At 42.7% G+C, this 71689-nt stretch overlaps 3 protein-coding genes across 6 annotated transcripts in view; 2 read left to right on the top strand and 1 right to left on the bottom strand.

Annotated features, from left to right (window-relative positions):
* Positions 1 to 10829: 10829 nt before the first annotated feature.
* CCNE1 (cyclin E1) lies at positions 10830 to 23470 on the bottom strand. The gene is made up of 11 exons (XM_037409372.1): positions 23281 to 23470; positions 23077 to 23167; positions 22824 to 22892; positions 16261 to 16403; positions 16045 to 16180; positions 15036 to 15182; positions 14113 to 14208; positions 13618 to 13752; positions 13426 to 13537; positions 13183 to 13340; positions 10830 to 12359 (listed from the first exon to the last, which is right to left on the bottom strand). The coding sequence occupies exons 1-11, from the start codon at positions 23292 to 23294 to the stop codon at positions 12237 to 12239; spliced, it is 1224 nt and encodes a 407-aa protein (XP_037265269.1). The 5' UTR covers positions 23295 to 23470; the 3' UTR covers positions 10830 to 12236.
* A 563-nt stretch (positions 23471 to 24033) lies between these two features.
* On the top strand, positions 24034 to 49503 carry LOC119157664 (uncharacterized protein F13E9.13, mitochondrial-like). The gene is given in 11 exon segments (XM_037408751.1): positions 24034 to 24193; positions 25152 to 25234; positions 32283 to 32463; positions 40078 to 40134; positions 40137 to 40174; positions 40176 to 40228; positions 42381 to 42390; positions 42392 to 42512; positions 48647 to 48717; positions 48719 to 48802; positions 48804 to 49503. Coding segments are annotated over 11 exon segments (867 nt in total). The 5' UTR covers positions 24034 to 24060; the 3' UTR covers positions 48840 to 49503.
* Positions 49504 to 69981: 20478 nt separating this feature from the next.
* Positions 69982 to 71689, top strand: part of C15H19orf12 (chromosome 15 C19orf12 homolog) — an 11974-nt gene continuing 10266 nt past the window's right edge. Inside the window, exon 1 of one of the 4 annotated variants that reach the window (XM_037408752.1) lies at positions 69982 to 70349. The gene's annotated coding sequence lies outside the window, so the exon portion shown is untranslated. The other 3 variants (XM_037408755.1, XM_037408753.1, XM_037408757.1) reach the window with 3 other exon arrangements.

Below are 71689 nucleotides of genomic sequence, written 5' to 3' on the forward strand. Positions count from 1 at the left end.
AGCAGCCCAGGCAGCAGCCACACCACAGGGTGAGAGGACACAAGGGACAGAGGGGTCACTGCCATGCGAGCGCAGAGGGGAGCCGTGCCCCTGCCGGCTGCCCGGCCAGGCTGGAGCATGCGGCGTGCCAGAGGAGCACCAGCGGTGGGCTGCCAGCCAGCTGCTCGCTAAGCGTCGGGGCTTTACATGCACCAGGCAGGTCTCTTGCTCCTCGAGGAGGAAACTTTTCCTTGTCACCACCCCAACCCAAAGCACAGCTGCGGGAGCAGGAGGCAGGGCTGTGCCTGCCCGCGCTGGGGAAGCCTGGTGCAGGACACCCACCCCGCTGCGCTTGAGACCACCTCTGGTGTCCACTCACCGAATTGAAGAGGACATATGCATCAAACATCCCAGTATCTTCCAATTAAGGTCTTTTGGTATGGATCAAAATTAAAACACGGTCACCATGCAGGCACATTTTAAGCCCCTGGCTAGCCAGCAACGAAAGGGTCCAGGCTGGCCCTGTTTCCTTTGAAGCATGCCTGCTGGCTGTAGGTTTCTATAGTGCTCAGTCGCAATTACAGCTCTTTTCAACTTCTCTCTCTCTCTTTTTTTTTTTTAATTTAAAGAGTTTGAGAGGAATTAAAAAACCCTCATCAATCAGATTTATCAAATAAAACTGTAGAGGTAGGGCCAGCTGCAGCTACACATGTCAAACTCAGCTGCAGATATGAAAGGAAAGGCTGTAATTCATAGTTAGGGTGCTCAGCTTTTTGAGGGTTGAGCAGCAAAACTAATCCCATTGCTGTATTCCTGAACCTACAGAGATGCCCGACTCTGAGCTGGGCGAGGGCACCCCGGGACCAGTCCCTGCATACATGGGTTGGGACTCTGCACCCCATGAAAGGGGGTGTCTGTGCTGTGCTTGCCGCCTGGGCACGCTCCTGCCATGTCCCCGTTCCCAGGGCTCATGAAGGACTCTAGAGTCATTTGGGTTTTTTTTTCCTTGTCCTTGCACAATACATGTGGCTGAGCAGCCTGGATAAAGGCTAAGACATTTATCTAAGACAGTACACACACGTTACTCTGGTCATAAGAGTGAAAGAGAAGAGAATAATGGCAAAACTTGTCATTGATTTACACAGGTCAGTATTTTACCAGCCTTCTCAGATTTTGCCTCACCGAGGTCTACTTTTGTTGCATGCCATTAGCTGAGTGACAACGCAGCCAAAGAAATTCAAAGGCAGGTAACGTCCCCAGATACCTGCACAAGGACCTTCAGGCGTGGATGAGAGGTGCCTTGAGGGGGCATGAGCTGAAAATGAGGAGGAATAGACTTCTTGGGAATGAAAAAAGGCAGAGGTGGCGCGGTCTTCCCTCTTCTGCTTAAAATTAGTGTTATTACCATAAAACTGCCAAGCACCACAGTTGCGGGACACAGGCGATGCTCACAATTCTCCTGCAGGCCCTGCTGGGCACTACTTTGTGCAAAGCGCCTGAGCACAACCCTCCTCCTGCTATGGCCAAGTGTCAGGGAGCTGCAGTATCCTCTCCCTCTGCTTTGCCACCCTGCTGTCTGAGTGGCCAGCTCTGCCCAAAGAACATCCCAGCAATCACTGACACTTGCAAATAACAGCCCTATCCCTGTGAAAAACCCCAGGATATTCAGGGATGAAGATGTGTTTGTGCATAATGAGACACACTCAGAGATGCAGAAGTGTGGAGGCGCGTAATGATTTTCCTCATAATTATTTTAACAAAAAAGTTGTAAAAACTAAGAAGGGAAGGAACAAGGGGTTTTTCCACCCCACCTGAGCGCAGACACAAGCCTTGCCTGCAGGCTCTGCCCCAGCCTTTCCTGCACCCCAGCATCCATGGAGATGCTCTCCGACACGAAACATCACAGCCTCCTTCAGACATCTGTTACAGCACGGAACGGCACCTGTGCAGAAAGAGAAGAGCATCACATTCGCTTTCCCTTCAGACCACCCCACGGCTTTGCCCCGCAGGGTGGCTGTGCCACGGGGCAGCTCCTGGGGCCCTCCGGCACCCTCAGACCACCCCCCGCTCCCGGCAGCGGTGCTCGCCCAGCAAGGCTGCAGCCCCGCAGGGCACAGGGCAGCCGTCCCGTCCCAGCACGCCTCGCCGCCCCCTGGCTCTTGTACTGTTGCACAGTTCAATGCAAAGCTGCTCACACTGGAAAATGCCAGTTGGCTGTGCTGAAACCAAAGCCCGCTGGTTTTGCCACCATCCAGCAGAAAGGGGCAGCGATGGTACGAGCCATCTTAGACCAGTCCTGGCCAAATCCCTCCTAGCAGGGGCACAGTATCCCATACCGACTCACCCAGGTTCCCAGCAAAGCTGCTTTCTGCAAATGCAGATGCTTCAGCATCAACCAATGTCTTTAGCAGAGGTTTCCAGACTGCATCTCACATGGTAAAGGTTTTGAGCTGGTTTCTCAGGGTGCTGCCAGACCCTCGTGTCCTCCAACAGACTCCATCTGCTGGTTTTTCAGACACGCAACTCCTGCAAGGACAAAATATATCGAGTTAAATAATATATACTTTATCTTTTGTTTCTCTTAGCAAAACTGCGCAATTTTGGAGAGATTTTGTAAATTCAGATTTATGATTATTATTTTTCATACTATGGCTACCACAGTGACCACAGAGAATTTATTGAGGTAATAAAGTATTTAAATAGCCAATTTTCAAAAAATGGAACCATTGCAATGGATTAACATTCAAACCATTAATATTCAAACATATTAAGTCACTTAAAGGATTTTTTTGTGTGTATGCATTTTTTGGGGTATATTCTCCTCATAATATGTGAAGAGAAGATATGCTTTACTGTTGACATTTAGCACATTTTCCTTATTGCTTTTCATTTCATTATGAGTAAAAGTGTTATTTGTCCACCCAGCCTTCCCTAGGACAAATGTCTGCAGAGGCAACCAAAAATTAAAGGAAATATTTTAGATGTCAACATTAAATGTCAAAAACTGATTTTAAGTAATTACTAATACCCTGGCACGAATGCATTTTATTCAGAAAATCCCCGTTAAAAATATTTATCGTGGGATATTCAAATTTATTACGTAGAACAACACAGTTAACGTGCTAGCTTCTATTTAATGCTTTGGTTCATAGCAACAAAGATACCAATGGGAAATCATTAAATAAATACGTGATTTTTGCGGTATAATAGGTCGATGTTTGGTATCACTTGAAAAAAAAACAAAACAAACCTCACCGAGCTCAAAACGACAGAAAAAACGCAATGATCAGGCAAAGTATGGCAACATCAGAAATGTTAACAGATCTCAGAAAGTGATTTTATGTTAATTCAAATGTTAATGCTGTCCGAGGCTGCTGAAAGGAGCGTGGGGCTGTGGGAGGAGATAGACGTTGCCGGCAGGGGAAAGCACAGGGAACACAAAGGGCTGCCTCTTGGTGTGGGTGGGGGGGGTTTATTAATTATATTTCCTTTAGAGCCCTAACAATAACATGTCAGTAATCTACACATTCTGTACTTAATTGACATTAATGATTTGGCTGGGTCCCGGTCCTCGCCGGCGAGCCTCCCCACGCCGTGAGAATCCCGGCCATCTTGCGTTCCTCCAGCCCTGCAGCGCAGCCCCAATTAAGTCAATGAGCGTGGGGGCACCGAGCTGCTCCCACCAGCTCCACGGCCCCTCTCCCAGCCAGGTCCCACCCGGGCATCTTCCAGCCCGCTCTCCACATCCCTGAAGGAGCATGCAGCCCCCAGCACAGCCCTGCACAAAGGGACGCATTCATGCTCCCCCCGCGTCCCGGAGAGGCGACCGCCCAGCACGCACGGCCACCCCGGCCGTGGTGGGCAGAGGTGGAAGGGGTCCCACCGGTCCCCCTCCGGCACCAACAGCTGGGGCAGAGGCAGGGACTTCTCTCCCATGCCCGTGAGCAACAGGTCCCACCACACACAGAGCCATCCCGGCATCCCACGTGCCTGCAGCCACCCTCGAGGTGATGACCCACCTGTGAGCACCCAGCAAAGCCAGGTACGCAACTAGAAGCAGTGAAGTGATGCCCCTCAAAGCCCCCCCACCCCTGCCTGGGCTGTGCTGGTGTTTCTATGGTCGGTGCCACCCAGCTGCCAGCCAGCAACATGTTCCAGCCTCCCGCCATCTACCTTCATCGAAGCTTTCCGCTACGTCAGCTCTGGGAAACACGGTTTCTGTTCGTGCAGGCTGCCGGGGAGCGACAGCCACTGGGCAGCAGGAGGGTCCAACCCTGCCGCCGGCACATCCCAGCCCTCTCGCCACTGGCAGGCAGCCCTTGGGAACTGCCGGAGAAACCTGGAGTCTTACGGCATGTGCTGCCATCAACCTGTACGTGCCAGAGCACACACAAGCTGGAGCAATGACACAACCGGGTTGTTCTGGGCAGACACACGATGGATTCTTGGTGTGGACAACCAATGCATTTCTTGCACCAGCACAGCACGATGCTCCGTGAAGAAGTCAAGCACATTTCTCCATGAGCGCCAAACTAACAGACCCGCTCTTGAGCACGGTGTTGCCTTCCTCCTTGGGTTAGCCTCTGCTCATCTCCCGTCAATACCAGATGTACATCACGGCTGCCAGTGCTACAGCCCCGATTCCCTCTTCCCCTCTTCCCCCTTGATTCCCACCTTTTGTCCTGCCAGCACGGAGCCCCCGCTGTCACTCGCCTGGGGTCAGGCCAAGCGCAGAGCATGGTGCCAATCCTGTGCCCCTCCATCGCACAGAGGGTCACCAGCCCCTCTGACTCCTTTTTCTTCTCATCTATATTAACCAAAGTCAGATCTTCTTGCAGTTGTCCAATGGAAGAAGCAACAGACAGGGAAGGTGGCAGGGACACACCACCAAAAAACCCCACAAATCCAGTTTTGATAGGAAATCAGGCTAAAAAATAATAATAATAAAAAAATCAGCACACTGTCACTGCAAGCAAATCCCGTCCTCTATTAGGAGGTTCCAGGACCAGCCATCCCGCAGGAGCGCCTCTCCTGCTCCCAGCGGAACAGGATGGCCCGGGCAGCCGAACATTACACAAATTGTTCTGTTGCCACTTCTCAGGGGAAAACATTTGCTTAAAAACAGTCAGATGAATTTTGAGTGATCTATAGGGCACTTTGTTATGTTAATGACTGTTACCAACTGTCTCTTCTTTATATTAAAGTGTTGACTCATTGTCAGTTGGGGCGAGACAAGACAGCTTGCTTGTGCCTTACAGTCCTTTTGCACTCACCCAAACTACTCATGTGAAGACACTTTAATATGAAGAGACACTGTCTGTGGCCATTATTAATCTCCTGAGTGAAGCCCAGAATACTAATAAAACCTCGCAGGATCAGCTAACCTTTCTGCAGTGCATTCTTCATTCTGCAAGATTTTGGCCAAAATTAAAACATTTTTTTTTCGCTCTTGCAAGCCTGTGGCTGACAACCAGATTTCCCAAACCAAGAGGCAAAAGGGTTTTCAGTTGCACTGTACTGTGCCCGAATAACATCATCCTCATCACTCTGGTACAGGTAAGAGGGGATGCTCCTGCAAGCCCAGAAACATCTGCTGTATAAATGCCAGAAAGCAACGTTTTGCAGATCTGGCTGAAGTGAGAAAGCAACTTGTTTATTCTCAGACCGACCTTAAAGTGAAGTGTAACAACCAAACCTGACTGTGAGCTGCACAATCCAAATATTACATTGACATCTGGTAAGTACTTGGAAGACAAATATCAGGGTGGAAAAAAAAAAAAAAGGTTATCTTTTAACTCTTGTCACAGTCAATAATTCTTCATGTTCAGAAAAACTGGGCTGAGGCACTGAGCATCTTGGTAGAGTACCCCCTTTGGAAAATAAGTATATATCCAAACACCGTATGCAGAATTACAAAATAAAGCACTCTTTTCTGTCTCTGGGATTCAGTCCAAGAATGCTGAAACCATTTATCCTAGTCACACGCAGGCACACCACAGGTAAGTTCATGTAACTGGAGCCTGAACACAACAACCTGGCAAATGGCAGCTGTCCCTGCTTCTCCTTTTGCCTTGTAGGGGGAAAAAATCCCCAAACCCTTCCCTACACAGCTTTATTACATTTTTACTCACTTTGCAATGAATGCCTAATTTCCAGCCAAGCCACTTATTTTTAGTTCTACGTGAGGCCTCTTCCATCCATATTTAAGGAAGAAAGCAGCAATCCTAGATCCAGTGGTGTGTGCTGCCTGCTCGTGCTGACCAGCAGCAGTCTCGCCCTCCCAGCCGTAGCGGATTTCACATCCTTACACCAGCGATGTGCGCCGTGGTTGCCTTCTGAAAGCTCACACCTGTATACGAGTTACTTTGGCCCCCTGGCCCTACTGAAAATAAGAAACTGCCTCCAATGCAAAAAAATACAACATACCAATATATGCTTTAGTACCAGGAAAATCGTATCTGTGACGTGGCCTTTTGCTGCATAAGTTTCCAGAAAATGTTAAGGCTTGTTGCTTTTCTCAGGAAAATCATTTCGCTCATGATTAAACCCAGTATCATTTCAGTTTCAAGGATTTTACTGCATACAGTTTGTAAAAAACAGAACATTTGATACTTGGATTTTGCCTTTATAGATTAAAATTCTATTAGCACACGTGGCTGCATTTTTTTTTTTTTTTAAAAACAAAGTGAAGACCAACCGCAATGTTGCCAGAAAGACGTTGAGTGCATTCAGATTTAGCGAACTGTTTCCCCACCATGGCCACTGTCCATAAAAACGCTAGCTCCTCCTCTTTCCCATGCTCATGGGAATTTAAGAAAGCAGCTAAACCCTTATTTCTCTAGCCAAGCCCAAGTCAGAAATGTAACACTTGAGACTCATGAGACATCACAGGGAAACATGATAAAGGAAATACTTCCCCCTCAAGGAAGGAGAAGGTCCTGCTGAGCAGCTGCAGGCTCTCCTCCATCCCAGGGGCAGAGGCTGGTGCACCTTAGTCCCATGCCACGGAGCAGGGGATTTTCAGGTTCTTGACATGTCAACAGCAGCCTCCTCAGTTCAAACAAGCAGATATTTATCTGAAATGCCTGGGAAGAACAGGTCTACTTGGCCAGGGTCCACTGGCAAAAGGAAGGTTAGGGTGCAGCCTTATCATTTTTCCTTATATCTCAGGCAATCAACATATCCTAAGCCGAGCAGAAATAGGCCTTTCATATTTTTCCCCCTTGATTATTAGTGCAGCCCTGCTGAAACGTCAAATATCAGCGCACTAAAACAAAACCAGTTTTCAAGTAGATTTGCAGTTTCAATAGACAGTCTGCTCCCCTGAATTGCCAGCAGCTGTAGGACCAAAGCCCCCTGGGATCAGAAAGGTTTTCCTTCCTTCCTTCCTTGATAGCCGTTGATCTAATTTGCCCTCAAACATGCCAGTCTACAGAGTTTTGAAAACCCTGGTTTTATTCAGTCTACAAAGAATACTTTACTCCTTTTTATAATCTCAAATTCACCATAAACAGAAATTAAAAGCTTCATACACAAACTTATCCTTTTGTGCTTGGCATGAGCCGATTATTTCAAGAGACCAAAAGGAGACAGATTATGTAGTATCGCAATATTCTGCAGTCTTAATTAAATGTTTGATTAAGTATAAGTTGCTTCAGTTTACTCAAAACTTGTGAGAAACGGGTTTTGTACTTCAAAGGTAAGACATAACGTGACTTGTTTGCAGGTAGCGTGGCTGAAAGAGCCCATCTCCAAAATACTGTTCAACCACTCAAGCCAAGTTACTGCTTCGCCAGAGCCTTAACTTCAAAGCACAGAAGTTTCACAAATTAGCTAGAAATCGAATGCTATAACGGCAAGAAGCGGACATTAAGGTCTTCTTGCATTTGTATATAGTCATCACCTCCTGCCTTGCAAAAGTAAGGTTTCATATAGTTAAAAAAATGAAACAAGACCTCCAGATGTCTCGGTGACTCCACCTTGACTGCCCACCCCCCTCGGTGGGTCTGCACCCCACGGCACGGGCGCTGCCGGCCGGGGCGAGGGCAGCAGGAGCAGGAGAGGAAGGAGAGCCAAGCTGCTTCCCACCGGCGGTGCCACACGCCCCAGCTGCGTGCCCGAGTAACGTGCCCAGCCCCAGCAGATCTCTATAGAGAGTTTACAAGAGCCCAGGTCAAGCTGACCTCAGCCTCGCCAGCGAGGAGCCGCAGTGCCTCATCCCCAGCAAATTCAAGGATAGACAATTAACCCGTGTTATTTCACAGTATATGCTGGCGTCTCCCTTTTTTTTGAGGGGAGGGCAAGGTTCGGAAGATGAGGGTATGAGTAACCTAACGCCTTAAATGCATGTTGTTAAATACCCGGCGAAAGCATGTTCCCAAAACAGATGATTGATGCCAACAAACAAGGTGAAGCAGAAGCGGGTCCGTCCAATGCCAACCCGTGCAGTTGCCAGCTGCCCCACTGCACCGTACGTGGGCCCCCTGACAGTTTCCTAATGGATTTTACCCAACCTCGCAGTACCCTGAGTGGATGTTACTCCCACGAAAGCCTGGGGGAAAGCCAGCCGTGGCCTTCGGCCGCTCCCAAGCTGAAGTTCAGGTGCCCCAGTGCCTCCCCCGAGGCGATGCTGCGGTAAGGCTCCTACGCTTGCACCCAGCTCCGCACCCAGCCCAGTCAGAGGCAGCACATTTTACCCGGCCGCCCGAATTCAGGCTGCTGCGAGACCAGCCAGCTGTGCTGTAGGCAAAGGGAACGGCACCCAGCATCGAGAGAAACGTGAGCCAGGCCAGGAGAGCTCGCAGGGCCTGCAGCTCCCGTGGGGTGCCCGGCTGTGTACCTGCACAAGCACTCCATGGAACTCATGCCGGCTGCTTACCTCTGCCCCACGCAAGCAGGGATGTAATAAAACCCCTCATGCTGTAATTCCTGAGAACCAAGAGAAGATGCTGACCTGAGACCGAGAAACTGAGACAGCCCCAGGCAGACCATCCCGCTGCTTTACAGGAGACGAGCTACGCAGAGCTGGTTCTACGAGCTGCTGTGAGATGACGACAGCATTCTCAGCAGCTCAGCATCTGGCAGACCCAGTGCGGACCTCCGCATCCTCACCCTTTCTGCTCCCCGGCGCTCCACCTCGCCAAGCCCACCCCCAGGCCCCAGCTCCCTCCAACCCAGCCACAGCCGCTGCCAACATCCAACCTTAGAGCAGCTGGAATACAAAACCAGCACTGGATTTGTCGTGTTCAGATTTTCTCTGATGCCCCCAGCTTTCAGACCAAGGTGAGGTGTCGATACATGGTTATGACAAACTTTTTGGGAGGAGGAAGATAATCATATGCCACCTGGGTTACCACAGAGTTCAATTTACCTTGCAGCACGCTTTATGCTGGTCTGTAGCTATTAAAGGGAGAGAGTTCCCAGTTGAGGAGCATGCAGCAATGCCCAGCTAAGCTAAACTGCTTTCTGGGGGTCCCCACGCTCCCGTGCCGAGGACAGCGGCCTCACCCATTGCTCTGGGGCTGCCCTTCCCACCTCGCAGGTAACCTGCTTAGAATCAGAAGCAGCTTGCGGGAACTCAAATTTGGTATTACACCTTCAGCCCCCTTGTAAACACATGACACCTTTATCTCTTCCCTAGCCAGGCAGAACTGCCCACTTGCTTCTCCCCACCTGCCATCAATCTGCCTCCAGGTCGGTCCAGGACCAGAGAGAATTTAGAATGGCATCCTCAGGCAAAGAAATACGGAGGCAATTCTCTCTTGGTTTTGTTTTGGTTTTTAATTATTTTTTCCAATAAGGACAACTATCTTCCTTAAAATCAGCTGCACCATTCCTCCCTAAAATGGTTTTCAACCTGTGGCAATCAGTGCGTAATTTTTTCAAGCTACCCTAGAAAGACAGCACACTGAGACAGAAGCATCCACATGTCACAAGACAACCAGAAACAAAGATGCTTGAAGCATGAGAGAAAAATGAGAAAGTAAGAAAATAGCTTTTAAAATCACCCCTGCTGGAAAGTACCGCACCTCTGGCACATGATTGCGTTCCTACCTGCAAAGCTGCCAAGCCGCCATCTCCGTGCTCTGAACAGACTGCTTCCCATCGAAATCAAGGTTAAACTTCTGGGGGCAGGGAGTTATAAAATTAGCAGGATTACCATCTGAAACAGAGATCCAATTTAGAAAGAGGCCTGCTATCTGAACAGTTTCATTCACAGATATATATATATCTCTATCTTTTTCAGATACAGGTTTCCCACACAGCCCAAAGAACACATGGAACACCTGCATCCACTCTCAAATAAGCATTAACTATAATGTCATATTTAGCTTAAACTGAAAGTTAGAATTCTTCATATCTAGAATTACAGAACATTTTCTTGAACAGTTAAGAGTCATAAAGAAAATGTAATCCTTGTTTATAAGAGGCCAGCTACAATTTCAGGGTTGCTTTTTTTTTTTGGAAACAGATGAAACACATACTTAAATACTGAAAAGTAACAGCAAAAGGAGTAGTACTGAAGCTTGGCTGGCAATTTAGGAATTGAGCCTAGAGATTATCTTCCAGGAAGGTTACTGTTCTGTGTCCCCCGCTCCTGTTTTGTGTTTTAAATTTAAGGACAAAGTACTAAAGTGTGCCTTGACAATTCCTCCAATGTTACAAACCTTTTCAGTAAGATGCAAATATAACATTCCTTTGTCTAGGACATGCAGTTCTCAGATTAAAACCTCTCTGAACTGGCACCAGCAAACTTGTTCAGCTAACATTTATACTTATTTTGTTAGCACAAAACTCATAACCATCCACTACAAGGGAAGAAAAAAAAAAAAGCCAGAAGCACCAAATAATTTGCTTACCATTAGTTACCATAGCTGTTTTTATTACATTAAAGCTTTTAACATTTATCAGAATACTGGGTCAGGGAAAAGCAAAAGGGAGAATAACTTAAAAAAAATCCAAAACACAAACACACTGCCTTGCTGGGAAAAGCTTCACTGTTTAGAAAAATTTACCAACAGCAGAGTAGGAGCTTCCTGAAATAAGTGTTGTAGCATTTAAGTTATCTGCAGGAGGACACGATGAATCCTCGTAGTCTCAGAAAAGTTTTCAGTGTTGTTGAACAGTCCTTCAAAGTGAACATCATAAGAAAAACAAGCAACCATTTTTTACATTTATTTCTGTTCCCCCTTTCCCCAGAACCATGACTTTCCAGAAAACTCCTTACTATGACTTCACAAGTTCTCAGACTTTGCAAAGGTCAAGGACAACTCCTGTAAAGGCACACACCACTCCAGAGTTCAATTTTGCACAGATGATTAATTGTCAAATTACTATGCCAGAATCCCAATGTTTAAATGATGATGTTTTGATGAAAAGGCAGGGTTTCCCTACTGATCACTTCTTGCTATTAAGCCTGACAATCAGACTCACTCAAGAATTTCCCAATACGCTGATCATTAGGAAATGTGTTGTGGAGGGATTCCCCATGTACTTGCCATGTTTATTATCTCTTCCCTAGCCAGCTGCATCTGCCTAAGGAAATCCACGTAGCCCAACATGACAATTTCATCTTGGTATCCAAAAAGAAAGTTCCAATCCATAAGCCAGTAGTGGTAAATAAATAAAGCAATAGTTACTACATAATTCATCCCCAACTCCCACACTGCTAGTGGTCACAGGCTGAAAAACCTTAGCTGACCATAATTAAAAGAAAAATAGGAATATACATAAAACCAGCTGTCTTAGACAGCATTTTTATTAAAAATGGATACACAGAGACATAGCAGCATTTACAATAAAGAGGTTTTAAAAAGGCATCAAGTTGTAAGCCAACCATTTGAAAAAGAGGCTTTGAAATGTTGTCTTCCACAGCACACTTTACCCATTTGTCAACAGCGGACAGTATGACTGCAGATTATCCAAAGGACAAATAGGCACAGTAACTAACCTAAACTTCAAGCCCTTTTTCTGAACAGTTGATCACATCAAGCATCACCCTCCATAGCAGCATTTGGAGCACTCTTCGGTGTTCTTTTAAGTGGCTGGTGTACTTGATCCATTTCTTTAAAAATACTTTAATGTTCAATAAAAATATTTCAAATAGAAAAATTCTTCTGTCACGAAAAAAGTAAGGTTTCCTTTTCAGATTCCATAAAAGCTTATGAACTTCACTGGCAGCATTTCCATAATGGAGCAGGAGTTAGAACCAGCAGAACAGGCACTTCAGCAAAACTGTCTGTCAACAGTTTCTAAAGTTATATTGGCTTCAGTCCAGAAGACTGTTTCTTACTACTCTGTGGTGGTGTAAGGACACCAGTTGGGAAAGGTGAAGTCCTATTTTGCTCAGCCAACATGGCTTGTTTTGCTTGAGCTTTGTCCTGAAAGCATAGGAAAAGGAGAAGAAAAAATAATCTCTTTACTTTGGTACATCTATGCAACAGATCAACGTAATTCAGTGTTCTATAACTTGATAGATTGCCGATATAGAAATACATCTCTGTATCCAACTCCCCAGCAGTAACTGATAAATCATGCAGTACACAATAGTTAGTGAACTCCAAGAGATCAGTATTAACTTTTGGGATCTGATGATCAGCATTATGGTACTTGTATCCTCAAGTAAGCAAAACTCAGAAGCAACTGAAGAGGAAGAGCTGTAACTTCTACTGCAATTAAACCACCTAAATAAATAAAACACACCCACCCACCCCCGATAGCTTAGATGAACTACAATTTGTTGGACAAGATTTTGATCCTTTGCATGTTTCTCATGCTAAAAAACACTCTTGCTCAACTTCTTGTCAACTCCCACTGTAACATAACAGTCCCATAAGATCACTCAAGTGATCAGTCTTCACTTTCTTTTTTACCAGACAAGGTTGTATTACCTGTATTTCCTATACAGAGAGGTCTAACAAAAGGTATTTGAAGTATCCCAAAGGGTAGAGAGATGCTTCTGATTTCTTGAGTAATTATTTGCTGTTTGAGATGAGAGGCTTAAGTCACAATCACCTCAAACTAAATACTGAACAAGTCAGGCCCAAGACAAGGCTGTCCCAAGAACTTTACACCTTTTATCATCTGAATATACTCAGTCGCACTCTGATAATGCTTCGCTTAAGTTTACTGCATGTTCTAACCAAAGAAACAAGACTTCAGAGATTTTACAGACAGACGTGTCTTCATTACGCACATACGTACCAGCAAATCCAAGCTGTTTATGTGCGTCTGTATATTGTGCAAGTCTTCAGGAGCTATACCTCTAAAGTGTTTGAGTTTGGAGCTTCCTACTTCCCTTATAGCCATTGCAAATGGAACCATCCATTTTACACATTCCTCTATCTCACACCATTCATAACCTGCAAGACAAGACATATGCTTATCTGCCTGAATGAAGACTTAACATTTGTAAACACATTAAACTTAGTTTATAAATGCCAATACCTGAAACTTTCTGCATCAACTCAGATGAGGAGAAGTGATACAAAGCAGAAGCTGCAAGTACTCCATATGTATATTCCAAGCAGCCAATATCCAGCACACAGAGATCCAAGAGCTACAAGACAACAGACGTTTCCGTCACAAGAATACTTTTTTCCAGGTGAAACAGCATTTGAGGAGAGAAAACAGTCTTACCTCTGCTATTTGTACAAATATTTGCTGTGGATATTGTGGCAGCAATACCTCATAAAGCTCATTTAAATATGCAACTTGCATGTAAATGTTCAGCCACGATATAACAGTCAGTGGATTTAAGTTCCAATTAAGAGCCTGCAAGAGTAGACATGCATGAGACTTCAGTATTAATAAAAAGTTCTTAACTTAAACGATGCAACTTTAGTTACTCAGAGTCAGAAGCTGGAATTCCAGTTGGTCAAGGCATCCTTGAAACAAGCAAATCTAATCCTATACCTCTTCCTGCTGATAAGGTGGGGGAACAATTCATTTTGTAATGCTTTGTGGTGGATGCTTTAATTCACTTGTTACCTAGAGAACGCTGTTTTCTAATTAGAAAGAGAAATTGTGCCTCTGAGCAGCACGTAAGATTAACTGAGGCTCTCTGCTTTTAGTCCGATTATGCTGTATGTTTTTAAAAACTGAAGTAGAACCGAGTCCACTTTGAAATATTACCTTCATAATGATCAATTCCATACTGAGGATTTCATCTTCTGTACAAGCTCCATCTGTAACATAGGCAAACTGGTGCAACTTTGGTGGGTAAATTTCCTGAAAGATACAAGATCGAATATTTAATTTGTGGAAGAGGTTGTAACTAGTCTCACAGGCTTAAAAAACCAAAACAAACTACAACTCACCACTACCTCAGCATTTCAAAATAGAAGGGAAAAGAAAAAGAACCAACCCCCCCTATCCTAACTCATGGTGTTATCCTCTGCCTTTAATATACACAAGTTTCTTGTTCAATCTTCCTGCTCATAGCCTTCGCCTTTCACTTTTGATAGATCAGTACAACATGCATTATGTTTGACTACAGCAGCACTAAGATGGTACCATAATTTGACATCAAGATTTTTTTATACATCCTAAAGAAAAGGCCTTTTATCCCTTGCTTGAGAAGAACAGATTGAAGAATAATAGCCCTCAAACAGTAAGAACTTAAAAAGCACTATGTACTTTAATAGTTCAATTTGTTCCAGTAAATAAAGAATAGCTCAGACTATCATCCAGTAGGGACTCCACTGACAACAGAATTGCAACAAGTGGTCTCTGTGTAAAACAGCCAGTGAAACACTCATTTGGCAACTGCAATTACAAAGTTTAGATTTATTCTAGCACCAAAACCACTTATCTTTTTAAAATTAAAGGTATACACTGTGATGTTAGCTAGTCTTAATTTTAGCCACTTCTAAAAAAACCCACCCAAAAACAGAAAAAGGAGGAATTTTGAAGAGAAAAAAGGATCTTTTTTTCTGTCTCCCAGCTGAAAAGTCATAGCAAACTCCATAAAGCTTACCAAAATGCATCTAGTGTACAGTAAGTGTGCTGCCTATCCATTCACATTTTTATGTTTAAGTAAAGCTAGAGATACTTACCTCAAGCTTTGCTGCTATGAATAAAGAAGAGATACCAATAAGCTGCAATAGTGTTTTTACAACATTCTGTTGTGTTGCCATAAACCGATCAAAGAAATCTTGTGCTAAATAAAAAGTTTCTCTATGAAGCTTGTAGACTTCGCAAACCTGGAGAGACATCAGAGATTACAAAGGTCAAGAACAATGTTATAGAGTCAAAACCAGATGCTACAGATGTATGCAAAAAAATAAAAAGAGCCAGACATAAAATTCATATTGGCTTTCTGCTTCACTGCTATTGTGAAAGTAACATGTTAACTAAGAGCATGAATTAAACAGTTTCCTTTGACACAAGATGACTGCCACTATAGTAACAATACCCCCCCCCCCCGCAAAAAAAAAAAAAAAAAAAAAGAGATCAGAGTAAAAACCCTTTTAGGAAACTTTTAGGAAATGCAAGCACATGTTCTAACAATGTCAGAACATCAGTTCCTCATTTTTGCAAAGATGCATTATTCCAACACCTTAAAATACAAAATTCTCACAAATACTTTAAAATTAAGAACAGAGACTATGCCACCAAGTCATCCAAAGAGCAAAAAAACCTCACATACAAGATGACAGCTTGTAGTACATTCTACATGCCAATTACAGAGAGAGAAGTTTTGAGATGCATCTGATCTCTAAGCCACCACACCTTCCTTCAGTGACTTTCATAATCATTTCTGCAGCTTTTGTCTGCAATGTGACCTTAAAAAGCTTACCCCATGGAGCTTTAGAGACAAACTGGTTATTATCCACTATCAATCTAAATGAATAACAGAATATATCGTCAGTTTGTACACCATCAACTCAATCCATTATAGTTTTTTTTAAGTTTGGTGCCATTCATTGACAAAACTTTTTAAGATGAAGATGAGTGTTTAGTGCTATATGGGCCACGCAAAGATCATGAAGTGTACTCATGACAGTTATTAGTACACCTCAACAAAAGCACACTTGTAATACCCACAAGCACAGCGAAGCTTACCTCCATCAGCCAGTCTAGAAGGATTGTTCTCATTTTAGGTTGCAGGAGAGGGTGCTTTTGCATATAAAGTTTATCCCTCACGTATGTCTCTTCTTTGTTTATCATGTTTTTCCACACGTCTTCTCTGTTTGCCCAGCTAAGACAGATCAATATGCTTAGTCTCAAATCATAAGACCAAAGGAAGGCAGACAAGCAGAGGCAAAAAGGCACACTTACCCTAGAACTGGTAGTGGTGAAGCTCTAGTTGGCACAATACTTAGATGTATGAAGTGAGAGTAATCAACACCAACTGGATCATCATCTTTATCTGGCGTAGGAATCAGCATATGGGCATTTTTGTGAACATTATTCCAGGATGGCTATTAAATGAAATACAAGATTTTACATTGCACCTTTCTAAATAATCATTTTAGCTGTAAATAGAAGACAAGACATTGGCAAGAAACTATGAAAAAACTCATTATTACCTCTTTCAACTGCACAGCATCACAGAATCATTGAGATGGGAAGGGACCTCTGCAGGTTGTTTTGTCTAAGCCCCCTGCTTAAGCAGGGCCACCTGGAACCAGTTGCCCAGGACCGTGTCCAGATTGCTTTTCAGTATCTTTAAGAATGGAGACTCCACAACCTCACTGGGCAACATGTGTCACTGCTTGGTCACCCTCACACTAAAAAAGCATTTCCTAATGTTGAGATGGACCCTCCTATGCTTCAGTTTGTGCCCATTGCATCTTGTCCCATCACTGAAAAGAGCCTGGCTCCGTTTTCTTCACATCCTCCCTCCAGATATTTCTACAAAATTGACACAATCTCCTCAAGCTTTCTTTTCTCCAGGCTAAACAGTCCCTGCTTATAGGAGAGATGCTCTGGCCCCTTAACCATCTTAGTGGACCTTTGATGGACTCTTTCCAGTCTTTTCAAGTGTCTCTTGTACTGTGAAACCCAGAACTGGACACAGCAGTTGAGGTATGGCCCCTAGTGCTTAGTAGAAGGGTGTTGCTTATTTATTTTCCCAGTAGACAAAGTTTGCAGCTAAAGCCAAAGAACATTTACCCTGTTCTCCTTTTGAAGGAACACAACTGTTTCATGTAAGAATATCCAAGTCAGGGTCTCCTATTGTCACGTTGCATTTTGGTTTTACCAAGATATGCTTGTCTTCAGGTACAGAATAATCAGACAGAACTTTAAAGCCCAAATACAGTATCAGGATTTCGGGTAAGGAATGTGTAGATGGAACACTTGAAGTCACGGTTCCATGCAAAGCACCCCTGACCATGAACATGGCAAGATAGTAGTTGAAAGAGGTTTTCTTACTCATCCATCTAGCAGTGCTAAAATGAAAATACAAAGCACTTATAATCCAATTATTTTCAGAATAAAGCAAGTGCATGTTAAGCAATTGCCACTAAACTATAAAGTTGACCATTTCATATACAGAATTTTGTCAAGGTGTGCAAACATCAGACATCTGATGCTTCACCTGTTGTATTCTTTTACTTTTATTGGACCAAAGTTTAGGTTTACTTTTCTCCTCCCTAATTCCGTTAAACAGTATCTTGGTGTACATTTCACACAGCTCCCCAGGAAAATACTACGGTTTTATTTTGTGGTAGAATACAAACCAGCCCCATGTAATCATGCCTAAACAAATTAAAAATTGGCATTTCTGCCTAACAGTGAAGTCAAGTCATCTCGCTGCAAAATGACCTGTTCTGCACCGCTAAAAGGGCTGAACTCCCTAACAAGATCCCTAATGTGCTTAAGAAAAAATAATCAGAAGCATCATTAGGTGCTAACAAGTAAAATGCTCTACATGAAATTTTGCCTCTTGCAAATAAGCTTCCACATCTGATTTTTGCCCTGTCCTTGCTACAAATGACATCACTTTCCAGCAAAATGGCTGCCTCCAAGCACCACCTTCAGAAACAGAAACCACTGACTTGGTGAAACAAAAAGCACATTTCACAGTTGCCTCACGGCTAAGACTGCTTTGTACTTTGAGGTACTGACACATTGGTGGGTATTTTTTCTTCTTGGAGTTGTACGTGCAAATCTAGCAGAGCTAACATATCCAGCCATGCCACAATTTAATTTGGGTGGGGGAAGGCAAAAAGATTGAATAGTATCTTTATCTTAAAAATTAAGATTCCTTAAACTGAAAGCTTGAATGAAAGGGCCACATCAGCCTTGCTCCAAGTTAATTTTTGCCCACCCTCAAAACTAGACTTTAGTCATACTTTGTCTTGCAAACAGCACAGCAAGCCCAGCTGCCGACAGCCTTTGGAGAAGTGCTGTCTTATCAGTTAATCAGCAAACCAACAGAAAAGCAGTAAGGTTATATGTAATATGTATTTAAAGGTGCCTATTACACCAGCAGCTTCTGAAGGACAAGGGATCTGCTCCACAGAGCTCTCAAAGTAGATACCCCACATACTACGCGGCAGCAACAATTACTATTGATTTAAGAGATTTCACCACCTGCAATGTTCTGTAAGGAAATATCAATCAAAAGTTAAGACCCTCTTAGGTGTTTTGAGAAGTGAAAACACAGTTTTTTACTAGATAATGTTGTTCACCAAGACAACTGGGGAAAAGATGCAAGCAACAGGAAAACATACAGCTTAGTTAGAAACAAGAAGGAAACAAATGCGCAAAGCCCTCAAACGAAAGAGGCTATCGGGAAGGGAGACAGGAGTCTGAATTAGCATAGGTAAGGGAACACCATAGCTCTGGCACGGATTTTGGTTGAGGGTATGAGCATATTAACCAGACCCTTGAGTCTTTAAAGCAGATTTAGCAAGACATTCAACCAAAACTGAGAAACAAGATTAAGAAACTGCATTACATTACACTGTAACAGTAAGGAAACAGGAGCCACCGCTGAAAGAAGAAACAGTTTAAGGTGGGGAGGGTGTGAGGAAACCATGAAGAGCTTCCTTTGGGCTTGCGCAGAGCTAACCCAAAAGCAGGGAGCTGCCAAAAAGCGACAGATGTTACAGAGAATCTGTGCAGCCTAATGGAGGAAATCCTACAGTCCTGGGCTTCTGAAGCAAATAGGAGCTGAAGTAGATTGCAAGCCAGAAATCAGTGGGGAAAACTACCTCTTGAAATCTATATAGAGCCCAGCAAGAGAGCCTGGTGACACCCGCTGCTAATACCCCAGATACAGGAAGGAATAGGGACAGGTGGTCAGAGATACAGATCTCTCTCTTAGACCAGAGAGCTAGATACAGACTGGAGAAACTGAACTCAGGACACTAGAAGGCTTGTTAGGAGAAAGAAGGACAGAAGGTAGGTGACTGGAGTCAGTCACAGCAGTCAAGCCCATGCAGCTCCAAAGAAACCCAGGAGTTCAGAGGTGGGTTTTTTTTTAAAAGCTCAGATGCTCCCATGCCTTAGACTTCTGCAGCACAGTCATTCACTGATATATCAAACGTTCATTTAAATGGATCTATTGAACATCCTTCACAGGCATACAGGCCAGACAAACTGGAAAAGGTAGTGACCACTGGTGTTACTGGCCGCGCAGAGCCTTCAGTGAAGCATCCACACCTAAGAACATAAGCTGCCAACGCACTCATGCATCATGATGTGAGCTGAAAGACACCAGGTCAGGCTTCCACAGACCCAGGGCAAGGAGGGCAGCAGAGGAAAAAAGTGACCTAGAACTGCATTCAAACAACAAGGCCAGCGGATGTTCAGCATGGATATCAAAGGTAGAGGAACAGGGGTGGGACAGGCCTGTGCCTCATCCTGAAAAGCAGTGCCCTGTAACAGACACACATCTGTACCAGCTACTGGACTGCAGCCTCAGTGTGTCCATCAGAAATAGTAAGATTAATAATTCTAGGCATTTTTCACATACAGGAAGCATTAGTTTGAAGTATAGGGGATTTTTTTTGCCATTAGATAGGGATTCCAGAATTAATAAGATAGGAGAGGGAAGAGCAACTCATGTTATTAAGTTGTTCCAATTCTTTCTGCATAGCGTCGTAGCTTCTACTACTTCTAATTTTCTGAAGAGGCTGAATATTGTCCTGCCCCAGATTAGGGCCAAGTCAAGCTCTCAACCTGCATATAGTTTACATCCTTTACCTGTTTGTCCAAAGACTTGTAAGCTGTTACTGGGGGAGGTTCTTTTTTTTTTTTTTTAAATTGGATCTTCCAAAGATAACCCTAGACTGGTCAATGAAACCTTTTTGAGGATATTTTCAAACCAGTTAGGCAAAGATTTTTGACAACAGTAAGACCAAATCCGAGAAAAATGTCTAGTGAGAAATTGATCAAAACTCTTTCCTGAGTTTACTCAGTCTTCTTTTCACCTGAAAACACTAGTTTCATCTAAAGAAACTAACTTCTAGGTTCAATTCTCCACTCTAGATGGACATAGACATGTAATTTCTATCACGGTTGCACGGATGACTCCAGTTAAATGAATTTTGTTTGACAGGGAGCCTCAGAACTGTATCTGTCCACAGAAAGCCACCAGAATTAATATGAGAATTGCTAGCAGAATTACAGCAGTGCCAGTTCTCTGAAATCAAACACAGAATTTATGCAATATTCTGCTGTCACAAACCTGATGATATAGCCACCCTTTCATCACATAAAAGGTAATGGCATCCTAATTAAGAACTCAGGCCTTATGTTCAACAGAAGCAAACTAATGAATTGACTATGAAGATGCCGTAAAGTGGGATGAGACTATATTTTGCCTTGTGTATAAACTAGTGTCAGTAAACAATTTATTTAATGTAGAAGTCATGTGGTATAGGCTGCAGTGGATTTATAGCTACTTGCATTTTAGAATTGTTGTGCCTCAACAGAATAACTATCTCACTGGCTATCATACAAGCCTGCTATACTGCTGCTGGAACCGTAAACATAATCTCATTAGTGGCCCATGGCAATTTATATCAGAGAATAGCTTGTGTCACACCATAGACTGAAGAGCTGCTGCTGTGCAGCCAAATGTTAGCTTTTTTAACCAGATCTGTAACAATCTGGCTACTTTGTCACAACAAAAACCCTTCCCTATGTAGGGAGGGATACACAGGTACCCATTTTAATTATGGCTCACAGAATCAAAGAGCCAAATCCTACCAGTATCCTAAGCTTAAACGGAAAGATTCCCAAGCACGTATTTCGGATGCCTACTGCCCAAGTTACCTAAATCTTAACTTATGTATCATTCCTGAAGTAACACTGAATGGCTATCAGGCCAGGAGCACAAACAAGAACACAAAATGGGATTGTCTTTACTTTCAAAGTTGAAGGTCAACGTACACAAAATATATTTCAAGTTTCTTTCCAGTGCCTTTCTGGAAGGAGGTCAAATTGAGTCCCTGTTGAGGGTTTTTTAACAATACCCTATTATTATGCAACAAACATGCATAAGAAGCCCTCGCTCAGCTCAAAGAGAATGAATCTTTTGGTGAAGGAGAAAGCACTGGTGAAGGACAGGCAGCTCTTCCTTGTCAGAAGTGAGAAATTAGTTTAATATACTGCACAAAAGAAAGACAGAAGGGAAGGAGAGATCCCCTCATTAAATGCTCACCATTTGAGCCCTGCTTAATATGTTGACTGATAACTAGTATACGCAGTTGCAACAAGCAGAGGCCATTCCAAACAATGATGCCCATCTGTTATGGTAGCACTTTAGTCTTAGAACTTCCAGCTGCCACTTCTGGTTAGATGTGCCACATTATGCATAGCCTTGCGTACCAAATGAGTATGGTCTGTACTCCCTGATCATGACTTTTGCAGCTTAAGTATCACCCTGCCTGTGCATTAATGGGCTGAAGTCCTAGTGACAGTGACTGAGCGAGCATGTGTGCATGCATGCAGAAAGAAAGGGGAATAAACCTATTTCAAAAAACAGGCTACTCTGCTTTATTTAGAGTGGGCACCTCAGTGTACAAAAGCATCACGCTTCCAATACCATGCATCAATGTAGCAGCCAACATAGATACCAACATCTTAGTTTTGAAGATTACAGAACGGGAACCAAGGGAGCTAGAAGACACAACTAAAGCTACTTTTCACTTCATAACTCAGATAAACGTCTCACAGACAACTGGCAACGGTCACCATCAACCTCCACCGTAGGCCTGATTTCCACAGGTAACTTTACAGAAACTATCCCTTTGCTCTGCGGAGAAATTAAGCCTATTTCGCTACCCCATTAACATCTAGTATAAACTTCAAAGTTCCAATCAGAAACTCCTTACTGTTAGTGCGATAATGGCCCGTGCCAATGGGAACGGAGCCGACGATGGAAGGAAAGTGGGATCCTTCCTTTTTGCCAGGTGACATACAAGTAGAGATACGGCTGCAAAGAGAGCCAACTCGAGACCATCCTGCTCACACGCTCAAGTGTTTTGTGCTTCGGCCTGCAAGGTACGGCACGTAAGCACGTGACAGTGCTCTTGCAACTCTCTAGAGAGGTCAATGCAGAGTCCCACTGTGCAGGCCTGAACAGATATTAAGGCTTTTGTAAGGTGCCCCCCTGCAATCCCAGGACAGCCGAAGAGCCTTAAGTATTAATGTAATGTTTTAGACCAACACAGGCCTCATCTCTTGCAAAGACTCCACAGCAACCTGTATGAACGGACGTGTCTGGCACGCCTCACCACCCAGGGCCGATAGTCCCCCTCGCCCATTGCTACACCGCACATGGCAGCGGTGCATGCCGCACCACGCTCGCAGTAACAAGGTACTGCACAAGCGACAGGGTGAAGTGAGATTGCAGGAGGACACGCTAAAGCCAGATCCGTTACCTGGGTTTCATACTGCTTTTTCCTGGTCATCTCCATTTTGGCGACCTCTTCATCAGGATCCTGCAAGAACTACAGAAAGCAGCAGATAATTCCAGGAGCACAGACTGCAGGGCGAGGGGCCGGGGTCCCCCGGGAGCGAAGCCCCACTGCGGCCCGCCTGCCACATGGCCCCCAGCCCCCCACAAAAGCAGGCGAGGGCCCGCAGGCCGGGGCGGGCACCCGGGTGGGGCGGCAGGGCCGGGCCCGCACTCACCGTGGCCACATCAGCTTTCCTCTTGCGGGTCCGCATGGCGCCCTCCGCGCCCCCGTCCCCCCTGGCGGGCGCCTTCTCCTCCGCGCAGTCGCTGCCAAGAGAGGGGAAGCTGGGGGAGCCCGGCCGGCGCGGAGCCTCCGCGGGGGCGCCCGGCGGAGACCTCGGCCTGCAGGGCCCGGCGCACGGCGGGGCGGGCGGACTCACCTCTCCCGGCGCATGGTGCCCGCCTGGGCCGGGCCGAGCCGAGCGCGGCGCCGTGCGGGGAGCGGCCGAGCAGGCCCGGGCCCCAGCCCCCACAAAGGGCGGCGGAGGCGCGGGCGCACGGCGCGGAAAGGGCGGCCGCAGCCCCGGGCCGGCCCGCCGGCTCCCCCCGCCCCGCGGCCAGGCACCCCGGGAGGCGGCACGGGTGCCCGCCGGCCCCCGCCCGAGCACTCGCCGGCCGCCCCGGCCCTTCCCGGCGGCGAGGGGGGTGAGGGCGGGCGGGCGCCCGGCGGCGCTAGCAGGGCGCAGGGGCAGGGCGGGAGCGCGGTGCGGGCGGGCTCCGCTGGGCGCCTCCTGCCTCACGGCGCGGCCGCTCCCGTCCCTGCGCACAGCGCGGGCCGCGCCGAGCGGGACATTTAAACGCGCGGCGCGGGGCCGCCTCCCGCCCGCCCGCCCGCACACGTGGCCCCGCGCGCAGCGCCGGCGCCCGGCCGGGGCGGGGTCTGCGGGGGGCGCGGCGGGGCGCTGCGGGCGGGCCGCGGGGCGGCGGGGCAGGGCGCGGCGGGGCGCGGGACCCCGCGCCGGGGCCGGCGGGGCGGGGCCGGGGGCGGGGCCGGGGGCGCGGACGCGGAAGCGGCGCCACCGGCAGGTGGACGCCGCCGGGGTGAGCTGAGGTGAGGGGGCGGGGAGCAGGGGAGGGGGCGGGGAGCAGGGGAGGGGCCGCCCCGCCCGCTAGCGGTGAACGGGCCCGGCCTGTCCGCGGCGGGAGGGTGGGCCGCCGCCATGGCCGGCCGGGGCCCGCCCCGCCGTGCCGCCCCCGGCTCGCTCCCCGCCCGCGGTGCCATGCGGCCGCCCGGGCTGCTCGGGCGGCTGAGGGCGGCGGTCGTCGGGGTGGTGCACGTGGCAGCGCTGCCAGGTAAGCGGCGGCGGGGGCCGGGCTCTGCCGCCCGCGCCCTCAGCCCGGCTGCGGTCCCCGGGAGCCCGTCCCTTCGGCCGCCCCCGCGGGCCCCTCGAGGCCGGGCCTCTGCCCTTCCCGGAGGCGAAGGGGGCAGGAGACGCTGGGAGGCGGGGGCCGCGCCGTGTTTGCGGGGCAGCGGCCCGGCAGGTGCGCCAGCGGGCACGGCGGGTGTCGGGCGGGGATCCGGCGGGTCCCGAAGCGACTGGTGGGGACGCTCCTGCCCGGCCGCCGCAGCCGCCTCCCCCGCGGCCCGGCTGCGGCTGCGCCTCCCCGTGCCGTGCCGCTGGCGCCCGGCCAGGCCGCGTTCCCAGGCGCGGCGGCGGCCCCCGCGGGCAGGCGGCCCCGCACCCTGCCGGGCCCTGTGCCGCCCCTCGGCGGGACACCTTGGAGTTGATCTTAAGGGAAACTCCCGGAACTCCAGCAAAACCCACGTGTGTTCGCGCCTCCGCGCGGCACTTACACCGAAGACCAGGCCCAGTCAGCCTCGCACATCAGAGTTTAACACGGCTTTAACTAATTTCAAATTGGCTGGTGTTTACCATCGTTATTCTGCAGCTATAGAGGTCGGCCTTGCTATAGGTTGTATTGCACAGAGCGTTGCTAATGCAGGATAAACCATAACAAGTACAGGAATAACAAGCCAAGAGCAGACCCAGTGCAATAAGAGATTAGCAAATATTCTTCAGGTTTATGCATTACTTAGGAGCTGAGTGGTTATAGCAGATCTCTCAACTTCAGCTACGGAAAGTGGTCCCACTAAGGCATGGCACAAGGAAGTGCAGCAGCCTTTTCGCAAGTGTACCCTGTCTCTCCTTATTTCAGTATGCCAGCCCCCATCATTATCCTACCTGAAGGCTATTACTGTATGTCGTTTTGGTTTGTGCATGCCCTGGGGTAAGCAGCATTATTCTTGCAGGGACACCAAGAAGTTCTCTTCCATTGACCCAGATCATTGATCAAGCTTGTCAAGAGGCAGAAACTTACAAGGATGCTGGAGTTGTAAGTTTTTTTTTGTTTCCTTCTTCCTATGGCAGCATTCACACAAACCTGCTTCTGCATAGCCAATAGTTTAAACAGAGTCTATAGCTCAGCAAAAGCATCTTAAACCACACAGTTTAGGAAGGTGTTTAACTCCACATCTTTTATTTCAACATAGGAAGTAGGCCTTCTCAATTACAAGACCCAAAATAGGTATCATATGCACCTAAAACAATTGACAAAGCTTAAGATACAAACCATCCTATTCAAGTTGCTCAAGTTGGATTACCAACAGTTTCTAAAGCATCAAGTCAGTTTAAGGGCAGGGGGGGTTGGAGGAGGAAAGTTGACTGCAACACGAATGTTTGCTGTCATCTTAGGTATCTGGCTGTAGAATTCTTCATCATCCAGTCTGACAAGCCAGTGTATTTTTAGCTCTGTAGAACACTCTGGTTTCATGAAGTTGTAGAGGAATGCCATGTGCACAGCTGAGGCACTGCATATATACCTGTCACAACCACAGGGTGCAGGATTACCCCACATTTGTGTTTGTACCAAAACAGCACAGATTATTCAGGGACTAAAAAAAATAAAAGCTTAGGCCCTTTCTTTTCTGCCCTTTTTAGCCCCTCTATCCAAGCCCCCCGGCAGCAGGCATGCCTGCTTTGCCCATCCAGAGAAGGCCCAAAAGGCCAGTCTCAGCCAGAGGCAAGAAGAGGCAGCACTACTGACTGAATTGCCGTTGGACCTAGAGTAGTGTAGTAATCTTCGTAGCTCAGTAGATTTTAACAGCGTGTATGTCCTTTTGAAAGGTCAGATATGTTTTAAACACTTCATTGGACCTTGTCTTCAGGTGTTGATGTGCTTTTTCTTTGCCCTACCTACAGCATTATGTACATTTTCTGGCATGGTAAGGTGGCATCCTAATGTCCAAGGTTTGACAATGTCCTAAGAACAAGTAGTCATTGCTTTGAGCTGCTGTTTGCTGCAAAACTTTAACAGCAAGCCAGCTGAAACCTTTTTAATGGCATAAATTGGAATGATACTTTACAGATGAATATGAGAGCTTAGTCTTAAGTTGTAGAAGGCCAGGGTCAAAATGCAAGGCGAGTCATGCCAAGTAGGTTATGGGCAGAGCACTAGTAAGGCTAAATTAGGAAAAAATCCTGAGAACAGAACTGTTGAAAGGCTAAACAGCAGTGTGGAAGAATGATGTTTACAGAGGCAGGCTTCAGTGCCTATGAACCAGATGAGCATGTGCAAGATGTCCACCCAGTTAGAATAATCTAACTGCAAGTTGTACAGAATGAGTAACTTTTATTCCTTTTCATCCCCATTGAAAGAAGGGGCGCACAATAGCTCTGTGTTCTGTACTGTGACTTTGTCTTTTGCCTTTACAGTTACAGTACCAACATGAGGTATAACATAATTTGATCTGCATCAGGAGAGTGACAAGTACTAGTCTTTTGTCTTCCTGTGTTAGCGGAAGTGGTTACACAAGTGGTCTGTAAAACCATTGCCCCACATTCCAGTGCTTGTTTATACATTTCCCTTACAGACTAATTATACATTGAAATCTTCAGCAGCAGGGAGAAAATGCCAAATATGCCTAAAGGTGAGGGGGGATATAGAAGCAGTTACATTCACTGCCGACATGCACAAAGCTAGAACAGTTTTAAGACAAGCTTTAAAAATCAGTACTAGCACAAAAATTTTTGATTTAGGGTTTACTTTGTCTTTTCAACAGTTGTTAAATTCTGCTATTCCAGTTTGACTGGTTTACCTTCTCTCCTACTGCATTGCAGTCTCTGAACTGAAATACATGTTTAAACCTACCTCCCAGATACTGCATTCATATCATCTGTGTCATTTCTCTATAGATTTGGACAAATTCAGGGCGTAAAGTTATGCTTAGTCTAATTCCTGTAGAAGTCACAAGAACATCAGTATACATTTCACACCCATATTCATTCTGAAGATCTGTACACAATAGTGTTAATAGCAATATAACAAATCCTTTATTAATGCCATAAAGGTCAAAGATAATCAGGAGAGCTTCCCTAAGTATTGATATGGTTGCCTAACACTTTCTGCAGTTCACTTGTTTAGGTTTTTTCCTGGTACTTTGAGAGAAATGCAAGTTCACATGAGAGATACTTCATGAGTTTCCTGGCTTTTGCACAGAGATACCTAATCTTCCAAAGTAACTATCCTGCTTCTATAATGGGAATATATTTGGGTTTCCTCCTCAGTACCCCAAACAAACTCTGAATCTGTCTGTTTTTCTTGTGAAAGAGAACCAGAAACATAAAGGTTTTTTCCACAGATGTTTCTACTAACAGAATTTCCAAATGCTGCCTACAAGTAGCCCTTAAGATGATACGTAACCATCTTGTTGCTACTAGATGTTTACATATTGTCTCGTTACTTTAATTGGTGTTAACATTTAAAAATGAAGTATATGGTCTCACTCATTCAATATGCATTGCACTTGGAAGTAAAACCCAGCATATTCCAAAGAAGGTGACTTGTCTGGCACATTAGCAGCCTAACATAATATGAAAGATTTGTTATATTAGAGCACTGTAATGAAAACAAGTGAGTGCTCAGTTAGGAAGCCATCTGTGCTCAAAATGTATATGCTTTGTACTTGTATATTTCTAAACAATGAAATTCCCTAGACAAGATTTTGTAAGCAGCAAGCTATGAGGCATTATGATCTCTCTAATCTGTATCTGCTTTTGTTTAAGAAGAGTGAAACATATATATTCAAGTTAACTTTTATTCATTGCGTTCAGCCCGAGTGATGCTTACTTCGTAGCCAGAAAATAAAGCACAAGCTCCCTTTAATTTCTGTGATATAGAACACTTTACTACCAATTGCCGTTACCTCACATTAGAGACAGTTAGAGATATAGATACTTCTTAAAAGAGACCACCCAAAATTACAACACTACATTAAATTGCAAATATTATGGTGCTTCTTATAAGAAAAGCAAACCTAAAATTTTGTGTTATTAATGGTGTCTCTGGAGATACATTTATTGCTATTCTCGTTCTCCTGACCCTTCTTTTGTCTCTGTACTTGGAAAAGGAGTTACTAGTATGTGGTTTATATTGTTGGGTTTTTTAATGAAAAGTTTCAAGCTCATAACTCTTATAACAAGAATGACAATTTGAATTCAAATTATTTAAAGAGTTTCATAACAGTTGAGACAGAACAAACCAGTATTTCTGTATAGAAACACATAGGCAGTTATCCCTTGGACTACAGAGGTTAATATTTAAAATCTTAACTATATCACAGTAGAATAAAATAGCAGATCTCCCCACAGCTGCCTCCTATGGTATACACAAGAAAACACAAGAGATCTACTTACCTCTATTAAGGCAGTAGCCTCTTGTGCTGGAGGTGGGGTTTTTGAAGGAATTGCTAGGAAGCTGTGTCCAGATGCAGCAAATAAATGCTCTACAAAAGCACCTGATTTCCTTTATATGGAACACATGATTGTGGTGGTGGGAAAGACTGCAACTGTCTTAGTGTATACCTGAGCCTATATAATAATGGGGGTGGTACAAACTCCTCTTTCCTTCTTGTAGGAAGGAATAGTTGTTTAGACTTGCGAATGTTTGTATTAGTATGTATGTGCTTGTAGGTAAAGCTTTTCTGTTAGGAGGAATATTGGAGTTAAAATGCCCTAGGTAAAACTTATGTTAGGTAGGTAAGGAGTTAAAGCTTGTATGATTGCTATACCTGTTGTGTGTATGGCTTTGTGACTAGTTTGAAGGCTTTTCTGCTGTGATGTGTGTGTCTGTGCAGCTGAAGTGTTTTAAGAGATCATTTCTGTAAGTGGAATAAAGCTAAGGAAATTATTTTTCTATATAATAAGGGAGCTATTTAAATGACCTATTTTCTAGTAGCTAATTGTGATACAAGAGGCACTTCGCACATATGCAGCACTTCAGAAGTCATTCAAAGCAACGAGGAAATATATTGTTTGAGAATTACTTATAATAAGGCTATTATATGTAAGCAACACTTGAATCATCTTAATTTTCAATGGAAAAGGAACACAGAAGGTATTTGCTATAGTTTTATCTCATGCCATCCAAATAAATTCTGCTTTGGATGATGTAATACAGTAGCTGTTCCCATAGACTTCTAAATTATAAGCTTAAGTTCTAAGAACTTTAATTTACCATAACTGTTTTCTTTCCACCATTTTAATTAGCTGTCTGATAGCACTGAAGTCTGTTTTATATACATATCAATTCAGTAAGCCCAGAAATCTGTGGTGTTATATTTTTATATAAAATATGAAAGAAAGCTTTGAATTAATGCATCTGTAGTTCAGCTCTCTGTATCATAGAACATATGTTGTTCTTTTTTAATTAAACAAAACATAATACGCAAAAGAACCTAATCTATCAGATGGTACCAAAAGAATAAAACATTATTAAAGTAATACCAAAAATACTCACTGTAACTGTGGACCTTGAGGCCGTAGGAAGAGACAACTGCTGAGAAGTGAATATGCTAAGTTTAAGGCAGAAGAGAAATGTTGGAATCCTCCCACATGCCTGCATTTTAAACTAGAATTCTGATACTTTTTATGCACAGTAATATGGCTAGGGTTTTAAGTGAATTTCAAAATTAATTCATTGATATATCTCATGGAATAATTTGCTTTATGCAAATCCTGAGCCGTCAAAGTAGTAGCAACTCACGGAAAGCCCAGTTTCACTGTGGAATTCTGTCAGCCTATTCTGCTTTTTTCAGCTGCTAGCATGGCTCTTCAGGAGCTGAGCATCTCAAGTCCCATTCCCAGATGCGTTTCTTCGTGCGTGTCCAATTGAAGTTGATTCTTGACTCCCTGAAGGCCTGGAGCTTCTGGTTTGTGGATCCTAATTCCTTGCCCTTATGATAAGCTTGGAGCTTCCCAGATACCCCGTTTTTGGTGAAGTCTGCTAAGTAGAGCATTCTTGAGCCAAGGACCAAGGGCTTCCAGGTTTTGTGGCCTCAAGGAATTACCTGGTTTTGAAGGTTCGTTGCATTTTTTGAGTTTCTGTTAAAATATTACAGTTCTATATCAATCTTTTTGCCACATGCTACTACTGACCAACCCTACATTTTTGCTTAGACTGACCTAATGTAAGGCAAAAGGATTTCTCTTTCTGTTGGTACCATAAAAGATGCGGTGGTTGTGCATCCTGAGGTACAAGACCGTTTGGTCAGTTCACATTTGTTGGGACAGCTCTGACCTCATTCCAGAGAAACCAACTGAAATTTTGTGATTTTTTTAGTTTCTGAAAATGCTGTGGGTTTTCTGAGGACTGACTGTCGTTTTTGTCATATGCCTACCTCCGTGTGGATGTTAAATTATACGTTGAATTTAAATTACATGTTGAGTTGGATGTAGAAACAAAATCAAGGACAGATGTTTTGGTTAGTTTCATGTCTGGTTTTCCTTTGCCTAGCTGAGTTTTTCTTGGACTGGAATTCTGTAATTAAATAAGCTGATGAATGGCACCAAATAGTCTAATGTTGGGTGCTCGTAATATTAGATCGCTTTTTCCATGAATAAGTTGTGTCCTTTTGTTTTTAAGGTATTACGTGTTTTGTGTATTTACGTACTCCGTTGTAAGTCATTTGGTGAGGGCAGCTGTACCTGGGTGCGCTGAACCTATGTGGGTTGTGTGCTTGGACTGACCGTGTTGTTCCACTGGATTATTTCCATTCTCAGTTTTCCCCATCCTCCGTGTTCGGTGTGCCGTTATGATGTCTGTGCTTAGCCTGTAATTCAGCCATTAAATGCTGACTGCATTTTATATACTGTCTTATCTTTTACTGCCGAAAGGGCTTCTACACTACAACAAAGATTAAAGAAGCGTTACATATGAAAATTTTTTTAAAAGGAAACCTTTTTTTTTAACCCTCTTCCTGATTCTCTATGTTATTATTAACAAAACTTCTTTTTTAATCTCTAGTTGTATTTTTTTTCCCTAAAAAAATGTTCTTCTTTCTATTCTGGTTCAGTTACAGTATCTTTCAATTGTCAAGTTCTCATTTTAAAGGATTAAGATGTGTGATAAAACTCCAGAGAGAGCAGAATTTATTTTCTATACATACAATTGATTTGTCTGTTAAACTTTTTGTATTTTTAGATTGAAGCCAGTGAGAAATTTCTAGCTTCTTTTAACATTCTCACTGCAAATGCAAAACATCAGGCTTGAAAATGTGTTTCAAGGCTATACTTTTACTCGTTATTAGTCCTTGATAAAATTACACGATTTGCAGGTGCTGAAAACTTCCTGGTATATACTATACAACAATCGGAAAAGTACAAGGTACCAGATAATGTACAAAGATTTTCAATACAGCACGTAAATTATATTGGCAGAGTATTTTATCACCACTCCATTGTTTGCTAAGAGTATGTCCATGAGGAGTGAGATGTATAGTAGATAATAAATAGTAATATCTTTCTTCAAGTAATTCTGGAATTTCTTCAAGTAATCTCCGGAATGGGAGAAATATCAATAGTTAATACTGTGGTATTAGGCACACTGCAAATAGGCACAATAATAGTCAAACAAAAAATTCCTTTTTTTATCCAAAATAACACATTTTCTGACATTAATTGAATTGAAAATTGCCATGATTATCTCTAGATCCTCTGTTATCCAAACATACTCAATATCCTATATTCCACTTGGATAATTGAAGTTTGACTTTACACTGTTTTTAATGAGGTATAAGATTTAACTCATTCGCCTATAGTTCACATTTTAGGATGGATCAAAGGAAACCAAATTGATGAATGTATAATTAAAATCACATTTATTTCTCTTTATGATTTCCCTGCAAATACCATGCTGGTGATGAAAGCACTTTTATAAGTGGCTGGATGCATCAACACAATTTACTGTAGATAATCCTTCCTTTGAAGGAAAACCTTTAAACTCGTGTGTCTTTTAACACAAACAAGTGTGGTGGTAAACTCGCCATATTTTTTTAAGTCCCTTTTTTTCCCAGTTTAATCATATTTCTTTATAATAATCTCCGCAGGATGGCTTAATAGTAGAAAACATGCATGATCTTCCTTACACGGTGTGTCCTGGGCCTGAAGTAACAGCAGCAATGACAGTCATCAGTGCTGCGGTGAGACAGACCTGCCCGCACCTCGCGCTGGGCGTCCAGATCCTGTGCGCCGCAAATCAACAGGCGATAGCAGTTGCTCTTGCTGCAGGTAATAGAAATGACTCATCAGTTATTACTGTTGTTTGCTATGGCATTTACTCCCTGCAAATTGTGCATTGTACTAACATAGATACCATGAAAAATGAGACATGAAAAGCTCACTGTACCCTGAAAAAGCAGAAATTAGATTTTGAGAAAGATGCCTGCTTGATTATAATAGATGATACTTGTGCGCTGCTTCAGTTGGAGGCAGCTAAAAATCCCAAGGCCGCTGCCACAGCTTTCTAGGTGAAACCTGTCTAAATATAATGATTAGTTTAAACCTACTCATGTCGAAAAACCACCTTTGGTGTAACTCTATTTACTTCAGTTAAATTATATTTGAGGATCAATTTAACCCACTGTGGTTAAGCATCCTGGTTTAGCATCTAATTATATGTTGTTGCTACTACTATTATCCATTAAAACAAAGTTTTCATTGCCTTTTTTAATGATGGATGGAATGAAGCATTTTATATAATAACAAAAAATTGAGTGTACAGCTAGCCAAACTACTTAAAATTAAATTGCATTTGGGGGAATTAAATATAAATTAATCTATCATTATTGCATGAATCCTAGACTAACTAACCTTTCTGCTTCTACTGCTTGCTGAAGCAATTTTAGTTTTACGTATGTAACATTCCATGATTTAAAGATGGAGGCTGGTTTAATATGGAAGGCCTGTACTTCCTAAATACTTTATAGGTTGAGGGTTAATGTCTGGTTTTGCCAAAATTGTACACGTGATTACAGTAAGGTTGCACGTTTTTAAATGTACAGATTTTATAAACAAGCAGAATTCTGTCAGAATGTAAAACTAAAAGATGCTGGTGTTAATTGAAAAACACACTTCAGGTAAAGTAATGTAGGCTAACTTATCTGCAGTGGCAGTTTTAAGTATGTTGAGTATGTTCTAAGAGTCTTCAAATTCCTTTTTCCTGAGGGAAATTCTTGTTAGGAGGTATGTTTTGAACTCAGATTTGAGTGCTTTAAAATCAGAAGTTGCCATTTTCAGGGTACGTAGCTATTTGACACAACCTAATTTTTATTGCTACAGCAGAACCTATGTAAAAACCTAAAAAAAAACCCAAACCAACAGAATCCAGTTTTAGTTTTTAAGGATTCTCTGTATGTGGGATACTTGAGGTACACAGACATTTGCAAAAATATTTACACATCTTAATTGTAAAAGCAATAGTCAAACTTTTAGTGAGTTATGAATCCTTGTAGGCACAAAATTTATCACTAAATAAGGGATATAGTGTGGGACCGATGCATTTCTCTTACCTCTTCGCAGTTATTAATGAGGAAGAGAATTCCTGGAGGGCTTAGTTTTTGCGCAGCTCTGCTAGTGTTCTGCACTATTTGCTCTGTAACTGGAGAACACCAGCTAGGAAGGGCCTGTGTTTAATGCATTTCGTTGCACTTCTTTAAAAATTACTGTCTCAAGTTCACTGAACAGGAAAGCAAAAAGAAAAAAAATAAAAATCACTTCAAGCAAAATCATAGTGAAGTGAGTGCTACTTTGTAGGTAGCAGATCTTTGAGTAATTTTTTCTGTAGCAGCTTAGTAGGGATTTTACTGTCAATGCAGTTTTAATAGGTGGCTATTAATAAAGCAAGCCCTGTATGCTTTTACTACAAAAAATACTTGATGAAGGTGTTTTAGCTAAAAAGCATATGTAGCATCTCCTGCTACTATGCAGTAGTTTCCTTTTCCCGGTGGAAACTCCTATCTTTGGTAGACGTAACCGTTCTGAAGAGAACTGCACAGGGAAATTGTGAGTTGGTCTCTAGGTGAAGATAATGTTTCTGTTCTGTAGAGGGGGAAGAAGTCAACAGGTTTACAGAGTGAGTAGGAGCTCAACATCAGCAACGTATGGTTGTGTGGGGAAACATGTTGTGGGTAGCCAAACAGTAACAGATGAAATCACTGAATTTTCCTAGCATATTGACAAGGTATTGGATAAATCTGAAAATAACAGTAATATATCAGGGGATGAGGCATCAGAGAAGGTTGAGAATGTTTTTTAAAATTATTTTGGTTCTTTAGGAAACCTTTATTTATTTAATTAGGCACCTAAAGGAAGGAATGCCAGCAAAAACATGTTTGTCCTGGGTGCTTCAGCAAAGATGTGGGGTAGGGGCAGGAAAATATTGGGGTATCTTGAGGAAGAAGGGAACTCCATGCTTCTGACAGAAACAAGCAGTTCCTCATGCTATCAAAAAACAGTTACTGAACCAAAACAGAGGCTGCCAACTTCTTCCCAGCTCCAAAAGGTTACTGACAGACTGTTACACCAGTGCTGAATGTTCTTGGTTCAGCGCCACAGGTCCACCACAGGGGACTGAAGGAGGTGGTTGCCCAAGGACATGGCATCTTCCTGCGGTGGACTTTGCTGCGGGGCCCATGTTCCCCCGCCGTCTGCCCCACACAGCAGAGTCACTGTGTCTGATCTTTTGCTTTTGACTTTGAGATGATGTTGAAAGCTGCTGAATTTCCCTCTGTTCCTCAGGGCAGATACGGCAATGTTAGCCCACTCAAAAAATAGTGCCATTATGTAAACAAATAGTGTGGGAGATTCATGTCACACCTGTCCTTTAAAATTAAAGTCCTCTGCTGCTCAATTTTTATACTCTTTTAATGAAGCATTTTCATTTAAAATATAGTCATGTCCCTAAGGAACCATAGACTTCAAAACACAGAGACAATACAGAATAGTACAGTTTTGTATTTCTGTTTTTTACTGGAAGCCATCTTAATCTCAAATACTTACTCTCAGAAAAACAACCTTAATAGTTCAATGACATCCTCCAAAAACTGTATTATCTTAGTGTTTTCCTAAACTGCTCTTTGTGGAGAAGCAAGTCAGAAATTTCTTTGCTAGGGTTACTTTTCAGTTGGTTCATTATTAACAGGTGTACCATGTGGTTTTTAGAGGTGTATAATTTCCTGTTTGTAGTTTCTGATTTAATTAACTACATCTGTTTGAGGTTGAAACAGAATGATGTATATAAGCAGGTTCTATGAACATTTCTAGAGGAGATAAAAATGCATGTGCTCCCTTATTTATTTTTGTTTAGCACGTATTACTGGTTATCATTTCCCAGTGCTCAGGAATGTCCACAATATGTTCACTAAGTCTGGGTCAGATTTAGGCATAGTGTTTGGTTTTCGTTGCTTATCAGTGTGTCTTGTTTCCTGAAGTTAACCATTGTGTTGATTTCATGTTACTCATCTTGTTTGATGTTCATGTACTTTTGAGTTACATGGCTTTTACTGAAAGTTTGCTAATTATGAAGCATTATTCATATTAGAGGGGAATGTTGTGTGTAAAAGAATTGCCCAAAAGCCCTCAGCTGCTGGTTGTTTTTTCTTTCCCCTTGCATTAGTGAGATATTTTGCTTGGCTCTAATTTATCAGTGTAGGCCTTTGCAGAGGACACGCAGAGCCTTTATAGTACCGGGCGTACATGCAGGTGATACAGCCTTTATTGCTTTGCATGTTCTGCATGCTCTGTGTTACCAACATGTAGCAGTGATTGAGAAGAAATAAGTAACTGGCCCACCCTTAGCCTAATGGAGACAAAGTTAATGGTGAGAAGAAGGGCTTCAAGAATTGCCACTGTGGAATATTGACCTGGCCATCTGCTGATCTTTGGCATGAAACAGTCCATGTAGCTGGGTCTCTGTAGTGATGCACAGGAATACTACTTCTGATTTTCCAGATATCCCTCCTTGCCGTATCTTGACTCCAAGGGGTGGAAAACCCGAGCCTCTGGGCCAGAGGCAAGCTGTGCTTTTGTGTTCTGGCTGGAGCTTTGGTCTGGGTCCCTGGGAGCAAGGGCTGTAGTAGGGTCAACAGTAGAGTGCAGCTTCACTACACCTGGGTGAGCCTGTATTACACTTGCCAGGAATCAGGGCTCAATTTTTAAGTTTACCTTCTCTTATCTTATAAATTTAGAATAGAATAGTTCCGTTGGAGGGAACTTAAAATGCTATCAGTTAGTCCAACTGCGTCTCCGCCTGACTGCGAAACTGCCTTTTTTTCCTTTAAGAGTCATGTTACTGAAATCCCATTTCTGAATTAGTCTTCATCAATGATAATGACACAGTTGGTAGCTGATTAAGTGAGGCTTCATATCAGAAGATATCCCAGGTACCCAGATATCTTGATGTCTTTTATAAATCATAGAGTCATTTAGGTTGGAAAAGATCATCAACTCCAACTGTTAACCCAGGATTGCTAAACCCACCATGTCCCCAAGCACTGCATCTTTTAAAGACCTCCAGGGATGGTGATTCCACCACCTCCCTGGGCAGCCTGTTCCAATGCTTCACCACCCCTTCAGTGAAGAAATTCTTCCTGATAGCTGATCTAAACCTCCCCTGGTGCAACTTCAGGCTGTTTCAAATTGTCCAATCGCTTGTTAAATATAGCTTTGCTGTCTGAGACTGTTCCTTTGCCTCACCCACCAGCAGAGATACCTTCCATGGAAATGCACTTGCTACAGCCCATGATTCTGTTTAAGGTGAGATAGAATTGGGCAGAATTGTATACTGCTTTTCTGTTCTTTTTAACTGCCACCGTAACTGTATTAATGCTGGGCCGGGGTGGGAGGAAGCAGCTAGGCTGGAAACTGCGGCAGGGGGGTGGTGTGTGCCTTGGGGGCGTTCGCAGGTGCTTCAGAGCAAGGCAGTGAGCCTTGCAGGCTGCTGTGAGCTCTGCTGGAGACACTTCTCCCAGGCCTGCAGGTCATGCTCAGCATGGAAGGAGCTGCTGCAAGACCTTGTCCTGAGTAGTAAAGGGTCTTTGCAGCATGAAGACTGTATGCCTCTAGCATCATTAGCATGTAAAGTTGATAGTCCTCTTGAGTTTTCATTTTCAGGACAAAAATTAGTCTTTCAGATTCTTTCTGAATAAGGAAGGCAAGAAGGCCTGGGAGCCAGGATTTACTGTGCCTAAAAGAAGATACCACCAGTAGTTACCTGCAGTATCTTGTGTTTGTGTAAAGGCAGAGGTGTTTGCCTGAAGTCCAAAACTCAGCAGCAGCCAGGAGCTGCTGCCTTGCAGAGGCCAGACTCCAGTTCTGTGAAAGCAGTAAAACCTAGCTCCCAGCTCCTTTGACTTTATAACTGAAGGAAGGGACATAACTGAGAAAGGGCTTCTCATCAGTTGCATCCAGCTCACTATTTTGGGCTGTTAAAATGCAGATATGCGTATATGTGGCATTTAAATGGATAAAGTAAAAGTGCCATTTCCTCCATCAACTCAGTCATGCAATATCTGCTCACCCAGCAGAAATGTTTGTCTGACATCTTTTTTCCTTTAATCATAAATTATCCTGTGTAGGAAAGAAAATAAAGCTTTTTCTCTACCATTGATAGACCTTCACAGCTGTTTAGGTAAAGCTGTTTAAGTAGGATTAAAATAAGTGGAGTAACACTAACTTTTGAAAAAGAGACAAACTCTAGTTCCTTGAGCAGGCCCTGACGTGGCTGGTTACTGCATGCCATGTTCTTAATGTAGTCTTGAAGTTCTATGTTATTAGGTTTTGTTGGAAATTTCCTGTCCTTGTTTTCCAGTGAGATTACAAAATTATTTTGTTCCCATATAAGTCAGAAATGGGACTGCCTATTAGCTAGTCAATGGCTATAACTTTTCAACTGACCAAATGTGAAAGTAAGCAGTAGTATCATTCTCACAATTTTATGAGCGTAAAAAATGAATTCATTAGTGGAATCTGATTATGGCTTCATAAAACAGAAGGGTAATGATTTGGTGCCTGCACCTATTACACTTGGTTAAAATTTGTATTTTCATAGCCCCCAAAAACCCAGATAGAGTGCAGCCTTGTTAAGCGAAGTACAATCCTATATGTTTAGCAGGAAGTCTTAAATTACAATGTTAAGGAAACACAAACTAAGCATCAATAACCAACATGTAAGCAGTGACTTCAAGAAATGAAATTACTTGGTGACTAGCCCCTGTCCGGAGTTAGACATTACGATTACTATGAAAATGTAACATATCTCTAGACTCATCAAGTCTTATTATTAGAGAAGTATTTTTTCTTGTTTAATTCTGAATTGTACTGTAAACTTGGGTGATTTAAATAGAACCTGTAGCTTTTGTTCCTAGATGCAGAAATCTCACTCTAGCTATTTGTACTGTGTTTATTACCCCATGTCTACAAGCACCTGTAACTAGTGGCACGCTCTCGTCTTTGGATCCTGAGAATACTCCATGCTTTTCACCTGCTAATCTCCAGGCACAGGACAACAGCTTGCATTTGATTTGGCATCCATCTGTGATGTTTCTTGTTAGCTGGAGTCTGCGTTGCTAAGCAATACAGGCTCTTCTGTATTGGGCATAAGCTTCTGTTCTTGCAACTTCAGGGCTTTTGGCATGAAACTGAAATTTTGAAATAAACAGGCACCTTCTCATTTGGTAAATACATTTGAAAGACCATTTATGTTTGTATTTTAAATGTGCTAAGGTGAGGCCTGTGTCACCTAAGCAGTTCTTGGGTGGGTGAGATTGCATTCTTGATGGCTGCTTTCAAATGCATTGGTTTCCTTGTTATGATGTCAGCTCTAATTAAATGTGCGGCTGACTCCAAAGCTGGAGCAGCCGCAGAGCTTCAGAAGGGCTTGGAAGAGACCTCTAAAGTAAGTGAAGAACAGAGAAGGCTGCACGAGATGAGTGCAGAGCTTTTACGTGCCCACGGAGTGACAGGTGAAATAAACTTCAAGTCTATGAAAGACTGGAGAGAAGAAGAGAATACAATAAGGGGGTCAGAATTCAATCTTGAGCCTCACAGCTGTGGGCTTGTGACGCTATGGCCCAAGGCTTCAGTGTTTCTACACAGAGATATTTCAAGGCTGTGTAGGGGGTCCCTGAGAGTAGATGAATGGCCTGTGTGAAGTCAGTGCTGTTCGTAACCTTCCTCTTAAGTATCTACCCCAAAAAACCTTTATAGTGCAGAAAATGAATGAATATAGTGGAAACCACGTTGCTAAGACATGGTAGGGTTGACAGAGTAAGTTCAGAGTAGAGTGGAAAATGTTTCATTAGTCCCAGACCTTACCTTTTTGTACCTTTGGCACAGCACTAGAAGTAATTTGTTGATGTCATGCTGTGTAGAAAACGCAAGGTACGTTCAGATGGAAAGTCAAACAGGCTGTGTATGATGTCAGGTTGTGTTTTCTTGCCTGATTTCCTAAAGAAAGAAGACTTAATGCTGCTCCTCTGCCGCTGCGTCCTTGACGCTTTTTGGCCTGATGGCCAACTTCAGGCATATGAACAGGGGAACAGATGTTGGGAAAGAAGCAATACAATGAAAAAGTATCTGGAAAGAGGGGAGACACCCAAGTTAATGATGCTTTTTGGAGGTAAGACATATCTCTAGGACAAAGGAGCTGTGTTTTGACCTACCTGCTCCTCTGTCAGCACGTGCCCGCTGACACGTCATGGCAAGAGGTGGAGCAGGGTGTGCAGGCCGCCTGCCCTGAATCACACCGGAGCAAACGGGTAGGGGCTGAGAAAATACAGATTTCTGGGTTTTGGTCTCCACTTTTAGCTAAGATACTGCTAAATTTTTTATTTTTTTTTCTTCCAGGTCTTGATTTTATACGAGCCGAAGGGTTTGTGTTTTCTCATGTTGCTGATGAAGGGATTATAATGCCTGTGCAGGTAACCTGCTACGGTACAGGAAACAAGGTTGGAGCAGAGAACATTCAGATTTTTGCTGATATTAAAAAGAAGCATAGGTAATAGAAACATATTTTATGTAAATATTCATGTAATAATAATCTTACATTTTCCTCCATTTTCTGATATTTTTTGTTAATGCCTATTTTGTGTCAGGAAAGTTAATGATATAGGGGGTACTTTATTGTTCAAGCAAGGTGTTGCAATGCTATTAGGGGCTATGTTTAAAAATAAATTTGCACCTGTAAGCCGCAGGTTGCTGCATCTGTGAAATCTGCCGTTGTTTAACCTTCAGGATTTTTAAGTGCAGACTGTAAAGTTTGCATCTGGTTATTAGGTGAGATTTTGTAAACTTGTGTCTATGGCTGTCACATTTAAAGAAATTTTGTTTCTGGAGGCTAGGCGTCCAAGGTTATTTGTAGTTATACAAGCAGTTGCCTTATAAAAGCATCCAAATTAATATTTTGGCATTTAAAAAAATCTATTCTCTTTTTTCCTTTCCTTCCTGCCAGTAATACTGGTTTCTTCTACTTAAATCAGTGCTGTCTGTGTATAGATTATGTTCTGTGATCATCAAACAGAAGGAATTTATGACAGATTAATCCAGTTTCTTTTCTGCTGATACTCTATCATAACTGTCATATGGTACTTTCAGCTATATAGATGTCACTCTTTGGGTTTTCTTCCCCCAGAAAACCTGCTTAAGTCTTATGTATTATACATGCTAAATTACCCACATACTACACACGTACATTTTAATTAGGTTATCATGAAGATACCAAGTCTGGAAGATCTTAAATACCTAATAAACAGGTAATAAATTCCAAATTGAAAGGGGAAAAGACAATGCAATGTGGCAAATTAAACTTTAAGGTCCTTTCAGAGTGGTTTATTTCTAATGATTTCTTAATATATGTGTGTACATATATAAAAATAAAAAATAAAAATAGGTTGCATTAGACTTTTTGTAAAAAAATTGATTGAATCGTGTGATTATTTTTTTTCCCCTTTGGCTTGACAGTTGATGAATTGATATTTGGATTATACCTCCTGTTGTTCAAAGGGTTTGCATTTTAAGAAAGGAAAACTTTTCTTTCAGGCAGACTCATAAGCTAAGAAGGAAATGTTAAAAGACTTGTTGGTTGAGGTTTTTATTGTAGAAAAATATGCCTGCCACTGAGAGCTGCCAGCTTCCTGCTCTTTGTATGGGGAGAAACTATTTTTGTAGTCTGCTTGCTGTGTTATGGTTACTGTCCATGTGCTAGTTTTAGGGTGCCTACTACTCTTAAGCCCCATTTCAACCTCCTTGTATGTATTAGTTACTTCGGCCTGCCTTTCTCCAGCTGCAGAAAGGGAGTTAGTGTACTTTTTCCATCCATCGTTGTGAGTGGAACACACTGTACATGTGCTGCCTCTGAACGTGGCCAGTGTGCCCCTCCTAAGAGCATTGTCCGTCCAGGAAAGAAGCTGGCTCCATTGTGTCCATGTGTCCAATGTGTTTGCCATAGCCACTGATTTCTTCTTGAATGGAAGTACAGAAACAGCAAAGTCAGGTGCTGAACCAGCAATGACTGGAATTCTTTCAATGTTCAGAACTGTTTAAATTAAAAGATGCTATTGCTACAGTTTTCAGACGAAGTGCATCACCCGTATATCAAAGACTGCTGTTGTAAAGCTAGGTTGCAGGTAATTGATGTTTGTAACTGCTGTGTAAGATGATTCCTGTGATTATATCATAGGTAATAACTATACTTTCTGTGAGTTGGACTTCGTGAAATGGAGGGTGTTAATTCTGTTCTAGGCAACAGAATCTGATTTATGAGTGACTGCACATCCACAACTCCCACTTGAAGTCAGAGCGCTGTGTGTGTTCAACATTTCTGAAATACAGGTGCTCCAGATGTAAGCAGCTGTCTCAATTGACATTTGGTAGTTCAGACTTAGTAATCACTCCTTAGAGACAGGGGACCCAAAGCAACAGACTGATCAATTACAGTTCCCTGATGGAACAAGTTGGGATTTTTCCTTTTGTTCATGTCGCAATGTTACTGCCCGGTTTAAAACAGGACACTTGCCCTCTGTCACAAAGGCTGCCTTTTCGTTGTTCTGACAGCGGGGAAGATGAAGAATGCAGTCTAAACGATTCAGCAAGATGGATAACAAATGTGGTGTGCCGACAGTAACCGCAGTGTACGCTCCTGCTATTTACAGTGCTCACGCTCATGACTGCAGATGGTCAGCGTGTCCGAGACCGCTGCTCTGCTGAGCTCTTCCTGGCTGATGGGGTTGTACTGACGGGCACCCGCTAACCGGATTTGCCCGCACATCCTCAGAGTAGGAAAGGTGAGAGCTGTCATACGAAGGGCGGGCAACAGGCACTGAATCCACTTCTGGATTAACGTAGAAAAAAAATCCATATATCTGCTGTTCCTTAACAAAAAAAAAAGGCGGGGGGGGGGGGGGCGGGGTTGGGGAAGAAACTCTCACCGTAGGGTTTTGATTTGATATGAATGAATGTGATGGAGGTGCTATTCAGATTGGCTGTCTTGTGTTTCTAAACAACAATGTGATGGGACAAAAATGACAACTAGTTTCAAACTTTTGTAATACTGAATGATACTGAGGCTTACATGAAAAAAAGTAAAAAAATAAGCAAAATTGTTTTAAATAAAAGACTGTTTCATTTCTACAAAGTCTTAATATAAGTAAAAGCTACTTTATAGTATCATTATAAAACTAACTATAAATCTTTCCACTGAAGAGTTAAGAATTTTTATCTTTCACAATGAAAATGGGAATCCTGTAAGAAAAGGGGCATTTTGGAAAGGCAACTTTCCAAACAGTAATATCAGGGAAAGTTCTGTGTGGAAGATTTTCAGAAAGAATACAAGTTCATTGATAGATAAAAAGATACTAGATCAAAATGATTTTTAAATGGTGTAGACTTTTTTATCAAGTGAGAGTCATGTGAGCTATGAGTTCTGACCTTTGCAAGTGTTATATGATTCTTCATAGTTTTATATTGGCATAAGTTTGGCCTGTCTTCATGAAACTGGATTGCTTCCATGCTAGAGTTCTGTCATGGGGGCATTTAATTTTCATCAGTAATTTGAATTTAGATGACTGGCTTGAATTTGAGGGTCTCACTACATAAAATAAAATACGTATTTTTTAGCTTTTACTTTTGCTAACGTGCTTTAACTTAACATGTTTTGAAGTTCCAGTGCAGAGTGTATTCTATTCAACTTACATTAGCTCATGAGAGTGAAAAACATGCTTTACTTGGCGTAGATACCTGGACCTCAAATATCTTTTGAAATAACATGAAATCATTCAGTATTTTTACAGTTCTAGCAATATCATATGTGCTTAACAGCATTTAAAATGAATGTTGAACTTGTCAAGATGGGATCTTATTTCATACATATTAAACTTTTTGCCAAATAAGAGATTATAAAATGGCTATGCTTCAATCACCAGTGTTAAAAAGAAAATGATGGCTTGCTCTGAACACTGAGCACTTGAATTAGTTGGGTCTTTCACGATAATAAACTAGAAATGATACCTGGAACAGGTGACCCTGAAGGCTAGGCATATTTTAGAGACTGCAAATTTCGTTGATCTAGTGCTCCATCCCTGCCTGCAATAATGTCCCCAGCCTCTTAATGCAGATTAAATAATTTTAAAAAGGATTTGATAGTCTTACGGAAAAATCCTAGGTTAAATTCTGCTTCACATATGCATGTGCAACCTCCATTGATTTCCTGCACCGGAGCGGAAAACATGACATCTAGGCCCATAGGTTTGTCATCACAGGACTCCAACAGACACACCATGGCTTCTGCTTTTCTTTCATGTGAACACACTCTTCGGTGTCAGTCTGTCAGTCTTGTTTTCTTTCTGAGTCCAAAGAACAAAATGAATCAGAGGTGGCAGCTGTAATGAAGTCCACACATTAGTTTAGTGTTTGGATTTGTGCTATAAAAGCAAGAGTCTGCAGATCATGGGTTTATTTACTTAGGTCACAACAGTTTGTTGTTAGCAGGCCCTCTCAAGAGAAGGATGTTGGCTTAAAACAGTTAAGAGAATAACTTAAAAATCAATATTCCAGGGTATAAGGAAATGACAAATTAGGCATATCTATGTCAGCAGATTCTTAAAAGGAATCAAATCTACAGTCTACAAAGTTGGTGTTGATGTGAGTGAAATTTTGCATTCCACGAATTTATGCAGCCCTGAAAGTGTTGTATTACGATGATACACACAATTGGGCACCTTTCATCACACTGCAAAGCATCTCTTGAAAGCAGAACCCAGAGACAGATGAGATTTTTGTCATGTCTTTTTTTCAGCTTTGTTGTGCGGTAATATGGAAGTGTTTTTTGCCTTTGTGTCTTTGTGTTGAATTGACTGATTTGTGATGGGGTGTGGGAAATGAGTGTTTCCCTGTCAAGCCAGAGAACTGTGTTTGTAGTTTGTGTCACTGCCTGCTCATAGGCAACCATCAGCGTTGTGCCTCACAGAGGCTGGCAGGCTCTGCTCCAGGACTCCCTGGGTGTACAGCAGGGCACCAGTGGGTGGTGGAGTACAAGGTCTAAAACTCAGACTTTGGGTCATTAAGGAGCAGGTGCTGGGCATTTTGAATTACAATTAGTAAGCGATATTTTCATTTAGGAGGTTGTAGAAGCTTGTTCCAGTTTGCTACGTTGTGAAATGTTCCGTGGTTGGCGCGTGGATCTGTGGATGTAACGCTGAAATACAGCTTGGCATCCAGTCTGTGTTTTAAGTGACCAGAGCTTTGTATCGTGACTGCGTAGTTATCTGTTAGCACAAAGCAAACTGCCTCAGCTGAGTAACAGTGGAAAACAGGATGCACCCTGAAACCCAGCAGCCGGCTGTGACTGTCGCCGCCTCAGTTATTTTTCCTAAAAGGGGCATCAAGACTGATTCCCCCCCTCACCTTTTGATGGTACATTTAGGTCAGAAGCGGGGCTGCTGCCTTTGCCGGTATCTTCAGAGAGAAACTGGAGGTGTCAGTCTGATCAGTCTTTTTTGTAAGCCCTAGATTTAATGACAGAAGAAAAAGTCTGCTGAATTAAAAACCTAAAATGTATTACAGTGGAGCATTACCATAAACATAGTGTTGTGTATCGTGCAGTGATTACTGCGTATGGAAAAGCTGTTAAAGAAGAGTGGTCGAGCAAGTTATTGGAACAGTGGCGCTTATTTTTATGCTGCTCTTTGCCATTGTTTTCAAGCTAGGAGCATTTGGCCTTTATTTCATGTAACTTGTGCATACCATAGTTCAAATGCTTTCATTGTGCTTTGCAACCAAGCACTATTTCATTTGATTTTATTAAAGACATATCTGCAGATGTACTGTCACAAGAAAGAGCACAGTGCCCTCTAGTTACAGTTCATTGAAACAGAAACGTGTGAGTTGTGTAAACTTTAGTAGGATCTTGATTACTGAAACATCACAAAATGGTCTCCTTTTCTCTTTGTATAAAAAAAAAAAAAAAGTGTAATTGGAAAAAGAAAGCCAAGACAGCCGGGAGATTTAAAGCAAAGCTCTGTTTTTAGAGACATCTTGATAGTGACTGAACACTGCCATGCAAATGTGTATCTCACTGCTGTTACTTTATTTGCTTTTACAGGTTAAAATTTGTATTAACACAGCCGGTAGACAAATCACTTTCTACTAATCAACTTCAGGCCTTGATGTGCTGGAAATGACTTAAAGTAGCATCTGTAGCATACTTAATTGGGTAACCCAGTCTCATTGCAGACTGAGTGCTCCCATTGCCATTCTTCACATTGTCATTCTGAATAAATCTCCAGCACAGGAGATGTGTGTGGACTCCATGTGTCATATATGGATCGCAGCAGGAGTTGGATACCTTGCCACTTAGGAAAGCTTTGGGATTTTTTTATAGTTTCACAGCAATTCAGGTTTCGCTGGTTTTTACTCTTGCCTAGTAAGGCTAAGCTGTTGTCTTACACCCATGTGATCACGCTCTGTTTAATTATTTGGCTCTTCATTTTTCCTACTGATGTGAAATAATTATAAAACAACTACCTGCTAATGTGCCTTATGCACTTGTCATAAAAACAATATGACTTGGAATGCAGTTCCCCTGGGAGTACAGTAAAGTACTGTTGCTCAGATCTGCGGTCAGTTGTAGCACCTTAATTATGCATTGGTATCTATGTAAAGCTGGTATTTGTAAGAGTGTGTAGATACTGTATAAATAAAATTCTGATTTTTCTAGAACAGGATCTGAGTAATAATGCTATAAATAACTAAAAATGAATTATTTTGTTGCTGTAAGCTGGATGACTATAAGAATATAAAATATGCATAGAAATAACTACAGTTTTAATCATGTATGCATGATCCATCTGATTTGTTTAAAATTTTCAATAAGGACTGTGGAATGGTTTTACTTTTGTGTTAGAATTTTTGTAAGAAGGCGTTATTGTTCCTAGATGGAAAAATGGTAGGGCATGTGACCTAAAAGAGATTCAAGAGCATTTTTAATTGATCCCCTTTCTTTGGTGAAGTAGGAAGGTGATAAATAATTAGCCTTCCCTGAGGCATTATTAATAAGTTAGACTTCTGATGAAACTTCATTTAAACAGTGTTTTGAAGCAGACTTTTACATGTTGCATGTATGCTTTCCCTAGTTACCTCAGGCTCTAACCATCTTGAATCAGCTTATCACCAATTAAGGCAATTTATATGTTTTTAAAGGTCAGAAATGATGCCTCACAACTTTTCTATAAGCAAAGGTTGAAGTGTCCAGTCCTCTGAGTTAGTCTTAAGACGGTCAGTTCAAAATGAAAGGATTAGAAGGATACTTAGTAATTTTTGAACTGGGATTTTAATTTCTCCTCACCGCCCCCCCCCCACTCCGCCAACCCCGAGGCAGTACTGACTCAAGTTCTGCAGACAATACTCTTAACCTTTTATTTATCTATGGAGACCCTGTCCATGGTCAAAACAGCCGTCCCCTTTTGGTTTTAGTCTGAAAAATGTGAACTACAGTAACTGAGCCATTGATCAGTTTGTGCGCAGTCAGGCCTGCCAGAATGCCTGCATTTCACGGTGAGCGTGAGCACCTGAACCGTGGGCTGAAATCCATCCCTGGTGGGGGTGAACTGTAATATTTTGACGCCTTGTTTAGATACTTTGATATTCCAGCTATTTTTTCCTTTTGGAGCCAGCTGAAGGGTCAGGTGATTAAATAACACATACTGTATATAGAAAAAATAATTGGCTTTTTTGTTCAGGTGCCATTCATGGAAAGAGAAGTAGTCATTATCAGTACTATCTTCTGCTTTCTGGTGAACTAGCTGGAGCTATCAACGTAGTTTGTATGGCCACTGCTTACTTTCCTACTTCAAAGTCCCTGAAATTTATCATGAAGTAGAGAGCATGTTCCTTTTTCATTCCCTGTGAATAAGGCCCTTCTTTCTTCACTGAAGATCTTCTACTAGTTGTCAACATAGCATAAATTCAGCAAGGAGACCTGGCAGAAATACACACCAGTCCAACTACCATTATTGTGATTTAAACTGATGACTGAAGAATTGTAATGAGCACAGCTCTGTTGAATAGTTCTGCCACTGTAATGATCTCACCAGACTTCGAAAAAAGGATCTGAGGTGATACAATGAATGGAAACAAGAATGGAATCTTATTCTTGTCGCTGTATTTTGATTACTTTGTGGAAACACTGGGGGAGGTGATTATTTGTATCTTAAGGTGAGGGAAATTGAGAACACAGTTAAGACTCTGCACGGGGCATGGCAGCCGACGTGGTTGGTCACTCCAGTATTAGTAATTCGTTTGTCAAGGCAGTGGGCCTGGTTTGCCTGGAATCTATACTGGGTGCTACTGCAACGCAGTAGTAAATGATGGTACTTTTCCGTGTATGTGTAGTACCTCAAGCACAACGCAGCCTCCGAGCAGGGTGGTAACAGTCACAGTAACAAAAAAAGGTCCTACTGTGCAAAAACTTCCTCTAGCATCTCTTCTTACTAGGGATGTGGAATAAAAATGAATTTATGAGGGAATATAGTAAAATGCAGTACGTTCTCTGCTAGGCAGTTCAGCGTAATCTTGCTTAAATGTTGTTCCTCGAGCACAGAGAGGGGTACAGGTATGGTACCAAGACCCAACTGATTTCTTCCACAGTGCTGATAACCACCCTCTGGTACTGTGGCCAGGAACATCCTTATGCAGCATTTATACAATAACAGAATGCAAAACAAAATAAAAATGAGATTTTTCTTAATAGGTGTTCAGAACTGAACGTGTTTTTTCTAAAGAAGTTGCATCATTTTATAGTAGAAGTAAGAAATACCGTGATCCTGAGTTTCTGATAACTTCCTTATTGTTGAAAATACACAAATTAGTCTGATAGTCTCAAAGATAGAACCTTTACCCTAATTTTGGTTTTCTTCTCTTTCAGAGGTTAAACATGCTGTGAAGATTCCTGTGCTGATTGGGTCTGGAGTGACTCTGGAGACGTGAGGATATTACCTTGGATGCAAATGCTTTAATAATTGGTTCGTATTTCAAGAAAGAAGGTTATTGGGCAAATGGTGTTGATCCTGACAGAGTAAAGAAATTTTATGGAACACATCAGTAAACTGAGAGAATGAGGTTGTGGTAAACAGTAATTTTTTGTGTGTATGTATAAATGCAGTAGGATACATCATACAGAATTAAAGCACAAATGTGTGCTTGAATAGCTAATAAAATTAAATGAAAAAGCATGCCATCTCTGTAACTAGCTGGGAAGCGTGGTGACACTTTACAATAAACTGGTGCTCTGATGTTTGTTTCTAGGCAGCACATTTCTGTGGCACTCAAAGCCGTTGTCAATGCGAAACCAACTCTCCAAAGGCTTGTGTAATACATTCTCTCCTATAAGTAAAATGCTTATGGAGGTTAAGAATTCGTAGTAAATATTCATCACAGGTGAGCTGAGTTTTGTTTTGCCTGTGAGTACAATAGGATGCCTGAGGTTTACAGCTAAGAGTATTGCAAATTGGACAAGGTAATTAGCCTTCCAGTTTCCTCATCTGTAAAATGATGATAATAGTACATACGACACACAGGTTGTAAGACATAATAAATGAAATGTACAGCACTTCGTCTCTTCAATGAAGGGCTCTTTTAAAGTTCAAGATCATTATTTTTTCATTAAATTGTGCATTTATTACAAAAATGTAGTAATGTATACCATAGAGAAATGTAAGATCAATTGGGAAATTGATTTACTTACAATACTTACTAGACAATAAATGTAAATATTTGATTACATTTCAAGGTAGAATGGGAATTTAATCAAAATGTTTTGCAAAAATTGGAAATTTTAATAAAGGTTTATTATTATTTTTTGAGCAAGTTCTTACAGCTTTCTTGTACCTCTCCAGACTAGTATTAGTGATGTTAAAAACAGCCAGGTTTCTTCCAACACACAATGTGTAATTATGATGGAAACCTTTCTACCCACAGCTGACAGGTAAACACAGATTTTTCATTTTTCCTGTAAAATGTAGAGGAAAAATATTACCGTTTCACTGTATGTTTTAAGAGATTCCCCTTGAATTTGATCCGTTAGCTCTAAGGAAGTTTAAAAGAACTCAATGAATACCTGTTATGTCATGGGTGTTTAAAATGTGGGTGCATGTTTTCATTCCTTGGGACTGGGAACTAAGTTTTGTCCTCTGGGGTCTCTCTCTCTTTCCTGGACATCCATGCATCAGACTTCTGATGCTAATGAAAGTTATATCGTAGATATCAAAGCAAGTGTGCAAACATATTTTTGTCAACTGGCAGAGTGCCTGTGCTTCTCTGAACAAAGATGCCTCCTCCTTCCAAAGGCAAAAAGATTTTCAGGAGGTTTAGTTTCATTAACATAATGGGATTCCAGAACATCACAGTATGAGGTTGTCTTCTCCTTGGATTTCTTTTTCCTGGACTAGTCTGTCTCCAATATGACTCCGGTCAAAAGCAGTGAAATGTCTTTGGTGTGCTGACCTCCTGGAAAAGAGATTCTTTAGACCTTATGACAACCTTGGCGTTCTTCTGATTTTCTCCCTTTTCCTTCTAAACATGCTGACAGAGCTTCAATGCATAGAAATGCTTTTAGGGGCCTGTTTATTGTGGCTGGCACTACTTTGTCCAAGTCCACATTTACACAGGTGTTTTAATCTGCTGTGTGTTTGGGCTTCCATAAAACCCAACAGTTCCATCCCAACCACTTGTCCCCACAGTTTCTCTTGTGCCGGCAGCAGTATTCGTGTGGCCTCACGGGGTAGGAAGCTGATTCTAGCTGAAAGCTAACCCAGTCTTGTGCCAGCCATACTCCTGGAGACAGGGCGTGAATTTAGGTCGTTTTAAGTCAATTTAAGTCTTCCTCGTTCCTTGCATCTGCAGCTCTAACTCCAAGTTGCTGGTATAGACAGTGCAGAATTATTTGAGGATCATGAAGATGCTTTCTAAATCTCTTCCGCACACTCATTCACCCACAGCATATTTACCAGGTAAAGCGTTGATCTGGTTTAATCTTTAAGCTCTTAGCCTGAGTAATGGGTGCCATCTGATCTCTTTATTGTGAAAAGCACCACAATGTGTGAAAAAAGAATGAATTTAGATATCATAATATCATTGTGCTTAAATCAGTACATATTTTTCACCTTTGTGTGTTTAGGACGGTTTTCTGCCTTTCACAAGTCGCATATATTTCCATACATCATTGCACAGAAGATTTAATGATGGTTGTCCCAACAAATATTTTCTAGTACAATTGTTGCTAACTTGAAAGTTATTTTCAGTAAGCCTGTGAGCTAGGAAGGCTGACATGTAAGCAGTGAGTACTAGCCAGTGCTCTAGTGCCATAAGAAGAATAAGCATCTTCAAGAAGTCAGCTGAAAACTACAACGGATACACTGATAAGGACAGTTTAGTGATGATAAATGTTTTTAAAGAAACTGATTATAGTTACCAAAAGTTGTATGCATCACCACGAGTGTGAAAATGTAATGTGTTACCAGCACGTTTCTTGGTTGGGCTTCCACTCATTCACATCCTGGAAACTCAGAAGTGGCTGGAAGTCAAACGGGTTGTCATCTGAATAAAAGTGGTGGTGAGGAGAACTACTTCAACGCTGTGTGCAAGGTCTAAATGAAGTAATGCCATATGCAGTAGTCTTTGTAAGACAAAAACCCTAATGAGTTGGTGTAATACTCATAACATGCGATGATTACTGTAGACAGCACTTTCACTGTCAGGATTTCATTTAACATACCACTGTGCAACACTTAGGGAAGAAACAGGCCATAAGTTAGGTCTGTAGTGTTACACATGAATAGTAAGTGCAGAATTTAGGGAACAGAAATAAAGGAAAGCTGATTTTAAAGCCTGGAAATGTGACTGATCACCAACTCTTTATCATTCTTTGTGCCGAAATTATTTGTCTAGCAGCATTAAGCATCTGCTTGCCTGTTTCTACACAGATGCTGTAAGTAGAATTTGACCTTTTGTTCAGAAAGTGTTTGAATATTTAACGTAAAAATATTAAGTTATCAGAAAGGCTGTCTCTTCTGGGAAGACTGTTCAATTTTTATACAGCCCAAGTTGTTAAAGTACTTTGGAGCATGAACAACTTCAGAGCAGAACAAAGAGGCAGTGCTAATGTGTAGAAACTCCAGAAGTAAATAACAGCTGTTCAAGAAGACTTCTATTAAATATGTATTAATTAATTTGAAGTGCATCACTTAAATATGTGAAGAGATTATCTTGTGTTAATTTATGTTAAAACACACAGCACTTGTTAGCCTCATTACAGTATCCTAAGCATATCCTATGCTATCACCTCATCCTACATTGAGCATTTTGTTGGGTGTTGATTGCTTTCGATTTGCCCTTTTCAAATGTCAGATAGTGGCCTCCCCTTCTTGTTGGAGCTCTTCTTTCTCTCAGGGTTTGCTCTTGCATAGTTACTGTACTTACTCTTGTCTGTTCTGTGGTGAGCAGAAAAAAACCCTTAAAAATAGATTTTGAAAATGTAACAGTAATTGCCCACCTGAATTTCACATGTGGTTCTCACTCTTTAACTTATGAACCAGCAGAGAGAATGTAAGTGGCCATTTGTACCAAACTCACTTTACATGAGTCATCGTCTTTAGTACAGGGAAGATGCCTAGAAAAGTGGGGGTCTTTTTAGTGGAATTATAGATAAGTAAAACTCACTGGTAATAATAGACTTTGTGGTCTAAATTAATGTATAAATCTTAATGTAACCTCATTCCATTCATAAAATTGAAGTATTTTTATCTGGATCTAAGACAGCAAATGTGTCTTTTGCCTATTTTGGTCCTGAAAATATGTAAGCTTGTAAGATTTACAGATAATTTTCAGAGAATTTTCTTCCCTGTGTCATTTAGGCAGCTGAACCAGCTGCTACGCTGTTCTTTCATCCTATTATTTTGACTCCGCAGAATCCCTGATTACAAGTTGGACTCCAGTTCTTGTTTCCTGCACCTATTCCAACAAATTCCTCACTGGGGGGAAACTGAGCAATATAAAGGGCTTGCAGGCAGGTGCTGGCAGAGCAGGAAGGGGGAAGGAAACCAAAATATTTGGCTTTAGCAAAGTCTTGAAGTCCATGACAAATTGCTGCATTGCATGGTTCTCCTGAGAGAAGTGAATGGGGATGTTTGCTGTAGTTTCAGGCTGTTTGCAGCCTCTTCAGTTAAGACTCTGTGAGTTCACACCTAGGTTATGTTTCAAAGAGTGTCTCTGCTGGTATGTGTACTTAGGGAGGCATTTTTCCTAAATGAAAGCTGAAGTTTGGCAGGATAATTGTGGCAGTAAGGGGTGATATCTGTAGCAAAAGCCATGCTTGGAATTCACAGCTCTTAGGTTTAAGGGGAGATTTAGAGGTATGTATCTTCAAAAATAAACCATTAAAGGTTTCATTTCACTTAAAATTTCACTTGCTGCGCCTTTGCCCTAACATCCAGTCAGTGTTCGCTGTGCTGAGGAACTTGGGAGTTGAGTTTAGGAGCAGAGCAGTCTGTGACTTTTTTCTTGCACATTTGCAGCACTTGGATATCTAAGTGACCTAAATCATATATTTTTCAGGAACTGTGGAGAATTGGGCTGAGATACTCTTTTAATGGGCTAAAATGCCATGGTGTGTAGTAGAATTGACCCTCCCCTCCACTCTACTGCAGGAATACCATCAGAACTTAAAATCCTTTACAGGGAGACAGAGCTGGATTCCTGCCATAGAAGTTTCAGGGAAAGCACCCAGATAGCTCTTTGCTTTTATAAGAACCAGTGCTTGTATTGGGGTTTGCAAGAAATTGTTCATGTTGAGGTAATGCAGAACTTCACTTTTTTTCTTCTACTCTAACCATTGACTCTTAGTGACAAGGATTATTTGATCCCTTGAATGCTTGTTTTAGGGATAAAAAGCCGGTTGTGTGTTAGACTTGTGTTAGGGCTAGTAAGTTCGGTCACATTGTTCTCATGTTGTGACTGATTAGGAATCTTCTGTTGAGAAGTCCATACTTGGTCAATTTGAAGTTGAAATGTTGCATAGTTTCCTGACTGCATTCATATTGCTGACTTCGTCTGTCGAAAAGTCTTTGACACTCGCTCGCTCAGGTCCGGACAGACCTATTCAGTACTTCCCTTGGATTATTCTTTATCTGACAAAGTTACAACTTGCCTGTGCACTATCTCAGACTGATGCCTTTGGGGCACTGAAGTATTCCAGCCTTCAAAGCTGCGTCCCTTTCACCCCTGTGCTTTGCTTGCAGTCAGAGAGTCATCGCTCCTTCCCGTCAGCCTCTGTAGGTCTGCAGCGAATCGAGGAAACGGAGGCAGCAGCTGAACTAAATGTAAGGCCAGATGGTTTCTGGTGAAATGTTGAGAGTAATAGATGCTGTTTCACTCCAGTCTTCAAATGCACAGATAATTTTAGGGAGAAAAAGAGTCTTTCTGCAATGCAAATAGGAAAGCCTTTCACATGAGGCAAAAGGGTTGCAGTTCACATCGTCTGTTTCTCTGCTTACAGTTTGAAGCTTCAGAGGTAGTAAAGGTAAGGTCAGCCTAAGATGTTGCTTGCTGAACAATTCAGCATAGGAAAATATGCATGAGGCTAGTTACCTTGATTAAAAAAATCTGTTTATCTTAACAGGTAGGTTTCTTTCAAGATACCAAAAAGGGATTTTTCTGATTTGGGCTGAAACTACTTCTGTCTAACTTGCCTCTTTCCTGTCACTGTCCAGATCTTCATTGTTTCACAAAGTAAATTGAGTGTCAGACAGCAAACATTAGTGTTCCATAACTTCTTTTTCTGAAAGATGTCACTCTTCTTGAAACGAATGTGACAAAGATGCTGTTTGGTTGCATGGATCACTGGGTTATTGGGTGCTTTGCATATTAAAATGCAACTTCTTCTGTCCTACTACCTGTGGAAAGGGAGATGGAATATCCAGTGTAGGGGGTAGCAGCTGAGGAATGAGTGGGTATTTAAGACCTTTTTATTACTTAATGAACAACATTAAATGCTAAAGTGTAAGTTAAGTGTACAAGACGTTTTAAATATGTAAATTTGCCAAATCTGATACAAAGTTAAGTACTCAAAGTAGTAGTTAAACTCAGAATTTTTTTACTTTGTACCAGTCACTATATTAGCTGTGCCATGTCATACTGCTGTCAGAATGAGGTCACAAAGCAGAAGACATTGATATCATTTCATACAAATGTCGGAGGAATCCCAAATTAACAGTAAACAAGGATGAAAAGGAAGGCAGCACAGTAAGGGCAAGAAAAGACGCTTAAGTTTCCCGCAGTTCCTGCCTCATTGTTTGTTCCAGCTTCCTGCTTTTTTCAGTTTGCCTCTCAAGCCTTTCTTGTGCATATACATAGATTATAGTATGCAGAAAACTAAGAATAAGCTGAAGGCAGAAACTGACTTAATGAAGACATTCTTGTGCTAGAGAAAAGATTTTGTTGTCCACAGATGCGCAAAGAAAAATAGAAAAGCAGCTGCCCTTAGAAATGGAGTAAAAGTAGAGATGAGTGCCACGTCATGATGCTTTAGTCAAAATCTGATGCGTTGAAAGTCTTTGAGAGGATCTGTGCTGTTGTACAGGGATATAACCAAGAGGGGGAAACAATAAGTCTCTGCTGAAAAATACTGTGAATCTCATGTCTTAGACACTATCCTGAATAGTGTTGACTTCTTGTCAACTGTCAGCTGGAAAATAAGGATGAAAGGAAATGGCTTTCAACTGTTCTGTTATGGATGACAATATTAATCATCAGTTTTGTGTCGGAAACTTCTGTTTCCTTAAGGCCAAAACTATAGAGGTATGGTTGTGCGCTGTCATCTTCCAGAGGAAGATTGTGAAGGGCAGAGGTCCTCATCTCATTAGTCTCCATCTCCTCTGCAGGTAGTTGGTTTGACTTTTCTGAAAGCCTTTGTGGGCAGAGACAGCATAAAGGTGATGGGAGAAATTCATGTGGCAAGTGAATGGGTAGGTGAGATGAAGTAGAGCTGAGATACAACGATCAAATGAAGGCTTCCTGGGTCACCTGGCCTGCAGAATTAAGAAACTAGGGATGTAGCTGGTTGGTACTGTGTTATTAAATTTACACAGTATTAGCACTATACCCGTGAGGTGATGAGTACTGGAATTTGGGTGAACTAGGATGGCTTATTTTATTCCTTGCACTGTCTGTTTAAAGCATCAACTGAAGCATTCACGAGAGCAAATGCAGCTGGTGGCATTTGGGCTGTAGAAATTACAGTCTGTAATACTTTTCTAATAGTAATTTGAGAGCTTAAAGAATTACGTGAATAATATTTCAATCGGGCATTGAAAACCGTCAAGTTTCAGGAAAGAATTTTTTTGACACTGCCTTGATCAAATAGCCAAAAATATTATAGGATCCCTCTGAAGCACTAACCATGGCTGCAGCAAAATACCCGGTGAAATAGATCAGTGGTCCAATCTACTTGACACCTCCTATGTAACTAAAAATAGGAGAAATAGAAGAGAAAATTTGTAGGGCTGGTAGTGGCTTGTATTTTTCAATAATTTATCAAGATTCGAGAGCACAGATTTCCTTTGGGAAATATTAGTTCTTAGGTTTACAAAGTGCCTCAGTTGTAAATACCCATAAAAATGACAATTTGGTAGGTCGTATTTATTCTTAAGCGGGTCAAAGGACATTAGCGTATTCCTACTATATAAATCTGTCAAGTACAGAATTTCTTTATGCTCCCAAATCACAAAAGCGCTTCTTACAGTCAAGGAGAAAATGTCATATTATTGCCAATCAAGGACAACAAGCAAGCATATCGATCTCTACCCAATAACTTTTGCCCTGCTCTCTAAGTTTTTATTACTGAAACTGGACACATCAAGGGATTGGATTTAATATATACATATAGTACTGATTTATTACAGGGGGAGAAATACAGTCTGGCCTTACTTCTAGCTCAATATTTTAACGCTTACTGTATTCCTTGCATGGAAGCTTGCAATGACTTTTTCTACAGACAAGGTGTATAACTTTCAGCTGTCCCTGGATGTGCACAAATCTTCAGCTCACGTAGGTGTATTGGCTGTTACAGGTGTGCGTACATCCTGCGTTCTGCAGTCTCACTCTTCAGTCTGGATTTTAAGAGTTTATGTATGTGGAAGTCTGTAGCAGGGTTGCTGTTTGAAAGGCTTAACTAAAGATAAGCTTGGGGAGGTTGGGGGGCATATAGGCTTGCTAGGCCAGGTCTGAAGATGGGTTGGCTTTTGTCTCTGTGGAGCTGTGTATGTAAAGCCTGATGTATAAGGGCTGTTTCCTAGTCACAGGTATTGGAATGCAGCAGAGAGCTAGCATCGTCCTTCTTGGACCCTTTTGTTGGTAAAATTTCTTATTTTTGGGGGGCCATTTTTTGTTGATAACTGGAGATCACTGCAGAGGATTTGATCCACTCCACAAACTCAGCATCTTTGAACTCTCTGTATACAGTGATAACCATGGCTTATGGCAGAGGTATGATCAATTAATTACTTCTTGGAAGGCAAGTGTACCTACAAAATTGAAGGGAAAGATTTTCACCACAGAATTCCGGAACAGTGGACGCTGGAAGGAGCATCATTTAGACCGATCCCTCTGCTCAAAACACAGTCAACCAGAACAGGTTGCTCAGGATCCTGTCCAGACAGGTACTGAACATCTGCAGGGATGGAGTTTCCACAGCCTCTCGGTAACCTGTTCCAGTATTTTCAGTGGTCAAAAGTAAGCTACGGAGTTAAAAATACAGGCCATGTAGGTCAGCATGAGCAGCTATCTACTAATTTTGCTATGATAAATGTATGAAACGGGTATCCTAGAGAGCAGCCAGCACTCTGTTATTGTGTAATTGTAAGTCCTGCTGGCTTTTTTACCTATCTGGGCAAAAGAAGTGAGTTTTTACTGGTCTTTGGCCTCTTAAGAGCTGGGCAACCCTTCCACAGAATAAATGGATGCAGAAGTTAACTGATGGATTTGCTACTCGTGTTCATAATGATGGGGATAGAACTGAAAGACCACACCCTACTCTGTGTTATTCCCTGATGGAGCAGGCAGAGGGACATATCGCAGATGTGTCCTCCTCCAGCCAGCTGTTTTGTCAAGAGGTTATGTTCAAGGATTAGTATGTTTGTCAAGATTTCCAGATGTCTGGTAATGCCAGCCTTTTCTCGGCATGTGAGCAAATCCTTTCTACTGGGCAGGTATAGCAAATTGGCCACTTGCTGGAAATGCCCACTTCCCATGGTATGCACTCGTGGTAAATCTGATGTGGCTGTGGCTCTTGTGCATGTGCCCTCCTGTGGATTTTCACAAGCACAACAAACTGGATGTGTCCCAGACATTTCAGATTAACTGTGCATGTTCAGGCCATCTGTGTGACACATATACCACAGGTCTAGCGATGCTTTAAGGGCTGGACACAACACATCGATGACACGGCTCCTGGTGGTGCATTTCAGTATAGAGGGAGTTCAGAACAGGCTCATGGCATGCTCAGAAATCACGCTTTTCACTAGGAACCTCTAGGAATAGTTCTGTCATAGGAAGAAGTTGATTTTTGGTTCTTCAGTCTCCTGGCTTGTCACAGATAATTGCCCAGTAAGTCTTATTCTGCATTCAGTGTGCTTTCCTATTGCACGGAATTTTTTAAAGGATCTGAGAAGGCGCTGCTTTTCGATTTTGGGTGTGTGTATGTCTTGTCTGGAACATATTTTCTTTGCCAACATGAATTCAATCCAGAAGAGGACAGAAAAAGAGTGAACAACTTGGAGTTGAGAGGAAAGTAAGATGCAGGGTACGCATTATCCATTTCCAGTGTCGGGTGCGAATGTTGAGCTTTGCCAGGCACCCACCTTCAAATTACCTCTCAGAATCAGGCCCAGAATGAGAAAGTTTAAGCTACTTCCATGCAATTCTCACCTTTCCAGGTAAATGCAGGAAGCTATAGTTGCTAGAGCAGTGATGAATCGTGATTTCCTTCCATCCAAAGAGCCTTGGGCTTTTTCCCCCTCCAAACATTTAACTTTCACAGCTGACAGAAAAGCAGTAGATTTTTTTTCCCAAATATCCATTTGCCTTTCCATTTATCTACTTTGATCTAAAATATAGAACCTGATGGATGCCCTAGGTAAATCAAACATTTTCCGTCTGCCAAAACGGTTTTGCAAATGCTTATTTCATGCCATTACCATTTTTCTGTTTCTAGCAGTAAATCAAAAAGTATCAGCCATTCATCCACTTTAAAAGTAATGCCTTTCCTTTGCATAATTACACATACCCAGTGGAGATCTGTATGCACAGTAAATCTATTCCTTTAAAAGGTTTCGCCTTAAGTACCACAGTGACATAAATTGGTGAAGCGCAAATTTATTTATTTAAAAGGTTTATTCTTTTAACTGATTGGCTAACTGTTACACTTCCATTGTTTGATTTGGGTGGGGAGGGCTTTTATTAATGTATCAGATTTAATTCCGCGGCAGATGTTTATGTAGAAAGGTCTCACTCCTTACAGGACTTGTAGTAATTCATATGCATGTGTAATTTATTCTCATTACAGGTTTATTCTTAACTGGTGTTCAGGGGGTCTTCACTGTATCTCCAGTAGATCCTTGAGAATTAAACAGTTTAACGAGTGTAATGAGCAAACCTGAAAGAAGTACACATAGAGCAGCCTATCTATTTGGATATTACCTCTCCAAATTTGAAAATAACATAAGTATGGTATTAAAAGTGAGTGAAAGATTGCCAAAAATAAATGCCTCCCAGTAATAAGTGCCCTGGACAGTATTTTGTCAAAGTAAAGATTTTTTTTAAAAAAGGATCTCTTAATTGTTCTCATGTAAACTTGCTCATCTTTATAAGTCATGCTTGTAGCTCTCAGGGGTGTCAAACCTAAAGCAGACAAGCCCAGCTGGTGGAAGCCTTGGAGTGAAATGATGAATTTTTTAACAGAACCAAGTTTATTTTTAGGCTTTATAGAATTATTTTTCATGTCCCTGTGAGTGAAATTGTAGAGAGTAGCTCAAAAATTAGGAAACTTTACCAGAACAGTAAAAAGTAGCAAAACACTGGAAGCTAACTACAGTCAAGCATGTAAACACATCCCGATTGCATTGAAGTTGTAGCTACAGTATAATCCTGCAAATATTTACGTGTTCTGTTCAATGCATGTGAGAATTCTTAAGATACATCTTGAGATGTCTGAAGATACACCAGATTGCAGGTTAGGTTATGACATAAGCGATGACGTCGTGGAGAACCGAACAAAATTTCTAGTGTGAATGCATTTTCTGTGGGTGAATTTTCCATGGTTCTGGACATGAAAGTGGAATTCAAGGTGGCTGTATTTCATTAGGTTATGCAATAAAAATGTGCAGAAACATTTTGGGCGGAGGATGGTTCATAGGAAAGTTTTAGGTCTTGAATCTCATTTGTTTAATGAAGGCAATTTTATTAACACAATCAAAATATCCAACCCTATAATTTCACACTACCCATTTAAAAATACTGTCTTTTTTTTGCTGCCATTACAAAGCTATCAACATGCTTTCCTACAGTTAGATAGGAAAAACTGCTTTAGTATCAAAGGCAAACCTGGGAAAATGCCACGGGCCTGAGATTAGAAGATGCATACGATAATTACAGATCTAGGAAGGGCTCCTTATGTTGGAGGGAGGAAGTCTACTACATGCAGCTCCACATCCCATGTCCTTTAAGGTCACTCTTTTGAGATTTTGTTTAAAGTGGATCTGGATTTTTTTGGGTCTTTTTGTAACACATTAAGTAGATCCGAGGTTGCCAGCTGTCCTTTTTGATCAGAATTGGTGGCGGTAGTTGCGATCATACAGCTCCACAATGGTACTGGGGAAGATAACACATGCTGGGGAGGGGGGCTTGGGGGAGCAGGGCAAATCCACCGTTCAGCCGTTTGGGAGCAGGTTTGGTACTGGTGTGTTGGCTTTAGTTGATTGGCATGCTCTGAAAGTCTGACACTGATTCTTCTTCTACATCCATTCTAGCCATTCCATTTCAGACTAATAACATTAAATAGAAGTCTTTCTTTAGTATTTAATTTGAAGTGTAGAGATAGACAGTATAGTCTAACTGTTTCAGCCAACTGAGTAACATTTACAGAGATGTACACCCTGAGTAAGAAGTGAAAGCACTCTTAACTGGTTTTGTAATGGTACATTACAATGGTACATCATAATTTTAAGGGTGGGGTTGTGTGATATAGTTGTCTGTGATAGACACTGGATTAGTAAGTGACAAAGATGTTTTTTTGAATCCTGTGTCCTAGAATGTGCTTATGGGAGCTGCTAACTGGGAGCACTGGAGACCGCAGCCTTCCCCACCAAAACAGCCTCCCCTGTGTTCTGCAGTTGGGAACCGGAGGAGCCACCTTAAAGGGTGGGAGAGTACCTCGACTCCCAAACTGGCTCAATCTTTGTCTTCCCATGCTGTTTGCATTGATGCTAATCAATGTTAATTATGGTAGTGGGGCTTGTGATGTACTCATTATAAAAGCCATCCTATTTTTCTGTGCTTGTACAGTCTAACACAATAGAGCCCTGATTGGGGTTCCCTAGATGCTACAAATAGTAATACAAATTGTTATAATAATGAATACATAGTTCATGGTGTAAGACTACCAAACTAGTTTCAAACAGCCTGCTGAAGCATCACTTGATATTCTGTTTGCTGTTACTGCTAACTATGTCATACTGGATATGTCTTGACAGTTGGGGCCTCAGCCCAGTAAACCATTCAAGCTTTTGTTCGTGTTTAAATAGGTGCTTTTAAAATTTGCATTTGAGTCTGTGGTTGTTAGTGTAAATATATGCTTAAAGTTAAGCTTGTGCTTAAAAACTCTTCTGATTCAGCATCCTTATTGTGCTGAGTTCATTATCCCACATACAGCCCTCCATGGCTAATGAGAGTTGGTGGGCACTGAAGGACACAGTGCCAGGATATATGTTTCTTTCCTGGGCTGAAGGAAAGGTGCGAGAGCGGGAAGATGCTTCCTCCCGAGCGCTGAGCAGCTGGTTGGGTGTAGGTTGTAGCAAGGGGTCCCACCTCCTGCTGGGGCTGGAAGTGGGTGGAAGTTTCCTTCCTCCAAAGGCTGTGGTCCCCTTCCCCATGTCACTCTGTGCTGGGCACCCTTGTTCTAAGAGGTGATACCTGACAGGTGCCGCAGTCTCCTGTGATGAATTTGGTTCAGTTCTACTGTTATCCTCACTGGGAATTTCATCACCATTGCTCATACACATTATTTTGTGTAAAAAAAAACAACCAGTTCAGCCCCTGACTACATCCCCAGGCCATACCCTTGCGAGTTCCAGTGACTTAAATAGTCTCGTATTTTTTTTTCATAGGAAGTTTTCCACAAAGAGTCCTTTATTGCTTGTTACCTGGTTTGTTATGGGTATTGGTTCTAATCCCATTTTTTTCAATTTCCATCAGACTGCTTGCCTGAATTTGTTACCTATGTGCAGTTTAGGCACATAGTGATTATCTGCCCTACTCTTAGTTTTCTGTTGTGTACTACACTGTGTTTACCAAGCCTGTGTAACAAAAATGTTTTAAATTGTGAAGGTGTTATATTACCTCTCTTGAGTGTGTTTTCAAAGGAATTGGAGTCAGTGTTGAGTTGCTTCTGTGTTTGTAATTAAAATATTTAGTATAGCAGCTAGATTTTTCCCTGTTAACTGTGCTTTACTGAAATTTCATGATCTACAGCACACCCTAGTGATATCTGGGAATCATGAAGTTAGACCCAGTCAACTTTACTTCCTTTGTGGTGGAGCAAAACTTAGAACTGCACTAAGCAAAGTCAAGGAAAATAAATGCATTTATATCCAAGGTGGGAAGTGGGTTGAATCCCTTGGTTTGTAAAAAGAAAAGAGCCTTAGAAATTAGAGACTACAGGATACTCTTCTGTGAAAAGAACATCTGTGTAATGAATGCATCTGGTTTGCAGTCTGTAATGTTGGGCATATTTAACAACAGACCATGGGGAAAAGCAGCCCACGGTCATGTGAGAAGAGACAATATTTGTTGGATTCCCTTTTAGAGCGGAGAGAGCAACCAGATGCAAATACAAACATTGTGGAAGAACCCTGCAGGCAGTCTTCATGGGTCAGAAGCCGGGATGATCATTTAATGTCTTACAGCCAGAACACTAAAATTTATGCTAGATATTCAGTTCCTCCTTTTGCCTCCTTTTGCAGATGGTCATGTCACTTGGCTTTTCAGGTGATGGTACCTGTACTTAGTTTTCGGTGGCCAGGAGGGCCCATATGATCCTGCAGGGGGCTGCGCACCTTCCGAACTTTTCAGACTGCCCTGCACTCACCTCACCTTTTTCTGGATTTCAGTATTTCAATCATGTGATTTATTTTTAATGGTCTGAATGCACAGTATGTCAAGGTTTCTGAACTGGCTGGTGTTGACCCCTTGATGGGGTGCAAGAAGAAAGCAGGTTTGAGAAGCACTCTGAGAAAAAGTGTAATTAGTCAAGAAGGAAGGCAGAGATGTTTTTCAGAGGTGAAATGAAATTGGTGATCTGTGGGTAGCGCTGAATGGAAGTGAAAACAATATAAGCATCAGAGAAGAGCGTGAACCTTGTAAGTTGTGGTGGTTGAAGTTAACCCTCCTATGATTCGAAGAGAAACAGAATTCATCAGAGAAACGTGAGTTAGTGGTGCCCTAACCTCCCAGCGTGTGAAAGCTGTACTGAGTGTCCACTGCAGCTGCTGTCGAGCTGTCGGGCAGCTTGTGCAAGTTCAGTATGCCTGCAGCGTTGTTGTTTGGTATGTGTGCTTAAGCTGCAAAAAACCTGAGCTATCCCGGAAAAAGGAAGCTTAGCCAGCAGCCAAGCAGTGCTGAGGCTGTTGTTGTTTTCATGAAGGGCCATGAAACCCTGACAAGTGCAAGGCAGCCTATACCAGTACCCATGACCAGCCTGCAGCCCCAGCTTGGCTCAACTGGAAGACCTGATCCTGCATCTCTGTTACACGTACAGGGCATTACTTGCCTACGTAAGGCAAAGCTAAAAATGGGGTCATCCTGCTTTCTGGCTCACTCACGTATGAGAAGTCTGTAATGTTCTGGGGAGAGACAAGTTTCCTTTCAGACCTTTGCATTTCACTCTTGTCAGGTAATCCAAACAATAATGGAAATGATTTTTTTGTTTTATGTAAATAAAACCAAAAAGTTTGCAATAATTTATGGTATTTATTTAAATGACATGCAAATTACTTTGTGAAACTTAAGGGGGGAAGCAGCACAACTGAAACAGCACAATTGTTTCCAAGAACATTCATTTCAAATCCACATACAATATTTCATTCATGCTTAATTATTTCCCCAATGCTAGTCTAAGCATTACTAGTTTCTTTTGTCTTTTTGCTTTTGCATGCAGTGTGATTAGCAAAACTGCTTGTGCTCCACCAACTCCTGCACATATGGGGTTTAGCCTCATTGTTCAAGGGGTGGAGCAACAAGCAATATGAACACTCACGCTGCCAAATTTGGCACATGTGAGCCCTCCAAAGTATACAGATATCACCCGTTTCATTTAAATCCCTGTCCATATTTTGCATTGCTACCCATAATGGCAACTCCATTGTCTGGGTGTATTATTTGAAGCAGCTTTTCTCCCATTGTTTGTGCACTGTAATCCTTGAGGTTTCTGTAGTCATCGTGAGCAGCTTACTTGAAAGAAATCACTTAGCTCTCACAGATCACTCCCTCTGAACCTGCTGGCAAAGGAATGGGCCATGACTAAAGCATGAGACCTGTGATCTTTCTGAAGAAAATCTCTTCAGTAGAGTTTATAATTTGTTGCTTTCATGGGGCTCTGTTCTCAGGGTTTGGACTCGGTTTTATCTTTCATCCCCCATGGATTTTTCTATGAGGCATGATGGGAGTGTAGGTTGAGAAAAAGAGTAATAATGCTGGCTGTGGACGTGTACCCTAACAACATTTTACACAAATACTAGCAAAGGGGCACATGTACTGTTTGACAGAAATTAAAGACAGTTGTTTATCCTAATTGCAGCAAAATCTTAGCCTTTTATTCTTCCATGGTATAGATTGGCACATCCTGCTGTAAGTCTTTTTGACAGACTTTTGAGAACTTAGTGCTTGTCTGCTTAGGGCAGAATGAAAGATCCCCTGGAATTTATCACAGAGAAGGGGCTGTGCCCAGCCCTCTCCCTTTCTAGCATTCAGTCATCTGCTTGCTCAGTGCCCTCTACTCCAGTGGCACTTGGCTCTCATGATTGCGTGTATGCACGCTGTTGTAAGTAAAGCCATTTGCCATTACCTGATCTTTATAAATTAAGCCCGTTACCAGTTTTGAATGCACATCATTTTACTCCTGAGACAGTCATCTGCGACGTTTTTAAGGCAGCTGTTCCCAAACTGAGCTCTGCCGAAAGCCAGCAAAGGGCCTCTTTGTAGTTTGCAAAGTTTCCAGTTCTTTTTGTTTCCAAACTCAGGACGAATACAAATACGGTATAAACACTGCCCTGCTCTTTACTTAGCTTAGCAGTAGCTCTTTAGAGAACCCTGTCGTGTAGCCACATGGCCGTTATGCGATCCCAAGTGGTGACAACCTTGTGATCTGCAAGTGAAGCAGAGAGGTGGCCCAGGAGGCAGTATTAAAATGTAACAAGCTAAACTGTAAGTCTGCAAATCCCATTGTAACACATTCAAGTATTTGTAGTGACTTCTGGAAGCTTTGAATCTGTTCCGTCATTGTAGAGAGTGATTCAAATTCACCTTTCCACCTTCTTGTCTCCAACCTGTCACGTGAGAAAAGAAAATCAAGCTGGCCCCCTCCCTTCCACCCTACTGCCTAGCTGGCTGCGAGCTCCCCTGTTTGCCACATTATCAAAACTAAGACCCAGGAAGGCTGGAGAGAGAATTGTTCCGTCTTCCCTGAAGAACGGGAAACTTAGACTAACAGCTTTGTAAAATCTGGGCGCTCATTCAGCACTGGTGAGGCTGGTCTAAGGTTGGAAGCGAAGTCAGCCAAGGACCCTTGACTGAAGGGACTCAAGCCAGCTTCTTTGCGCTTACTCTTTGCATCGCCAAAGTACTGTATGTCTGGGGCCAGAATTATATGTAGCTGAACATTTACTATTCTCAGACTCCACAAGCACCAAGTCATGGTACAGATTTCTCACACCACTGAAGAGCACCGAGCTTGGAAATCTATCACTGATGTTATTCTAGACACCTTCAAGTGTCATCCTTCCACCCTTGACACTAGAATGCTTTGTTCCTTAACTGAATTTACAAGATGCATTTTAGATCTGATTTTGAACTTGTGTCTACTTTATGTGTGCCCTTTAATTGGAGGTTTGAAGAAAGGTGCACTGAGATACATTCTGCAAGAGTGATGAGTGGAGGAAGTGGTTGTAGGAGATTCTCTTTATTTTTAGCTCCTATCTGGAAACCTTGCAGGTATTTTGTGTGGCTATTTTTTAACTAGGATTTTATTTCCACTTCAATGTTCGTACATGCTGTGACATATAAACATGTACGCTAATTTCATGGCACCGACTTTTGCATTCAGATTTGCTGTAACTTTTTTCTGAAAAGCTAACAAAATGGCTACTCTGTACCAGTAAAACAATTACTGAATTAGGTTGCTGAGGAAGTAAAAAACCAGCATAAATGACTACTGTAATAAGTCTAAAAGAACAGAAGATAGGTATGCTGTTTGCAGTTAAGGTTATGCCTTAAATATCTTTTAACAGCTTGCTTGGATAGTGCTAGCTAGCAATGTGTGCTTTATTCCAAAGCACCAGCCTGTATTTTTGGATCATCTTTCAAGACTGAGATGATATAAGGCAATTAATAGTGTTTTGTGACCTTCTGCTCCAGTAGTCCATCTTTTTGGCATTGAAACTGATTTTGCCCAACTTGGCATTTTATCACCTAGGAGTGCGCGAGGAGATCAAAGAAGCACCTTTTACAGCAGCAGTGGAATGATTTAGTTCAGTCACACTGTTCTTCAAATTCACCATTTCCTACAAGCTGATGAGGCAAACCTTCTTTGGTTAATGTCACATAAGGTACATTGAAAGGCTGTGAAGAGACAGATGTTCTATATCTTCACTTCATATGCAAAAACCTGTTATATTCTTTATTTGCATTCAATTAGAAGTCAGACCCTGATGAATATCTAATGTAGGAAATGGGGAAAAGATTTGCCATCAAGCATATGCTTTGCTTGTAGTGGATCTCTGTAACCTGCTATTATGTCTTCCTGTGATTCGGTCATTTTCAGTGTATTATTTACACCTGCGTGCTAAGAGGTGAAGAGTGTTAACAGGTGAAAACTGGAGTTACGTTCCTGGTTTTAGAAATGTTGCCTTTTCTTACTCCTTTTAAACAGACATTCTGCAGTTGCAAAATATCCCTGATTACGTGGCTCTGTTTAAGGACTTAAATGCTATAGCATTACTTTTTATATTCATTTTCTGTTTCGATATAGGTTGTCCCTTATTTGATCTTGCAAAGCTCACCATTTTGTATAATAAGACAAACTCTGAAGTTACAAAACTGTAGTGTTGTCAAGAAGGGAAGGTTCAAATTATAATATGAAGCAGAAGCGGCAGACTTTCAGAACAGATGCTGTTATTGCTGCGACCCTGTAGGAGCACCCATACTGGGGTATTACAGTATCAAGGGAGAGATGTAGGTTGACTAGAGCCCTAGATGTAAGACATGGATCAGCAAAGCAGCTTTTCTTCCCTGCAGCATAGGGTTTCCCAGACTTCTGGGGAAACTGATAGAAATCTCATGCCCTCCTAAGCTTGGACATGATTAGAAACCTGCTTTGTTACATTTTCCATCTCCTTTCTTCTCTGTGGACTGTTCCCATCACACGTTCTGGGGAACACATGGCATTTCTTCCTTTTTTCTTCTTTTCTCCTTACTTTGCTGTAACATTGTAAATTAAACCATCCTCGCCCATATCCAAGTTAACACATTGACACAAAAGGGAAATCTCAGGAGTATTTTTAGATGCTTTGCAAACTTAGGCAAATGGATCTGTGTTATTTGTGCAGGCCTCAAGTTTTGAATGTTTTTTCTCTGCCATTGTGACAGTAAGAAAGTTAAAGATTTTAACGAAAAAAAATGCAACTAGATAAAACAAAACTGAGTCTGGCACATACATTTGCTTAATCCTTGTGGTTTTGCTGGGCACCTTTGGCACAGAAAAAAATTTGGAGAAACAGCTTTTTTTCTGTCCAACAAGATTAAATGCCTAGTTTGAAAAGAAAAACAAACACCTTTCGTGGTCTCTTTTGAAGGTAATAGGTATTTCAGAAAATTGCATTGGTTATTTCTGGACAGTACCTCGAGACTGAGCCTGCTTCTGATGGGCATTTTCTTGAGACTCCGTAACGAGCAAGCTGAAAGACAGAATGAATCATTCTGTTGGTAGCAACAGCCTATCTCCAGCTGAAATTGTCCCTAGCGCCCCTTGGCCTATCTCTTAGTGTGTCAAAAGCTGTGAAAATAAGCAGTGAGCCCAGCACACTGAGGACATGCTGAACTGGCTGGTAGTTGTTTTGGGTTCTGCTGCATGTTAGGGAAGGACTTGACATAAATCTGCTCATCAAACCTGAATGCCAGGGCACCATTGCTGTGGTTGATTTCTGATGCTTGCTTTTGGCAGATGACTTGAGGATTTTGGGGGATAAAAAATATTTTTTTTCCTCTTGATTTTTTTGAAAGCGTAGAGTTTCTAGTAACCTGAAGAGGAAAAAGATGTAAAACATCCTCATAAAGGAAATGAAATAATGACTCAGTGCTGATAAAGCGGACAAAGAGAACTAAGATACAGGATAGCAATGACATCTAGTACTTAGAAGAGCCCAGCATACTGCAGTGAATACAGGGAGAATATTGGCAGGATCGGATTTGCAGCAGGACCACCTTGAACTGCTCCGACTCCACCAGCTCCTAGCATTTAGAACGCATGTGAACGTTTATCTCGGGTGCCAGTTATTTAGGAGTGCATGTTGAAATGCATAGATACGCTCTAGAATTATAGTGACAGATCCAGCCAGAATACGCAATCCTGTAAAAGAGAATGCAGCCGGCAGAGCCGTCCCTTCTCGCAGGTAGGGTGACCTTTCCCAAATGGCAGGCACATAGCCGGGGCCCTGCGATGGCGGGGGGGGGCAGGGGGGAGCCAGCAGATGGAGCCCGGCTGGTAGCACGTGCAGTCAGGAGAAAATCCGTCATGGGTCTTGCTGCTTCGCTCAGACCAAAAATAGACTGCTGCGCTGTGGTGTAGCCCAAACGCACGGAACGCTTGGTGGAACGTGGAGTGTGCCGATTCACATGTGCTGGTTCAAGTTCACCGAGAAGAGGAAGGGGCATGCCATCGCATGCTGGCTGGTAACTACCTAGAGAATCAAATCTTCATCCAGCTGGTTGCAATAACCAGATTCCCACTGACTTCAACAGTCACAATTTCTCTGAGAATGTGATTTACAGCAGCGTGCACATCCTTGAAGGATACACTCTGACTCTTACCTTACATTTTCATGTTAGTAACTTATACCATAGAGAAAAAATAGACCTAATAAATACCTGCTGGTGTAGCCCTAATAACCTGTGTTTATATTTAACTGGAGTACTGAAGTAATGAGTAAGTCTGGGATAAAGCGATAAAAATTCCTTACTTTGATGGCTGGCAGACTTCATTGTTTTAATTCTGCTCCTTAGAAAGCTGCTTACAGCTGAAGTTTGGGGTGTTACTTCTTAAAATGTACATGGCATTTTGGTTCTTCGCTCATTTTAGGAATTACATTTGCTTTTTACATCCAAATCATAAAATCAAGAGCACCAGCAGACCTGTAACATTTTGAGTTGTTACACAGAGAGTTATTTTATGTGATCGTATAAAGCATGGGGAGGTTAAGAAGTCCCCGGTGCAGCCACAGGAAAGGGGCACAAATTGTGAGTCATTCCTCCTTTTTTCCTCATCCTGCTTCTTCCTCTCAGCAAGGAGCTGAGGGGGAGAGGGTTTATCTGAAATCGGGAAGGACATCATCCCAGCAGCTCAGCTGACAAAAGCCAAACCCTCCGTTAATAACCCATCCTTGGGAAAGGGCAGCATGTGTCACGTCAGGCAGTGCCTTTTCCAGGATCGGGCCGGCGTCGGGACGCAGTGCGGTGTTGCGGGAGCCGTCCGTGGGCAGCCCTTCACCGCTGCTCCGCGCACTGCCTGCACGGTGCTGCCCGCAGCCCCGGGCCTGTGCCCTGCCCGCAGCCCCGGGCCCGCCGCGCTGCTGCCGCCTCCCGCCCACAGGGCCTCCGCGCCAGCCGCGGGGAAGCGACGGCTCCCGGGCAGGGCCCGGCCGGGCAGCGGGGGCAGGCGGGGGGAGGAGGCGGCGCGGCAGCACCTCTCGCCTAACGCCGCTCCCGGCTACGCGCTTTGCCCGCGGAGCCAGCGCGGGAGCTGCGGCGGGAGCTGGTGTAGCACAGGCAGCCGGTCCCGCCGCCCCAGGCCTGCCGCCGCCGCCGCCGCCCCCCAGGTGAGGGCGGGCAGGGCGGGGGCCGGGCTGCGCGGGGGTCGCCCCGCTGGGCCGCGCTCCTCCCACGGTACCGGCGGCGCCGCGGCCGTTTCCTGCCCGGCCTCCTGCGGGCCGTGCGCGCTGCCGGCTGAGGTAGGCGGGCGAAGGAGGGAGGCAGGAAGGGAGGCAGGGCCGCGGCCGAGCTTGGCGCCGGCTTTGCGGCCCCCCTGGCCGGGCGGGCCCCGCCGTGCCCTCCGCTTCCGTCGGAGCTCCCCGCGGCCCGCTGTCGGCGGGGTTGGAGCTTGCAGGGGTCGGGACGCTTCCAGAAGAGGCCGGGCGCTGTGAGGGGAGCGGGGCTGGGGGGCCGCGGCCTGCGGCGCGGTCCTGGGCTGCCCCCGGGGGGGCGGCCGGGCCCTGACCTGCCGCCGGGGCTTCGGCCGCCGAGGCCGGCCCGGGCTTCGGGGCCGTCGTGCGGATCGCGGGAGGAGCCGTGAGGGTCTTCAGATGGGATTGAACATTGATGCGGCCTCGGCATCCCATCCCTCCCCGGCCTCAGCATCCCACGCCGGCCTAGCCCGGGTTGACCTGGCGGCAGTACCGGCCTTGCAGCAATGGCAAACCTGAAACCGGCGCTGTAGGCAAATAAATGAAAAAATGCCTGAAGCGCAATTAAATATCGGCTGTTTGAATGAGTTTATAATTACGGTTTATGTTCAACCTATTTTAGTCATAAAGTTTTTAATAAATTTTAAAACATTTGGCACATGTTGATTAATTTTAACGAGATGAAGTTTATGTTTTTGTAGCAAGTCAGGAAAAACATTTTAATTTTCAGGCTTAGTTCAGATTTCGAAGGTAGTGCTGCAGTGCACTGTGCCAAGTATCTACAGGGAAAGCCTCATGCTATCAGGTTCTTTCTAAGTGTCAGCTCTTTCTTTCTTAGCTGAAAGTCTGATTGTTTTGGCTTCAGTATGAGCTCTGATGAAATCAACCTGTAACTTTTTCAAATACTGCCTTCAGAATGGTGAAGTTGGCTAGGGAATGAAAAAAAGTAATTCCACACTTAATATATAGATTAGAAAGACATCGGGTAGGCCTAAAAAAATTTTAAGGACTGAAGGAGTTGTGGCCAGTCTTTCACAGATACTTTGGGATTTGGCAGTCTAGGTAAGCAGGGTATCCTGAGTGCCCAGACAGGGTAGGTGCCAAATTTCCTTTAATCTCAGCAGAAGAAGGTAACTCCCACTGAACATTTACCTGCATTCTTAGGCGTCCAAGAGCCTTGTAAAATCAGCTTCTAGGTTCCTAGAAATAGTATGTTCCTATAACGAGTGAATTTGTTGCCTCTTTTGGTAAACAAG

The sequence above is a fragment of the Falco rusticolus genome, chromosome 15 (assembly GCF_015220075.1).
Source record: "Falco rusticolus isolate bFalRus1 chromosome 15, bFalRus1.pri, whole genome shotgun sequence".
NCBI classification, from domain to species: domain Eukaryota; kingdom Metazoa; phylum Chordata; class Aves; order Falconiformes; family Falconidae; genus Falco; species Falco rusticolus.

Bases quoted from the DNA above. Each gene is read 5' to 3' on its own strand.
- CCNE1 (XM_037409372.1), bottom strand. The intron at 22,893-23,076 runs GTGAGTGCGGGC...TGCTTTCTGTAG, and splicing joins GGAAAGCTGATGTGGCCACG to TTCTTGCAGGATCCTGATGA. The intron at 12,360-13,182 runs GTACGTATGTGC...CTATGCTTTCAG, and splicing joins TAAACAGCTTGGATTTGCTG to GACAAAGCTCAAGCAAAACA.